The sequence below is a fragment of the Diadema antillarum genome, unplaced genomic scaffold, assembly GCF_040938485.1.
Source record: "Diadema antillarum isolate AM-2024a unplaced genomic scaffold, OU_Dant_1.0 scf00000002, whole genome shotgun sequence".
Lineage (NCBI taxonomy): Eukaryota > Metazoa > Echinodermata > Echinoidea > Diadematoida > Diadematidae > Diadema > Diadema antillarum.
In genome coordinates, this window is record NW_027270891.1 from 885,351 (window position 1) to 946,298 (window position 60,948).

Consider the following 60,948-nt stretch of genomic DNA (forward strand, 5'->3'; position numbering starts at 1 on the left):
TAAATTCTTAAAGACATAATTTACCATTTGCAGATGAAGCAAAAACCCAGCATTAGTACTTTAATACAGTTCTAAAATGTGAGTTAGGGATAGAAACAACCACTGTAAAAATTTGAATCTGTAAAATTTACAAAATGTGAACCATAGTTATAATAAAAATGTTTCCAGACTAAACCGTCTACAGTTACAGTTTATTGAGAAAAACACAGATATCTCCTTATATTGTAGGCTTTATCGCTGTAATCTATACTGTATATGATAGGATGTTTTATGGTACAACAGACCTACACATATGCATTAAATGTCAGATCTTGAACATTTTTAAAATCACTGTTCCCAAAGGTAAACAGGACCTTTAAACTCTGAACCCAGTATATCCAATCTGTAGTTGTTCAAATGTAAAGGTCAGAAAATCATCCGAAGGTCTCCTTTAAACATGTTGTTTTCAAACTATCTGCAGCAGAGCCCCAATGTGACAGTGTCGTGTGTGGGTGAGTTCTAGACACCCCCCCCCCCCCCCACCCATCTCTCTCACGAGTCTTGTGAATGTTCAGGTGAAGAGTGACGAGGTGCTTGGTCCTAGTCTGAACCACTGTGCTGCTGACGTAATACATTAAAGGGATAGTATGGTATTGGTGGAGATGAGAAATGGGCTATTAACTTTTTGCGAGATATGAAGAATCCACTTGTGAAATAGTACAGAGCATACCATTCTAAGAGGTATTCAAAGTCAATTTGATGAAACTTGGTTTTGGAATGGACGAGACATCCAAAAACATCCAAAAAACAAAGTGATCATAATAAAAGGTGGGTCCCACCTTTTATTAGAATTTGCTCGTATTTGGGTATTTCAAAACCTTAGAATTTGCTCGTATTTGGGTATTTCAAAACCAATTCTTATCAAATAAACGTCGAATTTCATGTGGAATTACATGCTCCTTCATATTTCATAAGAGACTTCTCATTATCTCACCCGAAATGTTAGAAACCTGAAGTTAGGTCTCAACCAACACTATACAAACCCTTTAACTTGATTTTTACAGTCTCATTTGGGGGGGGGGGGGGGGGGGGGGTAGTGAAGATCAGATCGTGCAAAGTAAAGGGGGGGGGGGAATGGTAGTTCTCCACTCAAAATGGTAATAGCCATTGTATTGAAAATCTCATTGGTAAGAAAATAGAAAAGTAATTTTTAGCAGTTTAATATATTTTTTAATTTAATTTGATATACCAAAATTGTATTCTTCACATGATCACAACTTTCTTAAAAGAATACACTGTTCTACAGAGTGCCTCTCATAGGGTTCAACACTAACTTTTTGCTCTAGAAAAAAAACAACTAAAAAAACTTTTTGCTCTGGTGGCCAATTGGGCCAGTAAAATCTTCAAATTTGTAAATTCTGGAATTTTGTGGCCAGAAATAAAAACAAACATAGAAATCCAATTTGAATCTTAGTTGTCACTAAAAGATAGCCATTATCGAAATTTGGTGACCTGACATAATTTTTTAGTGTCCCCAAGCCACCGCTATTGTCGAGTCCTATGTAACAATAATGAAAAGTTTTATTGCAAAATGGTCTAAGCGCCATTTTTAAACATTTCAAATTAAGTCCATCATCAGATAGAGCAAAATTAAACCTTTCCAGTGATACCCCACTTGTAACATAACAAGGAATATCCTAAAAGTTTGATTAAAAGTACAAAATGTGTCTTGTATTTTATCATTCATTTCTTTGTTTTTGAGCAGCTTTAATTGCAGATATCTCAATTTGATAAGAATGAATTTAGCTCGTTTTGTGATAAAACTCTTCATTTATACAAACGTCCATTATAATATATACACCAAAATGTGTATTCTAATGTAATATATTGAGCTGTTTGCAGATTGGTACATGTACATGTGTTTGCGGTTACAGCGCGTTATTCCGAAGGTTCGTTATTCCGAAGGCTCTTGAGTCCGAAGGTTCATTGTTCCGAATTTCATTTTGGGATCAACGAATCTTCGGAATAACGAACCTTCGGAATACCGCCACAAATGTTCGGATTAACGAACCCTTTTTCATTTTCGGATTAACGAGCCTCTAGGTATAGGGAATTTGCGTGTTTCGGATTAACGACCCTTCGGAATAAGGAACCTTCGGAATAACGAACAGCACCCGTATTGGTTATCAACATACTGCCCTCTATTTTCAATCCGACACCATTTTACAAATCACAGAAAGTTGAAAAAGAGAGTCTACAGCACCGGTCCAAGCCTGCATGTATTATTAATACAAAATAGGAAAAGCACAATATGACATTGTGCTTCAATAATTAATACAAATAACCAGTTTTATATCAAATCCTCATCACAATATATAAGTGTATTGAGCGGAGTTAATAAATAGTGATTTTCCAATATTCATGACGTGATTTCTTACATGTTAACAAGAAATATTGTGTATTTATCTATTAACGTTTACATTTTAAGGAAGACATCCACTCCAAAATTTCATAAATTTCATAAGAAAAGGAAAAAATTCCTGCAGAACAGTGCAAAAATGTTCAAAATGCAATAAGAAATAAGGAAGTTGTGACACTTTGATTTTTTTTTTCCAGAAAACACTTCTTGACCAGTCGTTAGGAATATTCAAATCAACAATTTGATGATTTCATGCTCTCACTATTTCTTCAGAAATCACAAAAATCTCACATTTCAGCTAAATAGATACAAAACTTGCCTTATCTATTTTCGTATGGGAATATGCTTTAACTGTATTAGCTAGAAATAAAATCTTTTTCGAATTTCATATAATTATAACATACATGAAAAATTGTGAGGGCATGGCATCATCAACTCGCTCGATCATTTGAATATTCTTAAGGACGACTGGTTAAGAAATGTTTTCCGAAGAAATGTGAAATTCCACAATGTCATATCTTTCGATTTCTTATCCGACTGTTGTCTGTTTTTGAAACATTTTGGAACATAAAAGAAGAATTCCACAAAAATTCATTTTTCATGAATATTACACATTCCATCAACTTGTTACTGACATGATTAAGGGTAATATCATTCCCCCTGCTTTCTGAAAGAGGTTAGTCAAGGGTTCTTTCATTAAGCTAGAAAGTGAAAGTATGTTGAATTTTCTCTGTATTTTCTTTATATTGTTGTCCACACAATGATGTCATAAACTGAAGTAGTCTCCTTATCCAGTCATTACTACACCAAAACTTTAAAAATTCATAACTTTTGCATCGATTGTCCAATTCTCCTCAAACTTTCACTGATGTGTTCTACTAATGTTGCTGCTTTCACTCAACCCACATTGCTCTTTGGGTTTTGGTTTCCTTTAATACTTAATGTCTTAGAATAATAGTTTGTGAGGGAAAAGATAATTCGATGGGTAGACGAAACTTGGATGATGTGGCAGAGAAGGAAGGACTAGTATCAGTGAGAAGATACTTTAATGGATAGTATATAGTTTTGGTCGATATTAGTTTATTTAATGAAAATTGGTTTGAAATGGCCGAGATATCCAACAACAAAGAGGTCCAGGTGTGAGTTTCTTTAATCTTCCTCTACAAATTACTACAAATTGACTGCTTAACATTACAATGTCGGTATTTCGGAGCTTGGGTATTTGTTCCATGTTCATCGTGTCACTGCCGGCAACCAGGGACAGCCTGGTGGTAGTGTCGCTGCCCGGAAAGCAGTAGATGACAGGTTCGAGTCCCACTGGTTCCTTTTTCCGACACGTTTGTTAATTTATAACAAATTTAATTTGTAGAGGGAAACAAATTGAAGAAACTCACACCTGAACCTTCACCCCTCTGAATAATCTCCTTTCAACAAAGAGGTCCTTATAAAAGGTGGAACTCATCTGTTATCAGGGCCACTGTGTTTACTTGTGTTTGAATATCTCAGCCATTTCAAAACCGATTTTTCATCAGATAATAGATACACTTTGAATTCCTCTAGATTTGTATGATCTTTAACTCATATTTCATAAGTGGTTTCAAATTATCTCGCAAAAAGTTAAAATCGGAATCCCTCATCTCAACCAAAACCATACCATGCCTTTAATGTCGGAGAGACAGAAGTATTAACAAAGGCTACCTGGACTGAAGGTATAGAGTAAATTGCAATAGGAAAGAGAGATATATTTGGGGATATAGGGCGGAGGAGAGAAGAGATCGAGGAAGAAAGACCTAAAAATGGAAACAAAAAGGTTGAGATATCATTAATAACCCGGATTGTCGTAAAAATCAAATTGTTACGCAAACTTCTTAGAAAAGCTCTTATTACTTACAACCTTAACCGAACTTAGGCAGAAAGAGAATTCTGTGATACAAACAATATATTTCACATCGTTTATGAGATTAATATAATCTACACATTCATTTGAAAATAGTTCCTGTTTGTAGTATATAAGGAGGGATCGACTAAACGATCTCGTATCCTTCATCAAACGGCAGTCCAACCGCCATCGATAACGAGCGACGACCCCGTCATGTTGTCACACGCTGACGAGCAGACGAAGTTAACTGCCTCGCCGATTTGCTCTTCCGTAGCGCATTCCCTGGTCGGGTGCTTCTCTAGAAGTACCTCCTGGCGCGAAAATCGAACATTTCAGTAGAAGGGAAGTAAACAAAAAAACACAAAACAAAACAAAACAAAACAAAACAAAACATGTTTAATAAGGGACTACACTACTGCAGGACCAGCAAAATTTCAGATGACACACAACTCTGAAGTTAGTTGTATAATGTCAGTCATTTACTTATCTAAAGCAAGTCTGCATACACTGAATAGAAAAGACATCGAACATGACGAAAACACACATTAAGTCATTCACTTCTTCACGGAGGTGCGTCTCTCTGAGGTTGTTGAAACCATCCATGTTACCTCTGTACAAATCTAAGTTTCCTGTAGGGCCTACGTGTATTTGAATCTTACAGCGATCATGCTTGCCTGCATGCTATAACTTTATACACGTTATCAATCTCTGGTCAAAAGGTGGCGCTCCTTCTTTCCAGCACATAGAAATTGAGAGCACTTACATGTCTTACTTGTACATAAACGTTGTTGGAATGGCCGAGTGCCTGTTAAAGGGGTGATTACAGTACAGTATTGGTGAAGATGAGAATGGGGCTTTTAACTTTTTGCGAGATACCAAGAAAACACTTATAAAATAGCATACCATTCTAAGAGGAATTCAAAGTAAAACAAAGCGATCGTAATAAAACGTGGGTCCCGCCTTTTGTTAATATCACTCTGTTTTGGATATCTCAGCCGGCATTTCAAAACCAATTTTCATCAAATAGATGTTTAATTCTTCATAGAATTACATGCCCTTTCATATTTCATAAAAGGTTTCTCATTATCTCACATAAACTTGAAGTTAGGCCTCAACCAAAACTGTACCATCCCTTTAAACCTTTTTTGTACTTTGAGTGCCGATTACAGTACCCTATGCCCAATAGCACTTTATGCACAAAGTCCCCGGCACAAAAGGGGTTAAAGACTAGTCTTTATAATCACGGTGGGGATTGTGTAAGCTATTATCATCTCTGAACGTCGAAGGTGTCAAACCAGGTAGAGTGGACTCCCGTTATAACGAAGTCCTCGGAACCGACAATTTTCTTTCGTTATATCGAAATCTCGTTATTATCGAACGATTAATAAACAATGAGAAAAACATAGAGCAGATAATGTTACGGCCTGAATTTTTACTTTGTTGTATTCGGAATTTTGTTTTAACCGTTTTCGTTATAACGGGAATGCACTGTATCGTAACTCAGGGCTTATCACGATAACTCAGAGAGCAATGTCCCGTCCGTTTTACCTTGGCTTCTTGGAAGGATATCTTGTGTTTGGCTACGAGCTCCTCAGCTTGTTTGACAAATACTAGAAAACAATTGAACACAGAAAGATTATTCTCAGAAAAACCACATAATGCAGCATAAAGACAAAGAAAAACTGTCATGTAATGAAAAAAAAAAAACAACTCGTCATTTCCAATTAAAAAACAAAACAATTTATTGCTTCAGAGACAGGGTAAAACCTTCAACTTGTCAGTATCACTGTTACAAAGCTGTAATCGAAGTGAATTGAGCTACCCTGAACGTAGTACAGATTTGGTACAATATCTAGTTTACAACAATAATCTAGTCACTAAAGGCCAAGTCACACCGGCCGAACTTTGTTGGAGCGTTCCTTGAACGGTAGGGAGCGGGGGCCGAATTTCGACAACGCTCGTCACCGCGCACAAAATGGGGAAAAAAAATCGAAAACACGGGCGTTGCCTTAGCGGTGCACCACTGAAGCCGGCGTTGCTTTAGCGTTGGTTTAACGGTAGCGAGCGGTAGCGAGCGTTGGTTTAGCGGTGACGCGAGCGTTGATAGAGCGGCGTTCTGCGTATGTGGGCGTTGGCTCGGGGGGTTAAAGTTGGTTTAGCGGCATACCGCTTTTGACTACGGAGCTGAACGGATCGTTTTGATAGAAGTTCTGATAGATTTTTGATAGAAGTCGATAGTAGAAGTTCATCATGCCACGTGGACAAAAGAAGAGAAAGGCTGGAGAAGGAAAGGCATCAGCCTCCAAGAAGATCATTACTGAGCAGGCAGCTTCTTCTCTCTTTTCTCCTTCTGTCAACAGTTTGTTGCAATCTGAGGAGGTTCTGATTCTGCTGCTGAACTAGTGCACCAATCATAGCAAGTCTCTTAGCATGGCATGGTAGTTCAGTGTTACTGTAACTTTGAGCGAATTCGATGTAAATGAGGTCTGCACTCAACGGCAGCGCGATTCCAAATGGGCTCCTGGTCCATTTCTCCCCGTATTGATAGCCAAATTCTGGTCCCGCTCCGACACCTCCAAACCGCATCAGTTCATCATCGCAATGGATCGCTGCTTCAACGCCCGACACCGTTCCAACAATCCCGTGTCCACTCGTAAAACGCTTACAACCCCTTCACCAAAGTTTGTGCAACGTTTAACCACCGCCCGGGCAAAGCTGGCGAAGCAGCGGTGGTCCAGCGTTCAAGATTTCTGCGTTGGCCTAGCGGACCCAAGCGTCCACGAACTTGCGTCTAGCGGTGCCAAACTTTGCCTGTGCGTTGTTGGAGCTGTGGTGAACTTTGCCGGAGCGGAAAATTGCCCGCTCCTCACTGCTCGCAATATTTTGTGCAGCTCAAAACTTTCGGAGCGGTAGGAGGGACCATCAGCGGTGGCCGAGCGTATACGGCGTTGCCTTAACGGAGGCCAACTTCTGTTGATGAGCGATGATGATTTTTTTTTTCACCGCTCCAGGAACGCTCCAGCAAAGTTCTGGCGGTGTGACCGGGCCTTTAGTCTGATGTCATGCGCCATCAAAATAGAGACAAAAAGCAAACAAATAAAACGACAACAAACTATTTGGGCGAGTCAATGAGTTTATATTTGAGGGAATAGTTGATGAACTGGATGGTGATGATGATGACTAATACAGTATAAAATTCACCATGAACTTGATGACGAAAAAAAAATGAATGAAAGATGTTACATGATAAAGTCATGTACTTACATTCCGTAGACACATAACCAGGGCAGACCGCGTTGCAAGTTACACCGGTCCGCGCAAATTCCAGTGCTACAACCTATCAGGGTAAGTGACAAGAATATCTTGTAAGCTTGTAAAGTAGAAATTATATGCAACTTGGTTGCGGCAACTTTTTCAGAGCACTCGTGCACATCCTGACAGTTTGTTGTTGTTTTTTGTGACCAGCGCAACGATTTCTTAACATGTTTCCGTCTACATGTTATGGCAAAGTATGACGTCGATTGAAAATATGACACCCTCCCCCCCCCCCAAATAAATGTTATTCATCTAGAAATTATGTCATAAATCATGCAGTGTATATGTAATATAATCATAATCAGACTTGAAAACATACATGCCATCTGCAGAGAATATTCTGCATGTCCCTTTTTCTTCTTTATTTTGTATATTACGAAATATCTTTTCGACATTCATTGTGAATTCATTATCCATCAAATGTTCGTTTTTATGGCCATTATTTTCATCATGTATGGGTATTTGGATCGAATCATACCTTCACATACATAACCTTGACACTAGATATAATATCAGATACAAAAAAGAAAAATCTTCACAAACCAAATCATGAACAAGAGAATGTTCACCTTTGTCAATCCCAGAATGCCGTGCTTGGCTGTGACGTATGCTGATTTGTTCACCGAAGCCACGTGACCATGAGTCGACGAAATGTTGATGATTCGACCCCACCCTGCAGAATAATCATTCGTGATATTAGTTGCTATTGTCACGATTGTAATGCGTAGAGGGAAACTAAAAAAAAAAACTGCTTAAAGGGATAGTACAGTATTGGTGGAGATGAGAATTGGGCTTTTTACTTTTTGCGAGATACCAAGAAAACACTTGTGATATAGTACAGAGCATACCATTTTAAGAGGAATTCAAAGTTTATTTGATGAAAATAGGGTTTGGAATAGCTGAAACATCCAAAAACATAGTAAAACAAAGCAATCGTAATAAAGTGTGGGTCCCACACTTTATTAGAATTGCTCTTTTTGGATATCTCGGCCATTTCAAAACCAATTTTCATCAAATAAATGTTGTATCCCCCATAGAATTACATGCTCTTTCATATTTCATAAGAGGTTTCTCACTATCTCACCAAAATATGTTAGAAACCTGAAATTAGGTCTCAACCAAAACTGTACTATCCCTTTAAAATTGCATTAGCGTCTCTTTAGCTACATAACATATGGGCAATAAAACTATTCGAGACGACGTTTACTTTGTCTTCGTAGCCAAGAATAATTTCCTTTTCAATTTCAATTCAAATATCAAATGCAAATAAATCAATTTGAAATAAAAGGCGAACATATCTCTGGATTCGATGAATACAACACCTCTTAGAAATTTTCCACAAATTACATTTGTACTGTGCATATTTTTGAAGGAATCATTCGTATATTCTAGCATTGTCACAAGCAAAAAGAACATGCATTATATACGTGAGCTTGAATCAACTGTTTCAAGGATGATTGATTGTGGTTCATTTCAAAAGCATGATGGTGCGGTAGAAAGTGATTAGTATAGGACGTTACGCTGACAGTCAGTAATCGCACTGTAGATAATATGTTGCCTTGACCCGTTCCGTAGGGGAAGCCGGTGACCTGCGTATTAAGGCTATGAGCATTTCAGAATTCAGTATTGAACGGGTTAATTACCTTTGCTCTTCATGTCTGGTGAGAATTCTTTGATGAGCATGAATGGAGCCGTGAGCATCACCGACATCATCGACGTCCACGTCTCGAGCGGGAACTCGTCGACGGGGCTCACATACTGAAAACCTTGATCGGAATAAGAGCAGACCAAAAACGAAAACAAACTAATAACCTAAATCATCCCAAAGATGTTACTCGCATGCATGAACAAGAGTCTGCTTTGACATTCGTTTTGATCATCCCAGAATTGATTATGTGATGTCATATGTTCAATCGTATACATTGGTATATAATTGAATTTGATTTGTGATACGTGATTTTTCCCCAAAAGGATTAAGTTTTAGATTATATTGCTCAGTTTTCTTTCATATCATATGTTTCTTTTTTTTTTCTTAAATCTTTCTTCCATCATGTGTGATCGATTCTTGTCACGCAGACTTTTTTCTCGGTTTCATTTAATTTAAATGACTCCATTGTTAGCTATATGATTTTGCTTTTTGATGCTTTTTTTCTCATAATGAGAAAAAAGCATAATCAAAGGAAAACCATTCTAATTTTATTCTAACCAGCATTGTTGACCAGGATGTCGATTCCCCCTGGATGGCTCTTTCTGATTTCCCGGCACAAACCATCGACTTCATCTGGTCGAGAAAAGTCACCCTCAAAGTGGCTCACAGACATTCCAAAATCCCTGCAAGGTATAAAATATTAGAAACAACAAACAAATAAAAAAACATAGAATGAACAGAAAGAGATAAGGGGGGGGGGGGGAGAGTGGACAAGACAAGAATTTCCCTCTGTGTGATTCTCGCATCCTGGACTAAAATTTGGACAGACCCCAAAATATCCTCGTTTTTATTTTTTCCATGTCAAGCACCTTATCTGTTGAAAAAAAAGACATACGAAATTTTCTTTAAGAATGGTTTTCCAGGTGCAACGACAAATATCTTGAGAATTTTCACATAGTTTCCATTATTTTCTGAATTCAATATTTAACATCAGGCGATTTCATTTCGTCGCCAAGCCAAACAATGATCACTTGATCATTTTCAACTTGTCAAATAAAAAAACAAAATTAACAGCAAACAAAGGCATCATGTCAGCATTTATGCATGTATATGCATATTATATACTTAGGCCCTACATATTATATTATTGATATGCATAATACATAAACACATACATGATATTATATATTTATATATTTATATATTTATATTATTATATAATTATATTTAAAAAAATAGATCAGAACTCAAGTTCATGCTGTCAATACCAACAGTTTATTTTGACAAACCAATTTTCAGGCGATTCGCCCTTTCTCAAGTGTATCGTATTGACTCAAACATGAAACACCCGAAAAGGGGCGAATCGCCCGAAAAGTTGTGTGTCAAAATAAGCTGCTTGTGTTGACAGCATGAACTTGAGTATACCTTTGAAAGTTCTCCTTGTGTTTTTGAATCACATCTTCGCTGCCAAAACCCGTCAACAGAATGGAATGTCCCTTGCTTGCCAGTGCCCGTGCAATACCGAGGCCTATTCCACTCGTAGAACCGGTGACAAGAGCTACTCGTCCTGCCATTCTTTCTAGAGGTAAAAGAATTGATGATTAAAGATACTGCACGGCTAATTTCGAGGACTGACAATTTTTTGGCAGTTTTGACGAAAATTTTTAATTTTGGTTTGGACCCCATGATTGAGGTAATTGCTTGGCCATGTAATATTAGAACCCATTGTCAAATAGTGTTCCCAGTGGTCACGGTGTTGCTAAAGTGATGCCGTGAATATGTACTCTTCAAGTAAAAAAGAGAACATCACTTTAAATCATCTGTGGTGTTCGCAACTTGGAAGGGCATTATTATTTCATCAGCAATGTCTTTTTGAAACCAAAGTGTTAAGCCTGGTAATGACAGCTCTTTGCCGGGACGCGGCCATCCATGGCAGATAAGGCTATCTAATCAATATTATCGTCATTTTACCCGTGCACTCCTTGCAGCTGTTAGACTGATAGTGAGCATGAATACAGTCGAGTCTACAACAAGTCTATAATATATAATATTTAACCTGTTATAAAATATTGATGATGTGAGTGTGCTAATAGTGACAACTAATCATGAAAGTGCAAGGAAATTATGTCCAGATGAAACTCAATAAGACAAGGAAGAGAATGAAATAAAAATGAAATGAATCTGCATCTACAAGCAGAAAATGATTTGATCGGCATGTAATGTCAGTTACAGCACAGAGCTGCTCCGTACATCCCTGTTGATCCGACACATGACATTATCATGGAACCGACCTATACATGTATATCGCTTGCCTTGAGAATACACTCTTCTTCCCAAAGTTTGCAAATTTCATGAAAGGATACTTACATCTAATAAGTGTCCATAGAAGGCACATTATTATCCAGGATGAGCTTACAATAATACTTGCTTGATTCCAGATAGGTCCCTTCAGTCAAAGTTGTACGTGTATACTGCTATTCTTGCCAATCGGCAATACCGCGGCCTTGCCAGTAATACACAGTACTACTCTATCCTGGAGACTACGCTATGACCTTTGCTCGAGACCTGGATATCAGTTTTGTGTATGATCTCCTGTATAGCCTGAACTTGGTAATGGAATTACATATACCGATCTGGGATTTATCTATAAGGCCAGTACCAGAGTCTACGAGATAAGTTAGCGTTCAGATAACAACGTGAACAATCATACTAGTATAATATTTACTTCTCATACTAGTGTAGCCCAGCACATTCCTTCATAAAAGCAAGAGTATTTGAATTCATCACAACAGAGAGAATTCTAGCCTTTTCTACAAGATGAAATGCCCCAGGTCACGTTCAAACAATATATCAAAAAGATATAAAAGGAAACGTCAAATCCCTGGAAATCACACCCTGTGATTTATGTAATGAACTCTGACATGCAGCTATTCACTTCTCTTGTCATAGCTTAAGAATTGTTCTTCACATGCAAAGAAATATAAAGAAAATTCCACAAACCTTCAAATTTTGTGAAAATTCAAAGTACACATTTCTTTGACTTGTTACCAACGTATGATATTGCATGTACATGTATATTGCGAGTTATGTACCATTCTCCGTGCTTTGTGAAAAAGCCAGGTCATTTACTCTTTTTTTTATATTAGACAAAATAAAATCCTGCATAATTCTCTTTATATACCGCTTTATATGCTCCTTATATCGTTTTTGCCGTGACGTCACGAACTGCTGTAATCTTCGCATCCAGCAATGGCGGCACCGAAACTTTGAAAATGCATAAAAGAATATACTAACCTTTTGCACGGATTGTCCGCGTTTCGTCAAAATTCACTGACTGGCATGCTATACATATATTGCTGCAGCCTGTACATTTTATTTTACATTGTTTGATATCCATATACTTGGGGAAATTTCGCCTTTACGCCTGGCTTTAAAAATCAAGGGGCCAACGGATCATTTCCTATGCCTGCCTCAAAGAAGGTGCCAAATTAAAGCACGAGGCTAATACCCAACACAGACACCCCACACACGTACCCTTGAACAACAAAAAAAGTAATTAATAATCATACATACACCTGCATCTTAACATCTCAGATCCATAAATAATATCTAAATCATCGTATACACACTTTTGCAGTAAGACTGTACCCCACACGCATTACTCACCATTAATGTATTGATATCAACGTAAACTCACCAATGTAAAGACTGTGCAGACTTCGACAACATGACTTAGTAAATACATGTATTTCATGAGGTTTATTGACATACCTTATTTCATGATACAAATATTTCTTCTTCCTGAGAAAAAAAAAAAACCCCAGAAGCACACGCACTTTGTCACTATATTAGTAGGCATACATTGTACGTAAACAAAAAGTTGTGCAGCATAGAAAATACAATTATTATGTTTAAAGTGTGTATATTAACTGCGAGCAGATCCAACATGAAACGACGCTACAGGCAGTGAATGTAGAAAAGCAAAATGTCATAATTCCACAACCTGATTCACAGACGATTAAAGACAAACCCCAAATGCTGGAATAACTGGTGATAATTTCAAATACGTTCCATTTATAAACCCGGCTTAATTACAACGCTCAATACAAAATCTAGAAAGAAAGTACAAAATTCATGAGGTATCGACATGAACACTTGGTGTGGTAAATCAAGCAAAAAGAAAAGATCAGACGCTTGAATAATCATTGACAACCACGATTGTAATAATAATCAAATCCATGCAAGCTTCTTACAAAGTATTATCCTACTTACTACCCTAAAATATTGGATGCTGGCATGGAGATAATCCTGTGATATGCAACAATTGATTGACTTTTACAGCATTATGTGAAACACACATTTATTCATATGAAAATATAGATTTTCCACGTACGTGTGCGAGTAATTCATGTTTTTAATGTATAAAAAGGGATTCAATTCAATTTCAATTCAAATTGACTGGACGATCTCGCCTCCTTCATCAAACGGCAGTCCAACCGCCATCGATGACGAGCGCCGACCCCGTCATGTTGTCACACGCTGACGAGCAGATGAAGTTGACGGCCGCACCGATTTGCTCTTCGGTAGCGCACGCCTTGTTTGGGTGCTTCTCTAGAAGCATCTCCTGGCGCGAAAATCGAGAATATGAAATGTCAGTAGAAAGGACATGACGTAAACATGTGCAAGGAGCTATGTTACAGGAACGTCACTTATTTTAGTTGCATTACAAATGAGAAACAACTGTTAAGACAGGCAGACATACATTCCTTCAGTCATTTATCAGTGGACATTATTATACGCATTGAAAAGAAATCGAATACATGAAGAAAACACACATTTATTCATTCACTTTGATAAGCATATTCCCGGTGAGCACAATATGGCCTAGCTGTATAGTCTGATTATTTATCATATTCATTGGGGTGCGTCTCTCTTTGTTTTATCTAGAACAATCATCCATGTTATAGTGCGTGAAATGTCGGTTTTAATTATCCTCAGAAATGATAGTACTTACATTCCAGAAATGATTTATAATTTCATAATATTATTAGTTAAACCATTCATTTAAGCTGTATAGTACCAAAATTTATGTCCCTAAAGGTAGCATTTTGTGCAATATGTGAGAAAATACAGATTGATTGAACAGGATATAGCCGCAAAACAAAATCAAAATTGATCTGCATTATGCAAAGTGAAAAAAGTAGAAAACATTATCTCTATATAGAAAATTAAAACTGATGAAAGAGTATTACATAATGAGAGGGGTGTGGGATAGGGAAGGACCAGCTCCTCCCCCCCCCCCCACCTTCCTCTTTCCGCTTTTCATACTCGGCCTGTCTTTTCTTCCTCATTGCTGTCCCCTATCCCATTTAATTCCCTCGCTCTCTCTCTCTCCCTCCTCAACATGACTTTTTTTTTTAATCCTCCTCTATTTTGATGGACCGACTTTTTTTTTTACTCTATTATCCCAAAGTTGGCACCGCCGAGTACTCCCACCCCATCCCCCTCCCCTCCCCCTCCGATGAAGGGAGAGGAGACTTTGGCACCTTCAGACCGGAGCTGGGTGCATACTATTGTACAGGAAAAGCAACGGAGAGTGCACCAATGAGAATGATACCAATGCTTTCTTGTCGAATTGTAGCGTGGGTTTTCTGTGCTGTTGTCTAGTTTTTTTTTGTGATTTTTAATGTTTGCACGAAAGACATTTTTTCTCGTTTTTTTTTTTAAATACTATTATAAATTGTATCGATGATAAGGTACGATATATTGTATAGTCCCTCCTTCCCCCCCCCCCCCCAAAAAAAAAGCAAAACAAGATCAGGCATCTTTTACTTCTGATGGCATTGACTGTTGTCAAGAATGTTTGTTCTTGTGATGTCGAAATATGCCATGCGACTTGTGAAGAAGAACGTTTTTGTTCTGATCTATGAAAAAGAAATAGAAATCACATTGATTATACTCGATCCTAAAATGTATTCATTTGAATCTGTATAGCAATCACGTTTATAAGACTACAACTGTATGCCGAACATGCATTGATAGTTACCCTCTAGCCAAAAGGGGCGCCCTTTATCTCAGCGCTCAAACTTGAGAGCCTAGGTACAGTGATGAAAATGACTTACAGCTCACAGAATCATATTTAATACGACAACGCTTTATATCTATCTCTCGGAAATTAACTGTTGAGAGCGGGAAATCAGATATTGAAATTAAGGGCATATGTCAAAAATTGTAATTTCTGGATCAACGTCGAGTCGTTTTACCTTGCCTTCTTGAAAAGATATCCCGTGTTTTGCAGCGAGCTCCTCAGCTTGTTGGAGAAATACTAGAAAAACAACAGAACACAGAAAACTTCATTTAAGGAAGCCACAAAGTATAAGGTATCTCATCATGTTATTATATATTAGACAAAAGAAAAGTAACGTAAATGATGATGATAATGGTTAAAAAACAAGTAATGATCATGACAAATAATAACAGTGATAATGATATTAATAATAATGATTTACTATATTGTGATTATCATTATTAATGATATCAAAATCACGCACATATCTTTTTATATATCACACATCGATCACATCAGAATCTATTAAGTTCGAGAATAAGAACTGACAAGATTTTGACTTCTCACAGAGTTCGGAAATGCATTTTAAAACTGAACCCTTCACCCCGTCATCATTTCCAACTCTGGGAAAAACAAGGCAAGTGCCAAATTGTGTCTCGCCCATTCGCGTACAAGGAATTAATATTTTTTTATAACTCCCAGAAGTTAATTGACCTGCTTATGACCTTTGACCTTGTGGTGACCTTCAACACCCCAAGGGACAGTTACCATCCAAGTTTGGTCACAAACGGACAAAGGGATCAAAAGTAATGAGCCATAATCGAAATGCGCCATAAAAACTTAACACTGGGCCCTAAAAATTTGTTGACCTCTTTCTGTGATCTTTGACCTTGTGATGACCTTTAACTCCCCAAGGGACATTTGCCGTCCAAGTTTGGTCACAAACGGACATAGGGATCAAAAGTTATGAGCCACAATTAAAACACGCCCTAAAAACATAATATTGGGCCATAAAAATTTGTTAACCCCTGTCTGTGACCTTTGACCTTGTGACGACCTACACCTCCCCAAGGGACATCTTCCATCCAAGTTTGGTCACAAACGGACAAAGGCATCAAAAGTTATGAGCCATAAACGAAATGCACCCTAAAAACTTAACATTGGGCCCTAAAAGTTCGTTGACCCCTGTCTGTGACCTTTGACCTTGTGGTTACCTTCAACTTCCCAAGAGACATCTACCATCACCCAAGTTTGATTGCCATTGTAACAACATGTGCTGAGTTACGTGTGATAAGAGAGTCTTGCAAGTAAACTTTAACGTATGACCTCAAATGACCTTTGACCTTATCATGTGACCTCTTATGGCACCATAACATGAAGGTACCCCCAGTGCATCCATCACCCAAGTTTGATTGCCATTGTAGCAACATGTGTCGAGTTACGTATGATAAAAGTCTTGCAAGTAAACTTTAACGTATGACCTCAAATGACCTTTGACCTTATCCTGTGACCTCCAACGGCACCATAACATGAAGGTACCCCCAGTGCATCTATGACCCAAGTTAGGTTGTAATCCAAGCAACTTATGTGAAGTTATTTGTCAAAAGAGAGTCTTGCAGGTAAACTTTAACATAGAAAAGAGAGTCTTGCACATACTCTTTAATATATGACCTCAAATGACCTTTGACATCATCACATGACCTCCGACAACACCATAACATGAAGATACCCCTAGTGCTTCTATCACTCAAGTGTGGCTGCAATTGCTGTAACAGTTGCCAAGTTATGCATCATAAGAGAGTCTTGCAGGTAAACTTTAACATTTGTGACGGACGACGGACGGACGCCATTTGGATCTCGAGTCTCGCCTTCACCTCCGGTGGGCGAGACAAAAAAACAAACAAACAACATGGTAGGTGTAAATAAGTAATGAGGCGCCAGTTGAATTTCTGGCCCTTTCACGCAGAGCATTTCGAAAATATTGATGTTAGAAAAACGGAAGAAACTATTCTCTCGGCTAATTAAGTTCTCTTATCTCTATGTCCTCAGGAACACTGATTAATGTTAGCATTATAGGATAAAGATGACGAGGAATTCGTCTTATACATTCAACTCCCTAAAGAAATACAGTATGTCCCCAAAAATTTACAATCGGATTTTCGCATTATAACACCCAATATGATTAAACTATCCAAATGCTACTTCAGGGTCTTGAAATATAACATCTTAGCTCTATTTTGCAGAAAACCCCATTCAATTTGGTTACGTGGTCACAAAGAAATGTGGATTGTTGTAAAGCATGTCATGAGTCTGATTCTTCAAAGTTTAGCACTTGAAAGCTCTTCGAGTAGCATATTAATGTGTAAACACAATAGACAGAACTTGGAGGGAAGATATTCGTGACATGTTTTTACAAAATTCCTCATTTTTCTTTGATCACTGAAGCAAATCGAACGGGGTTTTCTGCAAGATGTGGACATTGAGATAGAGTTTCAGACCCTGAAATAGTATTTGAATCGATTCACTATATTTGTAAAGTTACATTTGCGGAGGATCCCGTTGTACTTCTTTTTTTTTGGGGGGGGGGATGGGGGACATGCGGTACAGTTTGAAAATGATACCTACATCCGGTAGATACACAGCCAGGAGAGATAGCGTTGCATGTTATGCCGGTCCGGGCAAACTCCAGTGCTACAACCTAGCGGAATGGGTGATAAGAAATGATCTTCAGTATTTTCCTGTCCTCAGTCCCCTAGTCTAGAAAATATTATGCAACTTGGCCAGTCGGTTCCGACGTATAACGAGTTTTTCATGCCATCATGCTGTTAGTTAAATTTCAACATGTTTAATTTCATTTTTTTTTTGCATCATAGATAATGGATTGTGACAAAACATGACATTGATGGAAAGCCGCATTATTTATTCTTCATATCAAGTAAAAAGCATCACAAAACACACCTAACCTGAAAGCAAAAGGCAAAAGGAGAACACAAAAGAAACAAAAGAAAACAGAGGGATAAACAACACAAACAAACTTTCAATCCAAGAGGACATTCTGAATAACATGTCACCAATAGTGCTTGATATCAACAATTAATATTGTATATATTATGAAACTCTTTCCTATCTTGCCTTTTACAGCAGATTCTCTAAATTTCGACTTTTCTGACCATAGCATTATGTAACAGTTTTCGAATTACACATAGCTACATAATGTTGACGCTTGGTATTCAATATAACCTTCACGCACAGAATCATATTGGTGGTAAATTTCACCTTTGTCAATCCCAGAATGCCGTGCTTGGCTGTGACGTAAGCTGATTTGTTCACAGAAGCCACGTGACCGTGAGTTGACGAAATATTCACAATGCGACCCCACCCTGTAGAATAAGTGACATTTTATAGTTATACCATGCGTATATAGGGAAATATGAAAAACACTTAAAATTTGCATTTAAGTCTATTCGATTGACACTAAAGCACATGGACCGATGAAAAGTATAATTATGTAAAACACCGATAACTTGTCTTCATGGACACGATTCGAATCACGTTTTGTTTTGTTTTGTTTCAATGTAAAATAGAATTCGCATAATATATTACAGATTTGAAACAAAATAATAAAAGCTACCAGATCTGGGTTTTTTATCAAGTAATTTGTGAGTATTTTCAAAGGAGTTATTTATGCATTGTTTTGTCACATACAAAAAAAGATCAGGCGAGTGTGAATTAGTCATTCTAAGTCTAATTTGAAATGATATGATGATGATGATGATAATAATGATAATAATAATAATAATAATAATAATAATAATAATAATAATAATAATAATACAAAATAAGATAAACTGCAAAAACATTGGCGTTAGATTGAACACCATGCCTATTAAATCTAACACCGATCAAGTGTCAATAGAGGACCACACCGGCAAGTGTAGAAAGTACATTGTGATGGTGTTGAAAAGTGTTCACCTGACACTTAATAGTGTTAATTTGACACTGCAGCTGGTGGTATTTTTGACACTGCGCTGGTGTTAATTCAACAATGATACCACATGGTGTTGATTTGATATAGCTGGTGTTAATGTCAATGATATAACACCCGCCCAGCTTCAATAGGAGACCACACCAACTGGTGTAACTGTGATGTAAATGTTTTCACGCCTTTTTTTTTCTTCAAAAATCAAGTACTTTATCGAAAAGTTTTTGATCGTCTTGTTCAAGTTCAAACTCCACAAGAAAAACACTAACTGTAAGTAAGTATTAAACAAAAAACAGTTTTATACTTTGAAGTGACACTATGCAAGTGGTGTTAATTCAAAGCCACAAATTAGCACCGGAAATTTAACACCAGCACGAGGTTTCATGTTTAACACCGGACTTTTTGCAGTGTAATATTGGGAAACGAAAATTATGGTGTGATTGTAATGACCTTTAGTCTTCATGTCTTGGGAGAATTCTTTGATGAGCAGGAATGGGGCCGTGAGCATCACCGACATCATCGACGTCCATGTTTCAAGAGGGAACTCGTCGATGGAGCTCACATACTGAAAACCTTGGTAAACATCAAATAAAATAAAAACGCAGCAATAAGAGGACAATATGTAAGCTTCCCATGTGATATACTTTCATGTTGGCTCAAGAGTTTGTCGTTAGAATATTTGCCTTTTCGGTTTATCGTAAAATTACTCATAAATTTTATATTCGTTCAGTCGTTGTAATATACATTTATCTGATTATGATGTGATAGTTTTTGTTTTCATAGAGGACTATACTATTTTCATTTGTTTTACTCAGTTTTTCTCGTTATCTTTATTATCATGGTGATTATTATTCTCTTTGTTCCGTCTGTCATATTCTCAGATACTGCATGCCTCAGTCCATGCCTTTCACACAGTAAAAAGTAAATAAATAGATAAATAACAAAAATAATTACGAACTGATCATTATCAGCAACATCTCTGTGATCCTATTGACATTATCACCATTAATATTATCAAAATGTGTTCGATATTACAATTATCATCATCAAAACAATTATTATTGTTTACACATTACTTTCTTTAATGTTTAACAGCATACACTTCTAAGAGGAATTCAAAATTTATTTGATGAAAATTAGTTTTGAAAACGCAGAAATATCCCCCAGAAAAAGATGTCCCAATAAGAGGTGGGTACACCTTTTATTAGGACCAATGTCTTTTACTTTAATTTTTGATATCACAGCCGTTTCAAAAACCGATTTTCATCACATAAACTTTGAATTCCTCCTAAAGAATTGCATGATCTTTAGCATTATGTACTAAGTGGTGTCAATTATCTCGCAAAAAGTTGAAATCTGAACCCCAATCTCAACCCAAAGTATACTATCCCTTTAAGTTCTGATCCCTTCAGAATACTATATTGGATTAACCTAGCTTCTAATAACTAGAATATATCTTTCCTCACATTGGATATTTCTTTTTTCTGGTCGAGTCTTTTACTTAACACGTTCTTGGACAAATTCTTGCAGATTTTTTTCCGGTTTCATTGATTTTTACACTTATCAGCAATATCATGATTTCGCTATAATGATGTTGTTCTCATAATTTTATTCTAACCAGCATTGTTGACCAGGATGTCGATTCCCCCTGGATGGCTTTTTCTGATTTCACGGCACAAACCATCGACTTCATCTGGTCGAGAAAAGTCACCTCCAAAGTGGCTCACAGACATTCCAAAATCCCTGCAAGGTACAAAATATTAGAAACAACAAACAAATAAACATGAAAAGAAGGAACATGGAGAGGTATAGATAGATTGTTGGAACTAGAAGGAAAGAGAGAGACAGACAGAGAGAGAGAGAGAGAGAGAGAGAGAGAGAGAGAGAAAAGAGAAGAGAGGGCTAAACAAATAAAAACGTCCCTTCGTATATTTCTCGTATCCTGGACATGCTGGACCAAAAGTTGGGTGACAAACAAAATGTCTTAATGTTTTATTTGTTTTCCATGTCTAGCACCTTCACACGTTGTGAAAACAGTGTTTCATAAAGAATCGGTCGTGAACACTAAAAGGATTTTGCAGGGTTTCTTTTGGTTTTCGTGATTCGATACTACTGAACACAAGTAGTACAAGGCGATTCTGTTTCGTCGAAATGTCAAATAATTATTACTTTAAAAGGGGGTTGTTGGTTGCATTTTCCAGATATCAAACATGAAAGAAACTCAGTAATATACAAAAACGTCAGTTTAGGAACATTACATTTAGTATACATCACAGGCTCGACATTAACAGTGGCCGGATGACCAGGGGTCACTAAAAATTAATGTCGATCGAGCCACCAAATTTGAAAAAAAAAAAAACCCCAAACAAACTACTAGTATCTTTTGTGGCCCGATCGGACAGATAAGACAAAAAATGAATGATGTTTTCTTTTATTTCTACCAGATAATAATAATATTTTCTTTAATAACAGATTAAATGACGTGTCCTGATATATATGTTTGTGTCTGTGTGTTGTTAGATATATGCAGGAGACGCAGAGGACGCCAGTGCAGTGTGTGGTGTAACAACATAAAGGAGTGGACATAAAGGAAAGAGTGTGGCCGCATGCAGTAGGGCGGCCATGAACAGAACAGAGTGGGGGTCCATAGTCGCCAACCTTCGGACTTAGACGGCACTTATGAAGAAAGTTCTCTTATTTCATACCTTTGGAAGTCCTCCTTGTGTTTTTGTATCACATCTTCGCTGCCAAAACCCGTCAGCAGAATGGAATGTCCCTTGCTTGCCAGTGCCCGTGCAATACCGAGGCCTATTCCACTCGTAGAACCGGTGACAAGAGCTACTCGTCCTGCCATTCTTACTGGAGATGAAAGAATTAGTAACAAACAAAAAGGGCCCCTAATTGGTGGGGTCTACAAGTTTAGGTAATTTTGGCGAGATATTATAAAAAAACACACCAGATTTTGTCCTCGTATTATTAATATCGTAACCACTGGGCCATGTAATATATTGTTTCGGCTGTATAACGGTGTAGCTAAAGTGATGCCGTGAATGAGATTGTGTACTCTCCAAAAGAGAACACATTCTCAGATCTCGTGGTCCTTACATCCTTTCTAGATTAAACGTTTCGTCCACGGATTTTTTTTTTTCATTTAGATCACAAGTAACAAGGCTAATGACTGTAACGACAGGTCTCTGCCGAAAACGCGGCTACCCTGGACACGTAAGACTATTTGATTATAATCGCAATCAAACCTGTCTTTAGCGGTCACCTACAGAGCCTCCTTTACACTTTCACGGATCTCTTCACGGATCACCATAGAAAGTCATTCATCATCTGTGCTGTCTCTGGCACCACCGTGTTAACAGCATCCGGTTAGAGACCCTTGGCGTACCGGAACATCCATGGGGGAGGGGGAGGTGAATAAGCTTGCCTGATATTTCATCAAGGAAGTTTTCGGCTGAAAGACAGTTGGTACTCTTCACTGAATGTTCCTTACCTCAGTGTATATCCTCCTACTACCTCCGGAACACTCAGTGACGACACCGGGAAGTCTGTATCGACATCGGCTTCCAGTCTTTTAAATTCGGTTTTTGTTTTTGTTTTTTTTTTTGCCGATACACCTGAACAATGCTGGCGCAATTGTCATGTGACTACATACGTACTTTATCAGTCACTTTTAAGAAAACAGACGTGCTAAGATGCCTTTAACGAGATGTGGAAGAGATCAAAGTGCACTAACAAAAAAAAAATATCCATTGCCGAACCAACCCGCCAGAGCACCATGGCTCCAAACGTGGCAAATGCCAATCAACAGTCGAAACAAGTATACGATACCTCCCAAAGATCATGTATACGATGGCACCTGAACCATTCATCAACCCTACAGGAAGATTTTGGTCTTTTTGTAATACCAAGAAGACACAAGAAGGAAACGCAATGGATACACGACGATTTTGCCATTGCTCACGGAGTTGCTGTTTGAGCTCTAGAAACGTCATCAGCGGTCATGCGATTCTCAAGATGTCCTCACCAGCGACCCCATGTATTCAATCGATTAGATCTAAATTTGAACATTTCCTTTATCGTGTGTCCATCTTTGTTCATTTCCGGGACAATGTGACACCTGTTGAAGAGACACCAGCCCTTTCAGTTTTCTGAGGAGCAGGAGCACATGTCAAACTGGCATAGATGCAATGAATTGCTGTTCATTAGCTACTGATAGCATTCCATGGATATAGGCCCCATGCATGGGTAATTCCCATAAAAAGGGATCACATTGGTTAAACGCCCCCTTCTATTAGTTTCATCATGTCATTGCTTACAAAGTACAAGCCCTACAGTAATTTTTACTCTTCAGTAGTGTTATACCTTCCTTTTTGAAGGCAAACAAAATGAAAATGCTACTACAAAGTACCAGACACATTTTCACAAAAAAGTGCAAAAATATGACTTTTGGGGCAAAACTGGGTGTCATTATTTTACTGTCATACCAGTTTGATAAATTTACAGCTTATTGGTGGATAGAAATATATTTCTATGGCTCAAAAATGATAGAAGAGAAGCAAATCTTGAATCCGAGAAACAAAAGTCATGCATCAAATAATGATTTTTCTTTTTTTTTCTTTTCTTTTTTGCACTAGTGAATCTCAAGAATTAGGTTGATCGTGTAAGCTTTGGTGGCCCGAAAATGGCAACTGCTTGTTATTTTGGTGGCACTCACATAGTTTTCAAGAATTTGAGAGAAAATTTGGTGAAAAAAACAAACATGAAAATATGAACAATAGTTATTTTTACAGATGGCTTTGGAGTCCCGCGAAATAATATCTTTTGTGTCTTATACAATAATAATTGCACCTCATTTGCGTATTTTACAATGTTGGCCTATAGCTGTCGTTTCTTTGTACCAGGTAGTATAAAAACTGACCATTGCAAGTGCTGATTTGAAGAAAAAAAAAAGCAGAATGAACATTTTTGTGTCTCGCTTAAACGAAGAACCTTGGTGAATCTTTTTCTGAACAAAATTGGGTTTGTGTGATTCTTTGAAAAGTGTCGTTGATTTTTTATTTCAGAATGACCACTTATATTTAACTGTTGAAACAAACGTAAAACTCATGTGAAAAAATGCCAAACTAGAAGGTTCCTCGTGTCAAACGGACACCACTGTGTCCCACTTACATGAGGAAACGTTTTCCCCACGCTGATATTTTGTATGCTGACTTGCATCATTTTTAGTTTAGAATGTTAGTTTTCACTCACTTTTTGTAGGAACTTACTAGATATGAATACTTTTCTAAAACCTACGTTCAACTAAATCTAATTTTCTGATTCTATTGTCCAAATAAGCATGCCACAAGTTGGGTACCGGTACCTTATTTACGGAATATATACCCACATCCCAGTATGGTAGACAACATGCACTTCGTGTAAAAACAGGCGTCATGCACACTGTCCTGAAATTGAGCAATAGTGGACACACGATAAAGGAAATCAAATGCTCAAATTCAGATCTGATCGATTAAATGTTGGGTCACTCGTAAGGACATCTTTAGGGATCGTATGACCAATGACCGCCGGCGGAGTTTCTCAGGCTCCAGCAGTAATAACTCCGGGAGCAATGGCAGAATCTTCGTGATGTAGACATGGTGTTTCCTCACTGTGTCCTTCGAGTAAACTTCTGTAGTCATCGTATTGATTCGACTGTTGATTGGCTTTTGACCATGTTCTGGGGCTAACTCGTACGTCATTGAAAATTTCAGATTCGTTTTGCTATCTTGTGTTAATTTCGGGACAGTGCGAGGCCAATTAAGACCCGATATTATAATAACCTTCATGTTTTCCGTGATAGCTCAGTGTGCGTTTCAGGTGCAGTCCGCGTTGTAGTGTTGTCCCGGGGTGTAGATACCATAAGTTGTCCTTGAAAGTTAATCCATTGCAAGGATTAGGATTACGACCGGGATGATCCGTGATGCAATCTGTGAAAGTGTAAAAGTGGCTTGAAGAATGACCTTTACAGGCAGATGGCCACTATAAACAGATAATTCCTCCGAAAGTTGGCGCGTATCGCATACATATATTATCGTGGTATACCAGTGCATGCAATAATATGGTACATATACTTGCACATGATCGAACGGACCTGGCGGGGTGTACATGACCTATGTATCATAACCATTCATGTGTATACTCTGTATGCTGTACGTACGAATGCGAGTTGATACCAACATTTTGCACGTCATCAATGAGCTAGTATTGATCGTGTCTATGGCACGCCACTACAGATTGGTTATATCTTCGTTTACTACTGTAGAAGCAAAATGATGATATATTCAACAAAAGATCGAATACGCATGCATTAAATGCCCCCCCCCAAAAAAAAAAAAGTGTTCAAGATATCTTACTATATAAAAGTTTAACTCAAAGTCCCTGAACGATGTTTTTATCTTTGTTAATCTTCCACTTTATAGAATAAAAAAGATGGAACTTAGTGCTATATGAATAAATTAATGACTGAAGTTTCACGCTTGATTATGCATGGCGGGTTTAGTGGTACCCTGTTTCAGGAGTGGGGTGGGGGGGGGGGGGCAAAACCTTCACATTTTACTCATGACAAACTTTCAACAAAATGTAGCATATAGTTGTGAATGATTGAATTTTCATATTTTCTGTGGCGGATGAGGGATGCTCAAGTACGAGAGGGGTGAGAAAGTTTCACATTTTCAGCATCTTCTTGAAAAATACAACAGGTTTTTTTTTTTTTTTTTTTTTTTTTTTGGGGGGGGGGGGGGGGGGGTTGTTCTTTACCAAACGCGACAGGTATAGCATCTATACGGCAATAATTAAAATCCCATTTGTTCGAAGGGGGCCCAATATCCAGGGGGAGGGGTGGGGGTGGGGATGGTGCAAAACCCCACATTATTGGATTGATAAAAAAAAAAGAACCAGAAGTGATAGGACAAGAATTAAAAGTCATAAAGCTATGTTAAAATTCCGCCCCTCCCCCACCCCCTCCTCTTTGGGCATCCCCTCATCCGCCATATTATTATGCTTTATATCACTCAGAACTACATTATAATGTATTTAATAATGTAGCACTGTGTTATCTCTATCACTATAAACAGGATCCTTCCCCCCCCCCCCCCCACTCACGTCCTTCCCTCCCCCCGATTTGGTGCCCTCACAATGGGATTCTATTACCCTACGGATGCTACCTACCTGCTACGTTTGGTGAAAATCGGTCATAGAGTTTAGAAGAAGAAGAAGGTGAGAGTGTGAACATTCCTCCTCCTCCGCACCCCCCCCCCCACATCCACTCTCCGCCATAAAAAAACTTGAAACTATACATCCCAAATCTACTGACTAATAAAGCAAGCTAAGCTCTTTCACTTTGTTAGAAAACTGAAAATATGTTATATTCTCTTTCTATTTATAGGTAGTACAAAAGGGTGGAAAAGGTGAAAACCAATAGGCAGGCGAAAATAATAAGTAGCGACAGTTTACGAATACAGAACATTGAGTACATTTTGATTTTGTAATAAAAGGAAACGAATAAACGATGGGGGAGTGCTCGTAAAATACGATACCTGTGGATCGGCAGCACACGTGTGGTAATGACAGGTTACAGTGAGATTGTATGTCAAGTGGAGTTTGGTTCAATCGGAGGATAGTGATAATTATGGCGGTCATTGTCTGTTCGTGACTTATGACGTTGGTATACTACATGGAACGCTGTGGTAACGTGTATAGGGTGTAAAACTAAGGTCCAGTGAAGAATTTGAATGGATTAACAATCAAACTGCATGGTTCGTTGGAGCGAGTGCTTGGACATGGAGTATATACGTGTATACAATACATTACCAATCCAATCCCATATACCGGAGGTAATTATAGTGTTTTACAGTACAGTTGTATTTCTATTTAATATGACAAATGTCGACAATTTTTAAAACGGATGGTTTCGCTCTTTAATGTGCACGCATAGGCCTACTGCCATTCCTACATGTGTCGCAAAATAATAAATAGGCCTACATTATGGATACAAATAATATTGACTTTTTAATGCATTACAAGTTGTAAACCATTGGATTAACAACATGGTTAGTGGAAATATCACAATGTTTACAAACAGAGAGAGAGAGAGAGAGAGAGAGAGAGAGAAAGAGACATGCACACACTAGTATTTTATGAATTTACACAGACGTCTCCTACAACTACACAGTACTTATTTACTGAAATATACACATTCGTATAGTTACATGCACACATACATTATCATAAAATGTACATATTCATACACGCATGCACGTATCATTCTTCCGTGTTTAGTCTCACAATTTCTAAGTGTGTGGACAGAAAACATGCGGCTTACGACTTAGAAAAGGGATCGATTCATTAAATTAAAGATCTGTTTTTGTATAATTTAGGCCAATTTATGTATAAGTATTGCAACAATTTGCTTCCATCTATTTTTGATTCTATATTCCTAAAAAACCAATCATTTCATGAATATCCCACTAGGCGTTCAAATGAATTTCATTTACCCCTTGTACGCACGATCCTTGCTAAAAATACACTTATTTATATAGGCCCAAACTATTGGAATTCCTTGAATCATGAAATAAAAAACGCCCTATCCATATATTCTTTTAAGAGGAGACTGAAGTCCTTTATATTGCAGTCGTATGACCCTACAGAATGAACTAGCCATTTGGCCTTCTTTCTCACATACTGACATACTCACTTTTTCTCCTCTTTGAAGAGTTAATTTTAATATTTTGAATGTCTGCTGTCATCTACGTTATCGCCAAAAGAGTCAAAGACTTGAATTTCTGTCTTATTCTTATTCATGCGTCCCTTCATTTCCTTGCTTTTCTCTTCTCAGGCGTTACAATATCACTTTTTTTTTTATCTACAACTATCATCTGTTTCTCTTGACATGCTTCTGTCGAAGATCGCTGTCTCTATTTTGTCTTATATTTGTTAGTCTTGTCCATTCCGTTTTGTCCCGTACAGCCTTTTCTTCATAAGTAGTTTTGTTGTCTAGTTTTGCTTCATGTTTATTCGCGTCTGTTAGTCTTGTCCACCCCGTTTTGTCCCGTACAGCCTTTCTTCCAGCAGTTGTTTTGTTGTCTAGTCTTGTCCTATGTTGTTCACGTCTACATGAGTAAGTGTACTTATTTGTGAATCTAACTCTCAGTGGGCTTCCAGACTTCTTCCTCTTCTTTTTTCTTTCTTTTTTCCTTTTGTATTTATGATGCTTCAACTGATCTTCCCATTGATGTTATTATTACAGAGGGGCCCACATTCTACAAGCTCTGTCTTTTTAGTGGGTCTCTCCATTTTTTCGCATTTTAAGCAAAGTTATACATGTACTTCATTTCGATCACTTCTGCTTCTTTTTTACTACAATGTATAATTACGATAAGGTTCTCAATTGTTGTACATTCTTTTGATACATAATGTTTTGTTTACCTTATTCTTTGTTGTCAAAAGAAGTGTGACTTAGGCCTATATGTTTTGTCGAAAAAATGAAATAAACTTTGAATTGAATTGAATTGAATTCATACGATTGAGACTTATATGAATATCATCATCCACAATAAGTATAATACCCGTCTATGACAATCCTACAGTTAAACAAGAATTTGCGTTCATAGTGATTTTGTACTTTATTATATACAGGTATATATCTAGGAGAGGAGGGTTACATCTCGGCCTTACTTATAAACATGAATGCCATCGGGTACCAGTGTTTCACTATGAGAATCCAGCTGGGAGTGACTTAATTGGTTTCATTTGTTTATTTCCTGGTCACCTTAATGTCAGTAACGAGAACGTCATCACGTACTAAAATGTTTCAAGTTGTTATGGGGACTCATTTTGATACGCTTGTCCGTGGTTGCATTAAAGAGATGATCGTAGTTTTGTTTGAGTATGATGATAACATTCAGATTTATATTTTATTTTTGTGAGATAATTTGAAACCACTCATGAAATATTAAAGACCATACGAATTTAACAGGAATTAAATGTTTATTTCATGAAAATTGAAATGGCTTTTGAAAATCGTAATGCCTGGGATATCAAAAAACAACGTAAAACAATGGTCGTACACGACCAACCTTTTATTAGATTTTCACCCTCAAATAAACTTTGAATTCCTCTTGAAATAATGTATATACGCTTTCATATTTCATAAGAGGTTTCACTTTAATGAAAGAAAGATATTATTCAGAGGAGTGAAGCCTCAGGTTTGAGTTTCTTCAGTTTGTCTCCCTCTACAAATGAAAATTTCTTAAGATCAGCAGTTGCGATTTTAACACATTTTCATTTGTAGAGGGAGACAAACTGAAGAAACTCAAACCTAAGGATTCACATTATCTCACAAAAAGTAGGAAACCTGACGCCCAATCTCAACCAAAACTATAGTTATCATCCCTTTAAGAATATCAGAATGGGGGGGGGGGGGGTGTTTCATAAAGCTGTTTTTAAAGTTACGAACGACTTAAGAACGACTGGTGATCAGCTCTTGTGCTGAATTATGGAAAATCTGATAAGTACAGCACATCGGATACACACCTCCCTGATGTAAGGTATGGGCAGACAGCCTTGACACGAGCCCGTCGAAGTCTTACGGAGAACCAAACCCAAAGAGCAATGTGGATTGAGTGAAAGCAGCAGCAGAACACATCAGTGAAAGATTGAGGAAAATCGAACAAGCGATGCAAAAGTTATGAATTTTTAAAGTTTGGTGTTGGAACCACTGGATGAGGAGACTACTAGAGGTTATGACGTATGTGTGGACAACAATATAAAGAAAATATAAAGAAAATTCCACAAAAACTTACTTTTGTAGCATCATGAAAGAGAACTTGACAAACCGCTTTCAGAAAACAGGGGGAATAATTGCTACTGTTAACAGATTATGTCAGCATCAAGTTGATGGAATGTGTAATTTTCATTAAGAATGAATTTTTGTGGAATTCCCTTTATATTTTCTTTATATTGTTATCCACACATACGTCATAATCTCAGTAGTCTCCTCATCCAGGGGTTCAAACACCAAAACTTACAAAGAAATTCATAACTTTTGCATCGATTGTCCGATTTTCCTCAAGCTTTCACCGATGTGTTCTACTAATGTTGCTGCTTTCACTCAATCCACATTTCTCTTAGGGTTTGGGATTCCTTTAGGCAATCCGTATGGAAAACCCCGGCTTGCATTAAACATTATCCACCCTGGTCATAAAGAACTTCAATCCTCGACCCTACTGGAAGGATACTTGGCGTCAAAGTTCCATTTTAGCAACGGGTTAAGGTCTGCCAACAAGTGCATTGAAACTGCCATCACTATTCACAACCTAGCTGCATGTATACAGAATCACTGGAACTCTTGGATTGTGGTTCCAAGGGGTTAATGCTTGATTTTGAAACTATGTTGTGGGCACTTGATTTGGAATAAAGGGTTTGGTCTCCACGCCCTAGTCTATTTCACATCACCCAACATAATGTGTGGTTGTGCTGGCTTGGAGGCTGTCCTCTCTAGATTTTAGAGAAAGCGGCTGGCAAGAAAAGACTAGGCTTCTCGGGGATCATTCATGCAGACAGGATGCAGCTATGCTACATCTTCTTTTCACCTAACAAATCACCCATCTTCATTAACATCATGATATTGTAGAATATATATTGAAGAATACGTGAATGTATTTGGTGGGGTAGGTAGGACCCCTATGAAAAGAAAAAAACAATAGATAGATAGATAGGTATATATATATAGAATATATATGTATGTTGATTATATATATCACAATTCACGAAATGTGCCCTGTTGTCAATAGCAAAAGTTAATATGAAGAATAATTTTTTTTTTTGAGGGGGGGGGGATGGGAAACTTGGGGGGATTTTTTTTTTCTATCCTTTGTCAAGTGATAATTTGTGTGTCGTTCAAATAAACTGTTGGTTTCGATAGCATGATACATTTCGTGAGTTCTGTGTTTTATGTCATTTTACCAACACGTGGACTACGTGAATTACTTAACACACACACACACGCGCACACACACACACACACACACACACACGCATATATATATATATATATATATATATGTATATGAATTGAAACAAGGAAGGAAAAACTGACCAGAAACAATTGTAATAATAAATAGTTTTCGCTATTTATTATTACAATTGTTTCTGGTCAGTTTTTCCTTCCTTGTTTCAAAATATATTACAAAAAGCTGCATCGCTTCAGCGATCTCTCACATTTATTCCAAAGTTGATTTACATCATTTGGGTTTATGTCAGGTTAATGTGTGTGTGTGTGGCACACATACACACACTATAGCTTCTGACCACACCAGCAAAGAGAGTTAAGGGTTTGGGACGAACACCGATCTAGGGCTTTCAATAGCTCAGTCGGTAGAGCACCGGTCTCGTAATCCGGAGGTCTCGGGTTCGAATCCCGATGAAAACCCATTTTCTTTGCTCAAAGTTTTTGCTATATATATATGTATATATATATATATATATATATATATATATATATATATATATAGGTATATAGACAGATACATAGATTGGTGGTCAGGCAGAATTTCTCCCGGTGGTCGCCATGAGTGGATGCGCGAACAAGCTCTCCACACAGCTAAGACACACCCATCACAGGAACAAACACACCCCATCGCCATCGCCATCGCCATCGCCATCGCCATCGCCATCGCCATCACCATCATCATCACCATCACCATCACCATCACCATCACCACCATCACTATCACCAAGGCCCAGTGACTACAACAATCCCGTACAAACGGCAAGACTCCTACATGGAGCATGACATGCAAAGCATAGCACAGCAGTATTCACTTCTCATATATTCACTGTACATACTCCCCCTACTCAATAATAAAACTCAATGTACACTCCTCTCTAATAATTGTGCATTTTGCTCCAAATATAAACATAATCAGCAGAATACATATCATAGTCTAGGTACCAAAGCCAGATCTTCAGCGTAATATTAATTTGAATATGATTTGTTCTTTGATGGTTTTTCCCTATTTTGAGGGTGCTGTATCCAAATGTAGATAATGCGACTTTTGCATCCTTAAGCGTTTGGAGATATTCGAGCTGACCCCGTCCCTCCCCCCTCCATTCGTTATATGACGTCTCATGACGTTATCAGAATATACAAGTCCAGCTGTATATATTTAAACCAAAGTCACACAACTGACGCTAGCCGAAATATAAATCTAGTAACTTAACATCCTGGGACCTGTGTTATTAATATTCATCTCTTGAAGAAGATGTTAATACACTGTATCAACCTTTTCAGGATACATATTAAAACATTCTTTGAGACATTCATTATTGGGATATCTTAGTATACATGGTATTTTGGAAGCCATTTTGGATAACATTCTTGCCGATTTGTGACAAATTTGCTCCACTGCAATGTAAACAAGGAAAAGTAGAAATTACGCGGTGCGTAATATATGTCCCCGCCGGAAGTAGCATTTAGTAGCAAAATGTACAATATAGGTAAAAAGATCAAGGTCAAAGGTCAAAGAAGTCAAAGGTCAAAATTCTGTGTAGAAGTTTTGATTTGAAGCCCTCACCTAGTGCCATCACATAAAGCAAACGGAATCGAAATCGGGTTAGAAATGGCGAAGGAGTAGCATTTTGTAGCCAATGTACAATATAGGTAAAAAAATCAAGGTCAAAGGTCAAAGAAGTCAAAGGTCAAAATTCTGTGTAGGAGTTTTGAAGCCCTCACCTAGTGCCATCACATAAAGCAAACGGAATCAAAATCAGGTAAGAAATGGCGAAGGAGTAGCATTTTGAAGCAAAATGTACAATATAGGTCAAAGGTCAAGGTCAAAGGTCACAACTGAAATTCTGTGTAGACGTTTCAAAGCTCCCATGTAGTGCTATCATATAAAGCAAACAGAATCAAAATCGGGTTAGAAATAGCGAAGGAGTAGCATTTTGAAGCAAAATGTACAATATAGGTCAAAGGTCAGAACTGAAATTCTGTGTAGAAGTTTCAAAGCTCCCATGTAGTGCTATCATATAAAGCACACAGAATCAAAATTGGCTCATAAATGACAGAGAAGTAGCAAATTGAACATTTTGGTCACACACGGACGCACAGACGGACGGACGGACAGACGGACGGACAGACGGACACACAGACACACACACGTACGGAGCCCGTTTCATAGTCCCCTGCTCGAACTCGTTCGGCGGGGACAATAAAATACAAATCACTGGTTCCATAAATCAAATCACTTCAGAGCACAATTTTTCACCATTTGTAAGGAAACATGGGCCTGAAGGAGTACCAGATTTTGGCAGTCACATTGAATATCTCGATGCCTTCAAGGATACAAGAGCTGCACCATCCAGTTTCAGATTCAGCATTTATAAAGAAATATTCAATAATGTCCAGTATTGGCACCATCTAGGCAGCCATTTGCTGGCCAGTTTGTCCATCATCTTGATATCTCAAAACATTCAAAAAATTAAAAAGCTGCATCATCCAGATTTGGATCCAGTAACCTCAAAGCAGGGTTAATCTGTTTTTACTGTTTATGAGGAAATATTATGGGAATTTCAGTTTTTGGCAACCATTTTGGCGGCCATTTGAATATCTTACACCCCCCTCAAGGATGCAAGAGCGGCATCATCCAAATTCTGATTCAGCACCCTCGAAAAATAGGGTAAGTGTTAAAATACGATGCAGCTTCTGGCACCCAGACTACGTCCAGTGCTGACATCCCACATGTACCCCTGAACACAAAAGTAATCACATGGTATTTTCAAATCTCAGACCCATCAGAACCTACATTATATATATATACACATGCACAGTAAGACTACAGAATACACATATTTCTCACCTTCAGCCTCTCAATGAAAGACTACCAACTTCAACAACTTCATAAGAAATTTCATGAGGTTTATTAATTTACCTTATTTCATGACACAAATGTTTCTCCTTGTTGAGAAGAAAATCTTATCCAGAAACACAAACACTGTATTTACATTCTCGTACATGAAAAAGTTGCGTGGCATAAAACAAACATACAGACATTATGTTTAAGGTGTACTGCGAGTAGACCAACATAAAATGAAGATACACATGTTTAAGGTAGAAAATGCAGATGTGCCCGAATTACACAGATTCTCAGGTTATAAAAAACAAACACACCCCAAATCCTGGAATTAATGAAGGTCTACATAATTCTAACCACATTCCATTCATAAACCTAATAAGACAGTTTAAATTTCTTTATACAAAATCTAAAAAGGAAAACAAAACAAAACAAAATAATGAGGTGTAGACACCAACAGGTGTCAATAATCAAGCACAAGGTAGAACGCTGTCCAATGTTTTGTAATGGTGTAAAGATTGGTGTAGAGACAAGGTAGAATATTACTACACCGTACCTTCTTAACTAGTGGCTAGCCTCAAACAGTCTTCTACGTACTTGATCGCTTCACATATCAATATGTAAAGGTACTGTTAGTAACTGACAGTAATTGCAACCAGAATAAAATTTAATCAGAAATTAGTAAATGTTGTGGTATTTTTTTAACAAAGGTTCTTGACACGATTTCTCTTGTGAGAGTGACCAGAAGCATTCAGCACTAGATTTAACACAAAGTTTTATGAATCAAAACTTTCAAGTTTCACAAAACACTCAAAGGCAACATGGTCCCCCTACACTATCAGGTTATATGATTTCAATTACAGAAGAGAATTAACCCACTCTTTGGATTTTTCTTCTTCATTCATGCAAAGGGTAGACTAGACTTGGATTTGATTGAAATAGGTTGGCATAAAGGTAGAGCAGGAATGAAGATTTGAAATCTTACTATCTGCTAAATTTGTCTGTGCATCACTAACCTACAATGTACTGTACACACAAACCACACAACCATAAAATAAAATATCCCTCCCTGCCCCACTATACACATTGTACATCCCCCTCCCCCTAAATTCACCTCATATCGCCTGTGAATAGGCAGATAATGCAAAATATTGTATTGGGAATGGAAACATAATCATTTCATGCAGTTTACTGACAGAAGCTGGTGTGGTATGAAACATCTAAGCTGCTAGAATATTTCCCTAGCATCAAACATCACAGCCAGTGGTTGATATGTTACTTGTCAAACATCGTCTCCGTCTGTGCATACATTGTACATCATCCTACAGGACACCTCTGGGCCACATGCTGAAGTAAGCCACAAAATTATTCCAGTTTGGCGTGATAAGGTAAAACCATGCAAAAGAGAACAACGAAGGATCCATTTTAAAAATCAAACAATCACAATAATTTAGAATACAGTGAAAAATAAACACTTGTCATATTGTCACAAAACAGTGATGTTTTTGGATGCAAATGAAAGTGAGAAGCTATGATGTCTTCAGCTTATAACTCTACTATTGGTCTAGATGTGAATTTTACTCTGAAAATTATACTTTTGGTGACTAATCTAGAAACTACAACCCAACTGCTAATAGTTATCAGTATTAGGTTATTACAACACAGTCATTCTGTGTGGACATACATTTTTCTTTTAGGTGTCGTACTAGAAACAGAAAATATTGTGAATTGCATCTTGAAGAAACACTGGTTAAAAGTATTCCAGGATTTCTGAATGTTACTCCACTCAGAGCCAGTTGTCATACAGGGATACCAACCTTTAAAACGGCACTGCAGTATTCTGAGGGCTGAAAAAACACATTTTCGGTGGAAACAACAGTACAGTGTATTCTACCCTTACCACAATAGACATGGGTTATTGTGTAGTAATACAATTTGGGAGAAACAACATTTTCCATAAAACTTGTAATCATAGTGTATTTGGCACACATCAGTACTAGATGCATTGCTGTTAAAAAGCAACAATTGGCACCTCTGGTAATATCTCTACAATGTGAGTTATCATCTCATAATTACCAATTACTGTATACGCCATATAATAGGGAGTCCAAATTTTTGCGAATCGAGACTTCCTGACAATTTTGTGAGTAGTTAAATTCGCGATCATGGGGTCCTGTACTGAACGGAGATATGTATACACGTCCATCACATTCATATCGGGATCAGAGTCAATACTTTCGCCTGTCTTATTTTCGCGAATTACAGCTGACTCGCAAAGTTTGCGAAAATAAAAACCTCGTGAAATATTCGGCGTATACAGTAGTCTCCTACAGACCAGAACTATTTACCATCAAATTTTCTATGAAGTGTCTCCTCAGGTTAGTGCATTAGGAATGTGATAGGACCCTTTAATCGAGCACAATCAGGACAGCGCTTATACAGCTTAGCCTTATGTACTCTATTTCTCTGAAATTTTAAAGGGATTGTATAGTTTTGGTTTTCAGGTTTGTAATTTTTTTTTTTTTTTTTGGGGGGGGGGGTGAAAATGAAAAAAAACCTCTTATGAAATGTGAAAGAGCATGTAATTCCAAGAGGAATTCAACGTTTATTTGATGAAAATTGGTTTCGTAATGTCTGAGATATCCAAAACAGAGCTGTCCTAATAAAAGTTGGGACTCACCTTTTATTATGATTGCTTTGTTTTACTTTGTTTTTGGATGTCTCTGCCATTCTAAAACCGATTTTCATCAAATAAACTTTGAATTCATCTTAGAATGGTATGCTCTGTACTATTTCACAAGTGGTTTCTTGGTATCTTGCAAAAAGTTAAAAGCCCAATCCTCATCTCCACCAATACTATGCCATCCCTTTAACCTACATTCCCTCTATTCATCCCATATGAATATGTTATGTAGGCTCATGTTTGTGTGTTGCACTGTGTATGCACATTTTGTGTGTCCACACATGCTTTCAGAGACTCCAACTCTCCCGTTTTCGACGGGAGATCTCCCGCCGAAAAGCCATTTTGGCAAAATCTCCTGTTCTCCCATTTGAGATTTAATTTCTCCCGCCCTGGCTCTGTGTCTCCCTTTCAAAAGGATTTCTTACTTATTGCTATTGTATGTTGCAAAAAATAAGCCTTATATAGCACCAGAGAGCATCTACAACCCTGGGAACTTCGCGCTTCGCACACATCAACTTGGAGTCTCCCGTTTGCTAGGGGTTTCAGGCGGGAGAATCTCCAGATCAGAAGGTGCTTTGGGTTGGAGTCTCTGTGCTTTATGAAAGCAAAAATCATTTGTACAGCAGGTACGACCCACAGAGTTCTTATCTGCATGTGTACAGCTCACATGTAACATAACCTACAGTATGCATCAAGACCTACATATACAATCAAGCACAAACATACCTAATCGCTTTCTACAGACAATGCACGTGCAAGCAAGTAATACTGAATACAACATGTAGCTAAAACAAGCTCTCCACAATTCTACATGAATAAATAAAGCAAGATCAAAGTGACAAAAGTATAGGCACTTCACATTTAAAGTAAAATGCTGATGATGTTTTTCCTTGTCTTGTCTTTCTCAAAAGAGATCATATAATGCGCAGCCTTGACTTCCTTTAAGCTGAAATCCTACACTCTGGCATTTGATGATTCCGATTAGTTTGGAATTTTCTTGTCTATGGAATGACACATTATACCACGGTATGTAATTCAGAGTCAATTTCTGCATTTATGAGCTGCTCTATGTGTCTCTATATACTGTGCAGCTGACATCTTCAGTACTTTGGCACCTAATTGCTTAAACCTTCCACTTGATGAATTTACACTACAAACCATCCATTTAATTCTGGGAGAAGGTGCTGTTTCCACAATCTCTTTGTGGTGTACAAGTGTAATTTCAGCTTGGAAAAATTCAAAGTAAAACAACACAACTCATCAGCTTTGTAAGATAAATTCATGTCAAAAAAAGAAACTTTCTTTTAAATCAAAGCGAGATATCAAATCAAACCTAATGCTACTTTCTTTCCTCTGGCCCCAAAATACCTTCACCACAAGTTTTATATCTATGTATCCAATCTGTCACGACTATTTCATTGAATAAAATGAGAGTAAACTGACTTCATACAAGTTCCTTGAAGCCACATTCAATGGATTGAAATATACGCCATGGCAAGGTGCGAGACACGTGTGTATAGTGTTGCTGGGGTGACAAGACCTTTATCTCAAATTTTGGTGAAAATCACATGTCGGAGTTATGTCCAGTCCAAATCCTGGCTGTCTTACGCCAAATAGAAGCCACCATGACATGTCAAAGTAAAGGCAATCCCATTTGTTATAATGCTTCGGCTGCCATGTTTTTTTCACTCTCCTGAACATCTGAGATACACTTCAGGGGGGCGTTTCATCAACGAGTTCGTCGGAGTTTTCACCGACAAATTTGCTATCAGCCAATCAGGGGGGCGTTTCATCAATGAGTTCGTCGGAGTTTTCACCGACAAATTTGCTATCAGCCAATCAGACGCAAGGATTTACACTGACAACTGTTAAAAGCTAATGAAATCCTTGGTCTGATTGGCTGATAGCAAATTTGTCGGTGAAAACTCCGACGAACTCGTTGATGAAACGCCCCCCAGACCAAGGATTTCATTAGCTTTTAACAGTTGTCAGTGTAAATCCTTGCGTCTGATTGGCTGATAGCAAATTTGTCGGTGAAAACTCCGACGAACTCATTGATGAAACGCCCCCCAGGTTCTGTGGCCCCACCAGCCAGAAGCCACTGCACCCTTAACCCGTTGAGGACGGACCGATTTTGCTACAACACGCATTTCCCATAGACACCTGCCCGTGTATTTTTGGGATTCGTCTTCAACGGGTTAATCACTGCACTCTTCGTCATTATATCAAAGGTACACACACAAATGGCTCCAGCACCATTTGTATGGTGAAAATGGCAAATAAACAAACACACACACACATACACACACACAAACATACAAATCTTCGGTGATTATGTTTGAGGTTCATCATTTGATCATGAATTCACTGGAATCAAACTAGAAAAGTAGTCGGAAAGAGATGCAGTGCTCTGTAAATGTGTGGTATGTTAGGTTCTAATGTGTCCACTGGGAAATACTGGCAAAGGTATTTCACTTCAAGTGCCATAGATCTACAACTATTTAATGTCATTCAGCCCTCCAAATGTACCTCCAAATGGTACTATACAGAACAGATAGCAGCGTGAATAAATCTAACTCCTCAAGGCGACCCTTACACAACTTAAACTATATTTCAGCAAGGAATGTAACTTAAAGAGTGAAGCAGTAATTACAACATTTGACAACGACGTTGTGCAGGTATGAAGCATCAAGTAGTATTTCATGGACATGACCAATAGACTTTTACTACTGACCACTTAAAGTTTGTTGACCTTGTGTGAAAGAAACATTCAATGAGCACAATATGGCACAGGCCTCGAATTAACCGACGGCCACCGACGGCCATGGCCGTCGGTGCCCCTCTCGTTGGCCGCAATGCCTTTTGTTTTTTTATCAAAGTTACGGCCAAAAAAAATGTGCCCTTTTTCTTGGGGCCGTGGTGCCCTTTTAGAATGAAAGTTATTATTTATGATGTATGATATGCCCTTTCTCAAAGTCTCTTTAATAAGCTTGAACAACTTTCCTGATCTCAAATATCATACCTTCAGTTCACTCGCGTCCCGATGTATCTGATTCAAACTCAAAGTATCTTTCCGAGATACGAGACGACGTGTACGTACATGTACGCCCGACCGGCTTTTACTGTCCCGACTGCCTCCGCAGCGCAGCGGCCGCGAGTATGTACTAGCTAGGCAGCGCATATTCAGATAGAGTAGTAAAGAGTGAACTCCAAGTTCACCAAGAAAAAAGAAAAATCCCACGATGCCAAGGTGTGCCAGACTGGGGAAAGGGGAGGGGTGGAGAGAGAGAGAGAGAGACCAATCAACAGAAGAAACCGCGCGTACTGGCGCATTCTTGGAGGTCATGAACTGTCACAGACTAATCATAGCAATCTACACGCGCACGCAAATTCCTTTGCCTTGTGGTTTTGCCAGCCAGCTGTCGGAATGTGCTTTGAAGTTTCATGGCAGCCTGGCCTGGCTGGCATGAAAGGGTGTCGAGTTTCAATCAATACCTACTGTTGTTTTATTCCTGTTTTAAAAAATGTTGTTTCACCTGATAGAAATGCGGAGATCGGGAATGTGTTACAGCTGTAGGGAAGAGGTTTTTGTTGTGTGTTGCACTTTGTGTGTGTGTGTGTGTGTGTGTGTGTGTGTGTGTTTGTTTGTTTTTCTCGGTTTGTTTTTCTTCTTTCTTTTTTCATAAACACCAAACATGCCCTTTCCAATGTGGCCTTGGTGCCCCTCTGACTGACTTAAGTGCCCTGGCCTCTTGGAAAAAGTGCCCTTTTCTAAATGGCCTTGCCCCTCCAAAATCCTATTTCGAGGCCTGATGGCACAACACATAGCAAGACGCTGAGAATCGTCTCTATGTAAGGATTATGAAACGCCAACTGTGTGCACTTTGCATCAGAACAAATAATTCGAGTGATCGTGTGCATGTGCGTGCGTCACTTGCAGAGCAGATTTGCGCTGGACACAAGATTTTCTAAATAGCTGCATTATTGACCGATGACTGACAAGAAATTCTATGACTTTTTTTTTGACACATACTGATGGCGTTGTCCTTGAGTGAGAAACAAGCAACACTTTGAGGGGACTTTCTGGAATATCGGGTTCAGTTTTCAACTGGCCTGTAATTCCCTTTTAGCACAAATTGCATCAGACTACACTTTTTTCTCACAGTCTAACAGTGGACATGATCAATGCAGATGGGAAATATGATGCGGTGTTGTGTTATGACGTCAAGTACTGTAAAAGTGGAGATTTTCGCACGACTAATTTTTCGAGCTTGGCTGGGTAAGAAGAGTTTCGCGTGTTTTTAATTCCGCGGAATCAAAACATCACGCACAGGTACATATGGAAAGCAAAAATATTCGCGTGCTTTTAATTTCGCGCTAGTTTCTGGTTGCGAGAAATGCATGAAAATTTTAACACCGTGAAAATTTCCACTTTTACAGTACTAGTCTGGTGTGGCAGCACCTTAAAGTTACATTCTACAGAATTCCAAACCCACTAAATCTTGAATGTAGGTTCAGTTTGAGGTTATTGCTCTCTTCATGTTTATTTTGCCCTCTCTTGCTTACATGTACATGCACGCTCAAATAGCTTAGGTGAACATGCCAACTGAAGTTTCACAGAACAAGAAACTTTTTTGTAAACTTGATGACGTGCTGCAGCTGATTGGATTATCTAATCATGGAATTTCTCTGCTCATGATGTCAGTCAGGTAATCAATTAAAAACTTCAATACATTTCTTTTTCCCCTCCCCCTTTTTTTAAATTACAAGTACACCAGACAAATATCTGGAGATGTCTGATTGTTGTGGTAGGAAGAAAACTAAAAAAGAAACAACCCCACCAAAGGCCCCCGCCCCCCAGAAAAAAAAAGAAGAGGAAAAAAAAAAAGAACTCTCATGGCGTAGAAGCCCCCTACTTAGGAAAAACACGCTGTACAGTTTGACAATTCTGGGTAATAAACTGGGTTTTAACAAGGCCGACTAAGATATGAATTCTGTATTCATTGTTTCATTTACTCAACACCATGACACACTGGTTTATCTTCTTTCCTTCCATGGCCATCTCAACATGTCACAACTTGTTCTATGTACACTTCCTTAACTTATACTGTTGACAAGTAAACTTGTTTTTCAGCTCACAGGAGCTCCCAGACCACAGAAATGACTTCCTCTGAGTTTGAATAGTTTGCCATAATACATCAACTCATATCTGTGTGTCTCCCTTTAAGCCTTCCTACTTTTCAACTTATTTCAAACACTGTACAACACTGTGATGCCCAGGGGGTGTTTCATAAAGCTGTTCTTACAGTTACGAACAACTTAAGAACGACTGGAACATGTTCTGATGTGCTATGCTTCTCAGAATGTCAATAATTCAGCATAAGAACTGACAACCCCCCCCCCCCCCAAAGTCTGAAGACAGACAGCTTGTCATTCTACCCAGATCAGCTCCAAGCCAAAAAGTCAAACTTCCTCTGTGAGGAAAATTTGACTGCAGTAGTAGAGATGTCAACCGAGACTGAGTGACTATAGCCACTGTCACACTAGCAAAACTTCTTGAAGTTTAAGTTCTCCAAGTTTGGCTAGTATCAAAACAAAAATCCCCCAAACTTCCCACTAAAACTAAGGAAATTTTCTGAACCCCTGCAAATATTCTCCAAGTTTGTGCAATCTTAATGCACAGAGCCAGAACTTCTGTCTTGTGACCAGTCCACTTCTTGTTTGCAGTGTCTCCTAAAGCTGTCAGACAGTAGTCATGCTTTCTTCTTTTTTGAACTGAAACTTCAAGAAGTTTTGTCAAACTTTGCAAAGTGTTCTCAAAGTTAGACTTCCCAAAGTTTTGCCAGTGTGACCGAGGCTCATAACAACACCTATGAGTCCACTTCATCACAGCTGACTCCCCTCCCCCCCCCCCACGTAATATGATTCCTGCAACATAAATCTGCATTTACACTGATGTGACTTGGAGACAGAAACCATATCCTCAGCTGCAATACAATTTGTTCAATGCCATCTATCTTTCTGCACACAGGAGCAACCATGAACACCTCATTGAGGTACACCAATCCAATGGTCCCATAACCTTGTTTCTGACTACTATCCTGCACTCTCACTGCTCAATACACAGAGCCTTCCAAACATACCTTTTCTTAAAACACTCTCTTTAAAGAAGATCAATTCTTCCTACACCCTCCATCTTGCTTCAATTCACGAACCATCACTGCACCTACCACCTTGCATCCCTCCTGCGCCAGACATGTTCAGCGTCAGTAGATGACGTCACTTACAAGGATCAGGTGAAAAGAGTATCATTTATCTTTGAGGGTGTTGATCTTGTTGATAATCTTTAGCGCTGGACCAAGCTTCATGTTCATGGCGGTCATGAGATGATCCTCTTTGAGTAGCATCAGGGCTTGGCCGTCAATCTCCTGTGAGTGAAACTGCTCTGCGTAGTCGCCGCATCCCGGCAGCGTCCGGATGAAAGTGGCAACATGCTCCACCGACCATGACCCGGGGTCGCGCCCCAGTCCCGGCGGGAGATCGTCGCTATCGTCGGAGTACTGGAAGCTCTGGTCGCTGCGGCTGGGCGAGGAGACCACCACGTTGGGTGAGGGTGAAGAAGGGTTCTCCTCTGATGGAGCTGAACTGGAGCTGCTACCACTGCTGCTGGTCTCCTGGGGGAGCTGTACGTTTTCCAGTTGTGGAGCTTTGCTCTGTAATATCAGCAACAAAAAGTGGTAAGAGAGGTGTCGAGCAGTCACCGAGATTGTCTAAAGTTTGCCACACTAGCAGTCAACAATATTGAAACATGTGTATTCAGAGCAGGAAGTTAGATTTGGAGTCAAGATTCACAGTGACTGTAGGGAATACCTGTGAGTCACAACCATACACTTTGTATCACAGGAGTGTGAAATACAATTTTATAAGAATGGGAAAGCAGGCTTTATAGATGGTTTCCTGTGAGTCAAATGGTCAGACAGAGAATCTGATAGGTAGATCTACACCAACATGGAAGATTTATAGCAAGATCACTATGATCAATTTGTGTGTATTTACATTGCATTTGCTATCAGATCTATCATGAACTGCAAATTCACGAGTATGAAATACTCCAAATTCGATGTTTATGAGCACAGAAAACTACACGTAGCCATGGTGGTTTAGATGCACAATGCAATGAGCAAAGAAGCCAATAGGTAGACTTAGGGAGGACATGTTAAAAAGCATGTTAACAGCTTTGCCAAGGCATACAACACACCATGTGAAGGACTTGATTCAGGGAAGAAAACAAACACTCACCCACACACTCACATTAACAAACACCAGAGAGTGTGTCACACACCCACACATTAATAACACACAAAAACATAAAAGGAAATATGGTACAACTTTGTGTGTACACTCCCACACACAGTGACGCACAGACTCATACACACCATTAACTACATGCATATTTGAACAAATGAATGGTACAGAAAATCAGGAACTACAAGAAGAAACACATGTTCATGCATCTTTTTACATGCTCTTAATTGACGAATATGCTTTAATAGTGTATGTTATTTGGCTGTTTAACAGAATTGATAATGAAAAATGTGATGATTTTCTTGAAATGCATTTCTAACTGATTTGTTGCGTACTACCGTGGACATCTCAGGGAGCACAAATATGTGATGCCTTGTCACAAAAGCCATATAATGTCTGAAAAATATTTCATTTGGCATTTAACAGATCTGAATTTGTTAGATGTCAAGCTTTAAATTGATATTCATAAAAAGTGCTCTACACAGAAAGCATTATAAAGAAGAATTAACAAGTTAGAAAACCATAAAGATTATATAGCCCAAATCGGCTCTACACACATTTTTCTTGCTTTATGATCTCCAACTTTATATAGGTAAAATGATGAGGAAGAAAGATTTGCGGTGACACCATGTGTATGTAGTCCTTAATCGGATCGCTGTTTGGCAGAAGAGCCTAGAAAGAGGAGAAACGAAGAGGGAAGCGACATATGGGGGTTGTGAGGAGGGCAGAAAGTGAAGAGTGGGAGACAGTAATGGGCTAGAGGTTGAAGTTGCACTAGTGGAGACGGTAGAGAAAGGAACACAGAGAGTGGTAAGGAAGAATAGTGTGAGAATCAAGTAGGATGTTCGGACATCGTTAGAAGGGGAAAGATGATATAGAAGGGAAGAGGAAGAGGAAGGAGTTGAATGTTGGAGAATCATGGAGATAGGGGAGAGCAGTAATAATTCATGAAACCAAGAGAAGAAAAACGAAGTCGGCGAACAGTGTGGCTATGGAATGCGGAATCAATTGAGAAAAGACGAATAATCCCTCGAAGGAAGGGTAAGTAGAGGAGAGATGAGAATATGTTGATAGAAGGGAGAGAGAGAGAGAGAGGCGGGGGGGGGGGGGGGGGGGACAAAGAAAAGAAGTAGAAAAGAACAAATTGAAATTCAAGACGTAAATCAGAGGGAGCTAGTATGGATCCTAGAATGAAATGCTGCTGAGAAGGAAAAAAATGGAAAGGAAAATTGATGACAGTTAAGTCCTGAAAAGGTTCCTGTGGGAGAAAAGCAAAAATAAGAAATCAAAATGAGATTAAAGTGTAGACCTGAGGAGAGAAGACAAGAGAAATAACCTGTGGAGAAATGTGTAAATTAATACTAGTGGTCCTGAAAAGGACCACTAGTATTAATTTACACATTTAGGTAAAAATTAATTTAGGTAAAATGATGTCACACCACATAATTATAAAGTGTCCTTTGTGCGTATGCATATCCCAAGGTTTTTTATGTATTTTGTGTACATTAGGAGTAATTCAGTATCAGTTGCAAGTCATACTATGTAATGAACCATGCACACGTTAGAGTGAACTGTGAGTCACTGTATCGGGGCAATTACCCCCGGCTAAATACTGGTTAGTTATAAGGTTAGAGTAAAGATTAGGGTTAGGGTTAGGTTTAGGGCTAGAGTTTGAATTAGGGCTAGGATTAGGTTCAGGATTAGGATTAGGGTTAAGGTCAGGGGAAGGGTCCGGAGTAACTGCCCTTGACCCAGGAGTCTTATCTCACCCAAGGCTGGGAGACATTGAAGCTGAGGCGGCCATGTTTTCCTCTCTGTCCCTTGAGTGGCTTTGCCTTCAGCTGTAGCTTCAGTTTGTACTTTGTCTTTTCTGGCTTCTCTGGCTGGCGTGGGGAGAAGAGACCTAGACGCTTGGAGCAACCCACGTTGTAGCGCTTGGCACAGGCCATGGAGCAGAAACGTTTGGAACGCTTGAATTTGCGTGGCGAGTCCATTTTGCCACAGAACTCGCATCGCAGCAGAGCACCTTCCTCGACTGGCTCAGATGCTGTTGTTTGAAGGAAAAATGAAAACTTGATCTAAGAATTTCATGCTATCGAATCGTTATCAGTGAGAACATAGATTAGGCTTTTATATTTTAGGATATGCCAGATTAGAAGACTAAAATTTAAAGTGGCAGAAGTATGATCATTGCTTACCGGGAGAATGATGAGTTGTAAGTAAGGCATGGGAGTGGGAGCTGTATTAAGTGTAGGCTCAAAAATATTTTCAAGAAAATTGCACAGGCATTTACACATGTAAGTTCAATGTCATAACTCAAAGTACAAGTATTATCTCCTGATCAACTTTCAAACAACCCATCCCAGAAGAGTTTCTGTCGAAATATCCATCCAAATCTTCACATGCAGATTTCAGTGCCTTACAACAATACTCAATTTAGACAACTCTTTGGATTTGCAATCTACAGGCAGCACGACTGTTACTTTTCATAATACTGAGCTGTTTAGAGCAATCGAACTCACATCAATATAATGGAGGTTCAAATGTAAAATGATAAGAACTTTTATCACATGATGATAAAATCATCACATTATCAGATTTTATTCAAGGTCACTGATGATAAAGACTTTATAATTTTACCGGGTCTTTTCTTGCTCTGCGGTGGAGTGTTCTTGTAGGCCACATTAGCTTCGGACAAAATACCGGATGTGACCTGTTTCATGACATACAAGAATGAAAGATAACAGAGTAAATAAGACACATGCTACAGATTTAAAAGATACACAGCCCATCTAACACCACAAAAAATTCACATTCCTAATATAACTCTTCATAACTTCCCTGACCCCTTTCAAAACAGCATTTTTGCATAACTATGATAGGACTATCTAAGAGGGTAATCTCAGTCCAGACTACATGTACACTGTATATCAACAAAGTGCAGCTGAAGTAGAATGCTCCACTCTTGGTTTTTAGAATGCTTTTGGAGGATAGGGAAGCATGAAGCAGTGTGGTATTATACAAATGATGCACAGGATAGAGTGCGTTAGTGGAGGCGTATAGTGCGGTGCACTACATTGTAAATACCCGAGAGTGAGCTACGCCTCCACTAACGCCACGAAATAATCCTGTGCATCATTTGTTTTATAAAATGGGTCGAAAATTCGAAAACTAACAGCATTTTTCAGCGTTTTTCACGTACCTTTGTGGGTCAAGACATCCGAAGATGTTCGTCCCAAACATTTACGCACGTCGCACTCGGAAATCCCGCACATACAGTATAAGTATGATGGGGGGTTGGGTTTCCGGACACTTAAGTTCCCGCATGAAAACTTATTTATTTTACATAGAATATGCACCCTTTACCTTAAAGACTTGATATAGACTCCTCATTTAGGCCTACTAGACAACATACTCTGAAAACGGCGTGAGAATTAACCAGCTAAATCGTTGGATTTGCCCTTCAAAGTGACTCCATGTACGCGTCCGGTCCCACAACGCTGAGTCTACTGTACTGTACAAAGTGTACGTATATAAGAGTATACGTACGCCACACATGTTATGCACAAGGGAAGAAAGGCCGGCCGGCCGGCAGCCCGAACTAGAAGTTCATACAGGATTGACAGCGCGTACTGTATGTATGCATGCAATTCAAAGGAGCCGCCGTGCGCACAGACGATCGGCAATAGGATTTAACCACGGTGGATTTAACACGCAGTGCCATGGGACTAGAATAACCAAAGCACACGTGACTCATTTCAGCACTTCCTATTGGCTACATTCTTGAACCCATTTTATAAACATGTACAATGCATTGCTTCATCAAATATGAATCTACAGTGGACTCCCATCATAACAAAGTCCTCGAGAGTGGCATTTTTCTTTCGTTATATTAAAGATTTGTTATGACCGAACAAATAAACAATAAAAGACATAGAATGGGTTGCGGCCTGAATCTTTACTTCGTTGTAACTGGAATTTCATTAAAACTGTGTTCGTTATAACAGGAGTGCCCTGTATTTGTTTGTTATGAGAGGTTGAAGAAACAAAGTGTAACAGGTCCTTTAACATAAATACATAAACCTCATACAAATACATATGTATGACACCAATCAGCATGATGTACGATAGAAAACATAGTAACATACCGGGAATGGTTCCTTTGACTCTTCAATGATGAAGCCATCAATGACATGTGTGAGGATGTGTGGCTTGACTACAGCCTTTGGGATCTCCTTTGGTATTTCAATGACAGCCTCTGTGACCTCTGACCCCCCACCCTCTGTATCCATTGGTTCATTGATATTCGCTGATGAAGACGGCCCTGGGGTCGGATTTGTGGAGGATGTTGCGGCTGCCGTCGATGTCACCTTGAAACGACTGTTCTTGGAAGAGGTGTCACTGTCGCTACCTTCGGATTTTAAGGAGGAGCGAGGTGTGGACTGGATGTGGGACTGGGTAGGAATGGTTGTTGAACTAGGACTATGGTTAGATTTAGCCGACATGTCCACTGGTTGAAGCTGGGGTGACCCCTTGGGCGATGTGACCAGGTTGATGGGTGTGGCATCAGGACTAGAGTGAAGGGTAGGGTCACTGGTGTTGTGGTGGGAATGTGCTTGGATTGGCCCTGTGGGACGAGGGGATACTCGAGGTAAGTGAGCTCTGATTTGAGCAGTGGGTCGGTGAGCCTGGTGCAGATTCTGCTGGGGTCCAGCCACAGTCAGCAGCTGGTGGTTGCTGGTGATGGTGCGCCCCGGAGACGGGAGGATGGGTTTGTGGTGGGAATGGGAAGGGCCAGAATGAGAGGAAGGCATCCTAGCTCTTGTTGGCGACACCAAACCATGTCTGATTTGGGGGGATGCAAGCCTTGGGCTAATTTGTCCATTTCCTGGGGATGGTTTTGTTTGTGCCTGGACAATCAACTGCCCAGTGGTTGTCATAGTAACGCGTGAAGATGCGACATGGTTGCCGCTGAGAGCTGCTTGTAACCGGGTATTACCCTGCGGGTAGGCAAGGAGTGTTGGAGAGCCAGCATGAGGGTAGAAAGGACCTCGCACCTGTGCTCCTTGCATCATGATGGAGGATTGCACCCCCCTACCTGCTGCCGAGATGGGGATGCGGATTCTGGGTTGCTGTCCTCTGGAAGCCTGTGGTGGGCTCCTGGAGGGCGGAGTCTGTTCCCTGATGACAAGACCACCAGACCTGGCCTGGGCACGTATCTGAGCTCTGGCCTGCATCAAGGCCTGTGCAGTGGTCGGTCGCATGGGTCCATTGGCCATAACGCGAATCTGATTCACATGGGTGGCCCTGCCCGGTGCACTCTGGATCGATCTGGCATGGCCCCGTATTGGTCTCACCTGACCACTGATCGGTCGCACCTGCTGGATTTGCTGGACATGTTGCACTTGCTGGACCTGCTGCAACTGCTGTCCGGCCGTCGTCGGCATTACCTGTCCAGTGGGTGTTGGTCGTATTGTTGCTGCGGTGATACGAGGGCTGGCGGGCTGGTTGGGACTGGACTGCGTCGTCTGAGAGGGAGTGTAAGATCGAACAAATATGGGAGTCCTGGTTGTAACTATCACTCTTTGGCCCTCAGAATCTTTGGTAGTCCCTGCCGGTGAACTCCGAGGACTTGCTCCACTGGGCTTGGGTGATGGAGAGACTCTACTTGGGGGAACCAAACTCCCTCCTGATGGAGGTGGGGGGAGTGCCACTTTGTGCACAGGTGCAGAGAGGGGTCCATCAACAAGGGTTGGGGTGGAAGCAGGTGACGGGATGGGTGTGGTCTGCGGTGCAATAGTTGCTGGTATTGTGGTTGTGGCAGGTGTGGCAAGTGTGACAGCCGATGTCTGAGGAGGAGTTTGCTGCGACATAGTTGTAGGGGTGGTTGTCCCTCCTGGCACAAGATCCTGTGGACTTGCCATACCTGAAATAGAAGGGAGGGGGGGGGGGGAATAAAGGTTCTGGGTTATTTCAGCACCATCAAGTTACAACCATCAGCAGACACCTGGGATTCAACTTACATTTTAATCGACCATCTGACAGATGACTGCTAAATGGAAGCAGGTTTGTGACATGTTTTTGTTTTGTTTTTTTGGTTATCTAATACAAAATGTCTACTGTTGAAGCAAGAACTGTGATGCCGACAAAAGAACTTGCCAGTAAGTGTTGCTGTGCATGTTTATATTTCAATTCAATAATTGTACAACCTTCAACTGGCCAAACTTTTCCATGACAATAGCCAAAACACTGTAGCTACAAGCTGTATGTAATATAAAATCCACTCACACTTCAACTTGTATGTTGGTGTAATATTTGCACTGAAATTAATATTGCGTAAAGCTGTGACGGTATGTGTACAAAACATTTGATCACAGTATAGAATTCTACTCATACTGTACCATTCACTAAATGACTTACATTGTAAGTCTAACAGAACACTTTGTGAACAGCAGCACCACTGGTAGGTACAGTGTATGATAATTATGAATGTGTTTGATGCACACCATGGCTAAGCAATGTACAGCAGTAGCAAATGTCATGCATATTATGGGAGTATGGCACATGGGATACCCCACGAGGGATACCATGCATGGGAGTTGGGGGTTTCACAGTCGTCCACATTGTATGTTATACATCACTGGTGTGTTTTGGCACAATTCAGAATTCATTCACCTCTTTATAAACAGTAAATACATCCATGATGTATGATTGAGGGTACCACCTAGATCGTCACCCCAAGGATCTGCAGCCTATTTTAAATTATTTATTCCCAAAGTAAAACAAAGTCACCCACGTTTTGCCTCCAATATACCATAAATACTGCAGTTTCAAATATCGTGACCGTCCTGTTGATTCTGAATCTCCGTTGTGAAATTATGCCATTCTAGTGTGTGCGATGCATTTTCTTTGCGCGGCTTAAAAGGATACGCAGGGTGCCGATGGTAAGGTACAGTCGTGCCTTGCTGATGGCAAGGTACCTTGCCGATATGTGGTAACGTGGCACCCTTACCATACTGCAGTATTGTATAGTACAGGAATCTCAAAATACAATTTAATCAAAAACGTCAATTACCATCTATAGTCGCCACTTGTGTGTATTTCCTATGCACTCCCGGGCTGGCGAAGTGACGATAGGCACTGAATTAGTTTGCCGCCCATAGCACGACACATTAGAAGTGTCTATACTCTCTCAAGCTTGCCCTTGATAGCGAATGATGTGAGATTAGATACAGGGGACACCCCTGAACCCCCGTTCAACTGGAACTACTTTCACGGTCACACTAAACTACAAAATAGCGCTAGCAATCTCTCTCCCAACGACAGTAGCCGCTGCATGATCGTACGTATTTCTGAACGTAAAAACGTTGATGTACCCTGCCCTGGGGGCATCAAGTACAATAATGCCATTTACTAAATATGTGGAAAGAAGAATGTGATATTTCTTCACATTGGAAAAGAATACCAGCCCATCACACATTTTGTGACCATCATCCATGCCATGGTGGACCATGGTACCTTAAATTCCTTGTCCTTGTCACTGTCATCGATGGTCATGGGCATGGCCCTGGCCTGGTGACCGACTCATTGCCAGAACAACACTGAACAAAGATCTCTTCGACAGCAAAACTCTTAGATCATGTCGATAGAATAGGATGGTATAGTATAGTATTGCTTGCCTGAGGTGGGGATTCTTTCTCTACTGCTATAAACGTGATAACAAGGCGTTACGTTGGCCTTATTGTGAGCGTAGCAACTACCGCAGCTCAGTGTAAAACGCGGCCACTGAATGAACAATTGACTAGGCCGAGGCACAACGTATCGAACGTTGTTCGGTAAACGGGCAAAACCTATGCTATGTTTCCAACGTTTCCTTCGGCCATTTATTTACGTCTTTATGTAGTTATAATATATTGAGAATACCTACGAAATGAACTAAAAAATACTCACCTCTGACTTACGATGAAGACGGTTTGGACTCTATTCTTGAATAGGTTGTCTTTTCATTTCCACCAACGCGCTCGAACAACGGTGTAAACGTAACCTTTTACCTCTGTAATTTGATCATCACGTACAGTACGTTGCATGCATGCGCATGCATATCGGGCTATTGGGCTTTTTACGAATGCATTCATTTTTGTACCGTAGTGGTAAGTAGAAAAAAGAAGGAAACTAAATTGTAGATTGTATTAATCATGTACATTGTAAAACCAGTACTCGTCGCCTTTATTTAAAGTTTAGTGTCCCAAGAATACATGTAATGACAAAGAGTTTCTGTAAAATACTCTCTATTTCTCTCTCCTTGCTCTCCTTTCCTCCCCATCTCTCCTTATTTTCTGTACTAGTATTCATCTTTTTACTCGTCCTCGTTTTTTGTTTTTGTTTTTTCTCCTGGGTTCCTTTTTCTCTTTCTTTTTTTTTTCTTTCTGACGATCCTTCCTGGCCCTTTTCTTCTTCATTTTCATCTTCATATCCTAATCTTCTTCTTCTTCTTCTTCTTCTTCTTCTTCTTCTTCTTCTTCTTCTTCTTCTTCTTCTTCTTCTTCTTCTTCTTCTTCTTCTTCTTCTTCGTTGTCGAAACTTTTATATTCATTGTACTTCCAGTAGTGTAAGGCTTAATACATTAATAAACATGGCCGATGTCGAAGCTATAAGATCCGTTTACCTCTATAAATTAGGATTTTATTTTATCACAGGTTTCAGACATTCTTTTGATATCCAAACTCGGTCAATTCAAACCTCGCTCATAACTTTTATATGCAACTATAGCCTTTGATGCAGATTCATGATATTTATTCCATGCAAACTGTAAACATCACAGAAAGTACTCGTGTCACTGATACGTTATCTTCTTTGATTTATTTGATGCTAACCAATAGAATTGAATTTGTGAAATCCTCGGGTGTCATTCACATTGGATTAAGCGACCATATTCCATGAATTTCATTGTCTGGGGATCTCCGTCTACTCATTCTCCACATCAACCCCGTATATTAAGCTACAGAAATATTGAAAATGTTGATATAACAGCTTTTTGTGATCATTTACAAAACCAACCTTGGGAAGACGTTCTCTTCGCAAAAGATATTGATGAGGCTGTCAAATTATGGGAAGATTATCTCATGGAAACTGTTAATCTATTTATGCCTGTAAAATCCAGGAAAGTTAAAAGTAAATGTTCTCCTTGGATGACTTCGGAAATTATGAATCTAATCAAACAACGAGATAAAATTAAAAGGAAATCAAAGAAAACGAAGGAAATTGATACTATGAATATGTACAGGAAACTGAGAAATAAAGTCACCTCTGAAATAAGGAAAGCAAAAAGAAAGTACTGTGTGGATAGACTTTCTTCAGCTAAGGGAAGATCCGATGATATTTGGAAGATTTTGAAATCTGTCACGCCTAATTCGCAAAGTAGTAATCCCCAAGGTAATGTATCAGATTGTGAATCGAAGAGAAATGAGTTCAATCAATATTTTTCTTCTATTGGAGAAAAGCTTGCTTCTGATATTGAAGAACAGCCCACTGAGTCGTACTATGAAAATGATATTTATATTGATGATGATGTACAATTTAGATTTCATGTAGTTTCTGAGGATGATGTACATAAGGAACTGAAAAATTTGAGAGATAGCATTTCAGTAGGTCTGGATGAGATTTCTTCCAAGATTTTGAAAATAAGCGCACCCATTATTGTTCCTTGTTTAACGTATGTTATTAATAAATCTTTGTGTGAAAATAAGTTCCCCAAAAAGTGGAAAATGTCAAAGGTTGTTCCCATTCATAAACCTGGTACCGTTAATTCTCCAAACAATTTTCGTCCTATTTCAATACTACCCACTGTTTCTAAACTGCTCGAAAGATTTGTACAAAGACAATTAATGGCTTACCTTGAAGAAAATAACATATTATCTCCCAAACAATTTGGATTTAGGCGAAAGCATTCCACAATCACATCCTTAGTCAAGGTGACAGATGAATGGATGAAAGCAATAGATGAAGGGAAATATACTGGGGCCGTATTCATAGACTTAAAAAAGGCGTTTGATTGTGTTAATCATGAGTTGCTTTTAACCAAATTACGCAATATTGGGGTATCAGATGAGTGTCTGCCATGGTTCATTGATTACCTGAAGGGGCGATCCATTTGTACGTCACTCCATTCACATCTTTCAACCCCGTTACCCATATCTTATGGAGTCCCACAGGGATCGATTCTTGGTCCCCTTTTGTTTATCGTTTTTATTAATGATTTGTGCAGATATATACCTAACTGCTCAATCCAATTATATGCCGATGATACTGTCGTGTATTTTTCTGATAGTAATATTGATAGTGTACATATGAACCTTAATAATGATCTGGTTTGTGTTTATAAATGGATGTGTGCAAATAAACTGACTATCAATAAATTTGAAAAGACTTTATCTTTACTCATTGGATCAAGGCACATGTTGAATAGATGTAACAGATTAGATGTTTATATGAACGGTAGACCAATACAACAAGTAGATCATGTTAAATAACTCGGTTTTATTGTTGATAACAAATTGAAATGGGATGTTCATATCGAGAATTTATGTAAAAAAGCAGGAAATTAGTGAAGTATTTAGGCAGACTTCGTCATTTTATCTATGAATCTAATCTGAAGTTGATTTATCAGTCCATTATCTTGCCACTTTTTGATTACGCTGATATTATATTTGATTCAAGTCATAAAAAGTATATCAAGCAGGTGCAAATCCTTCAAAATCGCGCTGGGCGGATTATAATGAAAACAAATCCTTATGAACATGTGTCTAATTTACAAATCCATTCTGTTTTAAACTGGTCTTCTCTTGAATCTAGACGTAGGAAGCATTTGAATATGTTTGTATTTAAATCAACTCATAATATGTTATCCTCATCTATGAATGATATATTCCAGCCTTCCCGTTACTCATATTCTCTTCGTAACGCAGGTAACATTCTTCTCCCAAAGCCTCGTACTGATTATTGTAAAAGAACAACACATTATAGGGGATCGATGCAATACAATGCACTGCCTCATACCTTGAAATTGACCTCAAGTCCAGATATATTTTTAAAGGGATTAGAAAATCATATTTGTGATTTTTTGTGAGTGTTTATACTCTATCATCGAAGTTTATAATTGTATATAATTCACAACTGAAATACTTATCTGAATTTTTGTATTTTATTCTTATGTAACCACGTAGATGTCTGTTTTTGTGTTTATATATTTATCTTCGAAGTTTATAATTGTATTTATTTCACAGCTGATATATTTCTCTGAATATTTGTATTTTCTTCCTATGTGCCTATAATTGTTTGCTTATATTTTTCATGTAAGGGACCCCTCTGTAAAACAGCGCTGTTACGATACAATGCTGAGTAGGGTCATCCCTCCGTTGAAGGTCTATTTGATGTAATATATCTTTGTTTGTATATCTTTTTAATGACGGAAAATAAATACAATACAATACAATACAATTCAAGATTTCATTTTGAAATGAAATTGTATTTACAACTAAGGTAAGGTAATTTGTTGGGAACCAATAGGCCCTTGTCTATCTATCTTTATATCTATCTTTACCTATATCTATCTTTCCATCTACATCTATCTATCTATCTATCTATCTATCTATCTATCTATCCTATCAAGATCTATCTATCTGTCTATCTATCTACCTATCTATTCTATCAATCTATCTATCTGTCTATCTTACTATCTTTGATCTATCTATCCATCTAAGGCGTACAGGCCATCGGGTATTATCTTCTCCAAGTACAATATGTACATGTATTTTTCTTATTGGCCATCTATCACTCAGAACATCATCATGGATACCCTGACAGGTTTACAGATTCCCGATTTTAGAGACTTAACTTTCGACAACATTATCATTTAATGAGACGAAAATGACGTAGCTACAGAAATACAGTATAATACTCATGGCCGGGCTTCACCCATCTTGGGACCACTCATATAATCTCCACCCCCCCCCCCCCCCGCCGTATTCAAGATCCATCTTATCTTACATAGGTTTTCAGTGACGTGATGTCGCATAAAAAAGAAAAAAATATGTAAAAAGTGATAAAACAATCCTCCAGATTAAATCTATTCACAGGCCGTGTTTGTGTTAATGCCTGCCATTGGATCTACCAAATATCTTTTTTTTTCTTTTTTCTTAGTCATGAAATGATTAATTAAGTTCGACACAGACGAGAACTCCTATTTATAATTAAACTGGGTACACATCAGTTTTGTTTTGTTTTTGCTTTGTTTTTTATTTGCCATGATTTTCTGTGAGAATGATAATGTTTGGATAATACAGAATGATACAGAAAATACATAAGAATGTCATGTATGAAATCTGAAAATGTTAATTCAGTTATCAAACGGCGTGATAGGAAATGTTTTATCGTGTCACCAGTAAACACCCAATCATTGTGCAATCTGATGTCATCTAGAAAGGACTTCCATTGGATAGAACAACTCTATGTGACTTTTGATATTTCTGGTGGGAAATGCGGCGGCTTGTTGGTCTAGTGGTATGATTCTCGCTTCGGGTGCGAGAGGCCCCGGGTTCGACTCCCGGACAAGCCCATTCTTTTGTAGTTTTGACTGGCTGTATAAGAAGTAAAAATAATGCAAAGCTTTTTTTTTCTTCTTTTTAGATGAAGATGTAAAATGAAAGGAAAAGTAAGTAGCCAAATGGATAAATGTTAAGAGACGAATAAAACAGAGAGGAAGATAGAAGATAATGTATCATTTTGCTTCTTTCAGAACAGATAAGCCTATACTTCGTTTACATGCGATTAGGAAGATCAGGGGATCAGCCTCGAAAGGCCAATGGCCTACTGCTGATTCATTTTCCTCCACCATTTATTTTAATTGTTATGTCAATCTGGAACACACACTTTTTAACTTTTAACTGTGATTATGTATTTATCCAAAATAATTTTTGGTTTGTATATGTATGTGTTAGAACTGATTGATTGTGTATTTATATGTTTTTACCTGAACTGTGGAAATAAACTGAAACTGAAACTGAGTACCATCTTGGATCTCCTGGGTGTCAAACACCATCCTCCTTGGCTCCAAGTCTGAGCGACAATCAAACCAGCAGGCTAACTAACATTACATAATTTGTCACCAATACCGAGACTTCTAATTAAAAAAAAATGCACACCCACAGTGACTGCTCCAATTACTTCTACAACCGCCGATGCTTAACTCCCGCTTTGCTACTTATACTTCTACTACTGCTGCTGCTTTTCACACTAGTTCCAGGGCCGGCGGAGCGTTTTCCGGGGGAGGGGGGGGGGGGCACTTCCGGGTTTCATGAGCTAACAAGCAAAAAAGAAAAAAGGTCCCCAGTTCATCTCTTCCCTACCATTTCCGAGTTTCTTCAGCTGACAAGCAAAAAAAAAAAAAAAAAAAGAAAAGAAAAAAGAAAAAAACAACACAAAACCAGGGGTGGGGGAGAAACAAAAAATATCTTGGGGCTTGTCCGGGAATTGAACCCGGGACCTCTCGCACCCTAAGCGAGAATCATACCACTAGACCAACAAGCCTGCACAGCGCCCTCACGGAGTACAAATATTCTAATACATGTTGTTGGCCGCGCCGGAACTGCCGACAATGACGTAATTAGGGTGTAATGACCGCATGAATGACGTCTTACCACTTATCTGTCAAACAGTGAAGAGGTTAGTATAGCTGATATTACCTAAATTCCCTAACATCATCGATATATAGTTTTTATGATTATTATCAACATCAACATTGTTATTGTCATTGTTCTTATCATATTATCACCGTTTGTAATAAGTCATTACATGTATCACTTTTTAAACAGTGGTGGACATCAAAATCTTGAGTAGATCTGGCGTCAGACACATGCGCCAGAAAGATTGGTACCAAGACACGCCCTGCCTTCGAGATGATGACCACATGGCGCAATCACTCAGTTTATAATGCTACACGCAGAACTGTTAACTGTTCCATATACCTTTCAGGAAGATTGGTTTGCATATAGTTTGCATTGGTTTTGACAGAGGGATTTAAATAAGATGATTGTTTCTTGCAAAGCCCCTGTAAGGTTCACAAAATATCTTTTAGGGAAATATAAAGCATATTTTAGGAAGCTCTGTTCATGTACTTATCATTCATATTTCATCCTGTTTCATTTCATCATTAATCTCACTCACTTCAAGAGTATATCAAACAATAGGCCCTATGGGCGTATAATAACCATAATGTATACGTATTAAACGATATTAGATATGAAGAGTTTGAATGGTAAAACAGATAAACGCCATTTTCTGTTTTTAAGGGAGCTCATCATCGAACAGACTAAAATGAAATTATTTCAATGATATTACTCTCGTTACTATAGAGTGAGATATTTTTGAAGACATTGTTGTAATCATCACGTATCATTGATGATTTTCTTTGTTTTTTCATCAACTTCAGTTGCCAATATCTCAGGTTAAAGCTGGATCTTGGGGGGAGGGGGGGGGGGAGAAGGGGTGGTATTGGGTGAATTCAAACTCTTCATATATATATCATATACATACAAATGCATACTAGTATTCAAAGATTAGGAACTTGCAAGGATCACAACATACAATGCCCAGACAATTCCCATGATTGAATCTTAAAATCAATCCATGACGACCCGTGAATAAATACTCCCTATTAACCCTTTGCCATTGAAATGTATAGCTCTCATCTAATAAATCTAACACGTGGCAAACCCACTTCTTACAAGGCAGGTTTTAGTGAAAAATGATCGACATCACAGTACAAAGTTCAGGCGGTCGTGTAAGCAATCTGTCACTCTCGGAAGGTCTCACTTCCTGTCAACCAAATCAAGTCATCTCATTAACAGTTGATTAGTCAACAAAGTGTTTTATCGGATTTCATTTTCTTGCTTTAAACTTCCCCATCGGTTACTTCTTTTAACAGCTAACTCTGATGATCATTTATTATCCAAGTTCCTGTTTCTAGCGGTTATTTCTGTACAGCGAAACATACGAGAGGAAATTAATGATTCTGACGAATTTTGATATTACGGATTTTAAACGGGACACCGCGCTCTTGTACGAATCACACTTCCCTGAGCATGCGCCTTTAGGACACAAGTATAAACTAGTTCAGCAAACATACAATCAGCATCAGCCTGGATAAACTCTCCAATTACATTGTACACACACTTTTATGTGCCACGTAGCTTCGCTTATCACAACTATATTCCATGAAGAGTGATATATTGTGATGTTGCCCATTAGACGTGTCCGGCTTGTTGGTCTAGTGGCATGATTCTCGCTTTGGGTGCGAGAGGCCCCGGGTTCAATTCCCGGACAAGCCCGAGAGATAATTTTGTTGTCTTTTTGCTCTCCCTGTATCACACATGATAAAACTTAAAAAAATAATAATAATTTACTGCTAACTTATTGGTGTCGCTTAAGGGACTGGGAGTAAGTTTTTTCCCCGGATTCATAGCGAATAAAAAAAAATAAGCAGAGATATTTTCACGAATAATTAATTCTAGTTCTTTGTGATTAGATTTCGGATTAATAGGAATGTGTCAGGTTATAGCTTTGACGTAAAGGAAATCAGCGATGAAATAATGAATAATAGCGATGATGACAGCTGAGTTTATGAGAGTATGTTACTTCCAATTCTTATGAATGGTGCAACCTATACCAACGGCACACATTTTTAAACAGACATTCAGCTACTAAGTATGCAGACGTGTAGGCACGTTCGGCTTGTTGGTCTAGTGGTATGATTCTCGCTTCGGGTGCGAGAGGTCCCGGGTTCGACTCCCGGACAAGCCCGTTTTGTACACAAGCAAATGCAATTCTTTTGCGGTTTGAATCCAATCTCTCTTATTTTATATTCATAGTTTAAAAGCCAGGTTGTTTTTATACACATTCCATGGGTTTTATGGTAGGTTACAAGTAGATAACATCATCCACACAAATACAATGTATGTGAATAGGGCTAATATCACTGTTTCGTACAGAATATGTTCATCTATGACATTCCATTAGTCTATAGTATATCTTATATCCTATTTATGTGGATGGAATCACTCCTGAATCGTTTGTTTGAATTTACTACAAACATAAGAGTCTACTTGAACAAGAAAAGACATTTTGCTAAAAGTCATATAGCAGTCGGCTATCATTCTGACTCGTTAATGTCACTGACGTGTTCTACTAAAATTTGAAAAAAAAAATCAACATGAAATGACACAATACAAGTATATTTAATAAAGGGTTAGAATCCATTTCCACCTGCTTATCACTGTCTATGAGAGGCACAAAACTTGTTGGAGACCACCTATCAAGCTTGTGAAATTTGCATGCTTTGTAACCTGTAGAATTGCAATATTGTCAACATAGTCCAACCTAACGATTCCACAGCACATGGGTGGAGAGAAGCATCCCTTAGCGTGACCCCTTTGAAAAACTGGTTTATTTTTGTGCGCTCTTTATAAAAACTCCTGTGTCCATTTTGGTACAATGAAATTTGCCTCCTGTAAAGAAAAAGATATAAAGTGCCCTACGTTTTGTGGCTGTTTTGATAGTGTACTTACACGGTTATTGTTCTCCTCTACATGGTGTGTCTGGCTCTTCGCATTCATCCGAACAAGAGGAAAACTCCTGGCCGATCGGAGTAACCCAGATTCGCTTGAGGAAACACAAACTATTTAGAATTCATGCGTGTGTTACAGCTATATGCGTTGACAAA

General features: G+C 38.8%; 3 protein-coding genes and 5 non-coding genes across 8 annotated transcripts; 4 read left to right on the plus strand and 4 right to left on the minus strand.

The window, feature by feature from the left end:
• Positions 1 to 4,444: 4,444 nt before the first annotated feature.
• On the minus strand, positions 4,445 to 10,814 carry LOC139729314 (D-beta-hydroxybutyrate dehydrogenase-like). The gene is made up of 7 exons (XM_071640277.1): positions 10,666 to 10,814; positions 9,799 to 9,923; positions 9,236 to 9,358; positions 8,162 to 8,265; positions 7,542 to 7,614; positions 5,826 to 5,887; positions 4,445 to 4,588 (listed from the first exon to the last, which is right to left on the minus strand). Exons 1-7 carry the CDS (start codon positions 10,812 to 10,814, stop codon positions 4,445 to 4,447), a joined length of 780 nt encoding a protein of 259 aa, XP_071496378.1.
• Positions 10,815 to 13,673: 2,859 nt separating this feature from the next.
• On the minus strand, positions 13,674 to 25,285 carry LOC139730944 (D-beta-hydroxybutyrate dehydrogenase-like). Its single transcript, XM_071641859.1, has 8 exons — positions 25,118 to 25,285; positions 21,995 to 22,148; positions 20,908 to 21,032; positions 19,740 to 19,862; positions 18,584 to 18,687; positions 17,933 to 18,005; positions 15,504 to 15,565; positions 13,674 to 13,864 (listed from the first exon to the last, which is right to left on the minus strand). Exons 2-8 carry the CDS (start codon positions 22,141 to 22,143, stop codon positions 13,721 to 13,723), a joined length of 780 nt encoding a protein of 259 aa, XP_071497960.1. The 5' UTR covers positions 22,144 to 22,148; positions 25,118 to 25,285; the 3' UTR covers positions 13,674 to 13,720.
• Positions 25,286 to 31,690: 6,405 nt separating this feature from the next.
• On the plus strand, positions 31,691 to 31,764 carry Trnat-cgu (transfer RNA threonine (anticodon CGU)). Its single transcript has one exon. It is a non-coding gene; the product is annotated as a tRNA-Thr (tRNA).
• An 11,059-nt stretch (positions 31,765 to 42,823) lies between these two features.
• LOC139729418 (uncharacterized) lies at positions 42,824 to 50,098 on the minus strand. The gene is made up of 4 exons (XM_071640378.1): positions 48,323 to 50,098; positions 46,815 to 46,887; positions 45,944 to 46,221; positions 42,824 to 43,582 (listed from the first exon to the last, which is right to left on the minus strand). Exons 1-4 carry the CDS (start codon positions 50,096 to 50,098, stop codon positions 43,178 to 43,180), a joined length of 2,532 nt encoding a protein of 843 aa, XP_071496479.1. The 3' UTR covers positions 42,824 to 43,177.
• A 6,617-nt stretch (positions 50,099 to 56,715) lies between these two features.
• Trnap-cgg (transfer RNA proline (anticodon CGG)) lies at positions 56,716 to 56,787 on the plus strand. Its single transcript has one exon. It is a non-coding gene; the product is annotated as a tRNA-Pro (tRNA).
• Positions 56,788 to 57,686: 899 nt separating this feature from the next.
• On the minus strand, positions 57,687 to 57,758 carry Trnap-agg (transfer RNA proline (anticodon AGG)). Its single transcript has one exon. It is a non-coding gene; the product is annotated as a tRNA-Pro (tRNA).
• A 1,727-nt stretch (positions 57,759 to 59,485) lies between these two features.
• Positions 59,486 to 59,557, plus strand: Trnap-ugg (transfer RNA proline (anticodon UGG)). Its single transcript has one exon. It is a non-coding gene; the product is annotated as a tRNA-Pro (tRNA).
• Positions 59,558 to 59,957: 400 nt separating this feature from the next.
• Positions 59,958 to 60,029, plus strand: Trnap-cgg (transfer RNA proline (anticodon CGG)). The gene has a single exon. It is a non-coding gene; the product is annotated as a tRNA-Pro (tRNA).
• The last annotated feature ends 919 nt before the right edge of the window (positions 60,030 to 60,948 follow it).

Excerpts from the sequence above, each read along its gene's own strand:
- LOC139729314 (XM_071640277.1), bottom strand. The coding sequence starts at position 10,814 with ATGGCAGGACGAGTAGCTCTTGTCACCGGTTCTACGAGTGGAATAGGC. Across the intron at positions 9,924-10,665 it reads CACAAGGAGAACTTTCAAAG|GGATTTTGGAATGTCTGTGA; the intron begins GTATACTCAAGT and ends TATACCTTGCAG. Across the intron at positions 4,589-5,825 it reads TATCCTTCCAAGAAGCCAAG|GAGGTACTTCTAGAGAAGCA; the intron begins GTAAAACGGACG and ends TTTTCGCGCCAG.
- LOC139730944 (XM_071641859.1), bottom strand. The coding sequence starts at position 22,143 with ATGGCAGGACGAGTAGCTCTTGTCACCGGTTCTACGAGTGGAATAGGC. Across the intron at positions 18,688-19,739 it reads CCAAGACATGAAGACTAAAG|GGTGGGGTCGCATTGTGAAT; the intron begins GTCATTACAATC and ends CTTATTCTACAG. Across the intron at positions 18,006-18,583 it reads GCATTCTGGGATTGACAAAG|GTTGTAGCACTGGAGTTTGC; the intron begins GTGAAATTTACC and ends CCATTCCGCTAG.
- LOC139729418 (XM_071640378.1), bottom strand. The coding sequence starts at position 50,098 with ATGGCAAGTCCACAGGATCTTGTGCCAGGAGGGACAACCACCCCTACA. Across the intron at positions 46,222-46,814 it reads GCAGAGCAAGAAAAGACCCG|CATCTGAGCCAGTCGAGGAA; the intron begins GTAAAATTATAA and ends TTCAAACAACAG. Across the intron at positions 43,583-45,943 it reads TCAATGTCTCCCAGCCTTGG|AGCAAAGCTCCACAACTGGA; the intron begins GTGAGATAAGAC and ends CTGATATTACAG.